General features: G+C 48.5%; 2 protein-coding genes across 2 annotated transcripts in view; one reads left to right on the plus strand and one right to left on the minus strand.

Moving 5' to 3' along the window:
* Positions 1-6,791: 6,791 nt before the first annotated feature.
* On the plus strand, positions 6,792-56,484 carry FBXO10 (F-box protein 10; the record flags this gene model as incomplete). The annotated part of the gene is made up of 11 exons (XM_080708807.1): positions 6,792-6,857; positions 33,250-33,840; positions 37,921-38,754; positions 41,859-42,008; positions 44,788-44,924; positions 47,345-47,415; positions 48,837-48,989; positions 50,135-50,404; positions 52,440-52,753; positions 54,028-54,209; positions 56,310-56,484. The coding sequence occupies exons 1-11, from the start codon at positions 6,834-6,836 to the stop codon at positions 56,482-56,484; spliced, it is 2,901 nt and encodes a 966-aa protein (XP_080564933.1). The 5' UTR covers positions 6,792-6,833.
* A 3,631-nt stretch (positions 56,485-60,115) lies between these two features.
* Positions 60,116-71,072, minus strand: part of POLR1E (RNA polymerase I subunit E) — a gene marked incomplete at both ends in the record, with an annotated part of 18,376 nt that continues 7,419 nt past the window's right edge. The window contains 6 exons of the mRNA XM_080708720.1: positions 60,116-60,275; positions 62,083-62,214; positions 63,393-63,474; positions 64,429-64,562; positions 66,768-66,864; positions 67,453-67,560. Coding sequence (XP_080564846.1) covers positions 60,116-60,275; positions 62,083-62,214; positions 63,393-63,474; positions 64,429-64,562; positions 66,768-66,864; positions 67,453-67,560 — 713 coding nt within the window. The remainder of the gene's footprint in view (positions 60,276-62,082; positions 62,215-63,392; positions 63,475-64,428; positions 64,563-66,767; positions 66,865-67,452; positions 67,561-71,072) is intronic.

Below are 71,072 nucleotides of genomic sequence, written 5' to 3' on the forward strand. Positions count from 1 at the left end.
AAAAATTGTGTGTTCTTAGAAAGTAGAGGTCTATTTCTCTGGATAGAGCACAAAAATTTGGAGTTCCAGATTCTTCAGTCACAACTTCAGCTTCTTGTATGTGATTATTATGAGTCAGATTTTCAGTTGGAAACATCAGAATCCAATTTTGGCAGCTTTAAGGGAAAAATATTTTATTAAAAGGATAATAGGGAGTTCGGCGTCCGCAGGAGACCTAGAGGATCCAGCTGCTGGAACACCACCCTTTGTCTCTTGATCACTCCCTGGGTGGTGCAGTGAGGACACAGCATTAGTGGAGCATTAGGGGCCCCCACTCTGCCAAGGCCGCAGGCACAGAGCGCTGGACCCGTCACTATCATGGCAGCCAGCCTTGCTCTAAGGAACCTGCTGCACTTGTCATGGGCACTGAAGACAAGTCCAAATCCAGGCATGGTGGTGCACTCTTGTAGTCCTAGTACTTGGGAGGCTGAGACAGGAGGATCACAATCACAAGTTCAGGGCCAGACTCAGCTACTTAGGCCATGTTTCAAAATTTAATATTCCAGAGACATTGTTGTGTCTCTGGCTCAGTTCGCTTGGGGAAATGTTTAATTGGTAGCATTGGCATGCCATGGGAAAGCAGAGAACACCTGGAATTTCCACTTGACAGTAAAAGGCATGCTCTGCTCATAAATGAGGAACTCCCAAGTAAAGGAAGTTGGGATCCCTGGAAGGCGTCCAAAAAGGATGAGAGACGTGCTCTGTTGACTCTGGATAGTCACTGCCTGAGCCTCATTTTAGAAGATTATTTGCTCGTAGTTCATTTTACAGTAACAGCAAGTACATGGCAGGGTGCAAAGAGAAGCAAGTCCGCTGTAGTCTGGTGGAGGAAAACCAACAGACAGCAGAAAGAAGGGAAGAATCAACTGTAGTTTGTAAATGATGTTCTTATATTTAAGTACGTATAAAAAAAATAAAATTTCCCACGTGGCATGTGATGCCATTGATGTAAAAGCCAGAAAGCCTGCGCTGGTAGAAGCTTCTGCGGCACTCCTTGCAAAGTCTTAGCTGGTTTATATTTTATTTACTTTTAATTGGTACATATTAATTATGTAGAATAGTGGGGGCATCATAAAAGTAGAAGGGAGACTAAGGGTTTTAGCTGTTTTATAGAGATGCCAAAACAATGTTGGCTGGCACAAATTCAGAAACTTGGGATTTTAATTGTTTATTGGCAGTCATAGTAGACCACCAGTTTTATACAGTGGGGCCCTTTAAAGGAATAAATGTGATAACTTTGCCAGTCATCAGTAATATAAATCATTGAGTTTATTGTAGCGTGAGTTCACCTCTGTTCAGACAGCTTTGTGTCTTTTTAAAGAAAAAATTGTCTTTAAGCCCAAGGTTTAATCTCCAGTACTGCCAAAAAAAAAAAAAAAGGCAGCTACGTGGTAATTTAGGTCTTAAGAATCATCCCAAATTCATCAAGATAGTAGTAATAAGTGGAATATATTTTAATAGAATATATAATGTAGAACCAGGGATTGACAGATCAGTGGGACCATAGGGGTCAGCTATTTCAAACCTTAATCTGATGTAATAATTTATGTTTTCCATATTCTTAAAATTAGGTTTTTCTTCAAAAATCCAATTCTGAGGCAAACGGCTTTTTTAAAATCACTCCATTTAGCTGGGCATGGTGGCTCACACTTGTAATCCCAGCATTTGGGAGGCATCTCGGAGGATCACGGTTTGCGAACAGCCTCAGCTACTACCTAGTGAGGCTCTTTGCAACTCAGTGAAACCCTGTTTCAAAATAAAAAAAAAAAAAAAAAAAAAATAGGGCTGTAGGCATAGCTTGGAGGTAGAATGCCCCTGGGTTCCATCCCCAGTGCCTGGGGGGAGGGGGGTATTTCCACTTGATAACACAGGCATCTAAAATTTAACAAGTCCAAATCCAGGCATGGTGGTGCACTCTTGTAGTCCTAGTACTTGGGAGGCTGAGACAGGAGGATCACAATCACAAGTTCAGGGCCAGACTCAGCTACTTAGGCCATGTTTCAAAATAAAGAATAAAAAATTAATTAACAGGGCTGGAGATGTAGCTCAGAGGTAGAGTGCCCCTAGGTTCAATCCCTGGTAGCATGTACACAAAAAAAGTCAAGATCAAGTCCTTGGTCTCCCCCACTTCAAGATATGTTCCTCTTACAATAATTCTCATCTCAATAATCAGCACCTCCATGGATCCCATTGCTAGCTTCAGCTAGAAGACTGGGGAGCCCCACTGTTTTCCACATCAAGCCAGGTCTGACCACCTCAAACATGAATCCCAAATCCATTTCTCTCCATCTCTGTTACCATTACTTGAATCCAAGTCTCAGTAACCAACCCTGCCTTCACTCTTTAACTCTTATCTTTTCTCCATAATAGTGTGCCATAGTATTTTTTTAAAGCATGACATCCTCCACCCCTTCTATGGCTTCCTTTTACATAAGATTTAAAAATCATTATCATGGACTACTAAGTTCTGTATGACCCGGCCCCTACCTGTCTCTCTGACCCCACTCAGACTATTTGCCCCTTAACTCAAAAAACTTCAAACTGGACACTTTGCATTTCCCCAGGGGCCATCTTTACTCTTCCCCACCCCACCTGGCCCAAGAGCTTTTGTACAAGCTCTCTTGCCCTCTTCCATTTGGCTAACTTCACCTTCCTCTGAAGTCTTCCCCAGCCCCACACTCCCTTGATTTCTAATTTCATTTATGTATTTAGTTTTGCAGTGCTGGGTATTGAACCCAGGACCTTGCACATGCGAGGCAAGTGCTCTACCAATGAGCTACATCCACAGCCCCAAAGGCTCTTTTTTTTTTTTTTTTTAACTAGTACTGAGGATTAAACCCAGGGCCTTGTTAGGGCTAGGGATATGCTCTATCACTGAACTACATGCCCAGTCCAATTTTTGTTTGTATGCATGTGTGTGGTACTGGGGGTTGAAACGGGCATTCTACCTCAGAGCTACACCTTCAACCCTATTCATCATTATTTTGTATTGAAACAGTCTCCCTAAATTGCTGAGGCTGGCCACAAACCTTTTTTTTAAAGCATGACATCCTCCACCCCTTCTATGGCTTCCTTTTACATAAGATTTAAAAATCATTATCATGGACTACTAAGTTCTGTATGACCCGGCCCCTACCTGTCTCTCTGACCCCACTCAGACTATTTGCCCCTTAACTCAAAAAACTCATCCTGTCTCAGGCTCCCAAGCACTGGGATTACAAGCATGTACCACTACACCTGGCTCCCAGTCCTAAATTTAAATTGGGAGTCCTTCCATGCACCTGCCATAATTTTAAATACATGTTGATTTAAATGCTAATTGGCGAATGCCTACATTCTCCACCAGTGAATTAATTTCAGAAGAACAGGAACCATAACAACTTTGTTCACATGCATGCCCATAATAACTACAAAAGCAGCAGCCACTAACATTGTCATGCAGTATTTACAAGGTGGCATGCATTATGCCAAGCCCTTTACATATAACTGATTGAACACTACTCCCTGTGTATCAGCCTGGCCCCCTAGTTAGTGATCAACTTGTTCAGTGAATGAGCCCAGCCCCCATGCACATCACGAGGAGCTCTGCCTCCGGAGCCGGTCCATCGCACTGTTAGGTAACCGGCGCTTGGAAGCATCTTTGTATTGACCCCCTAGCACGCCTCTCTGCAGTTTCCGCCCACCGATTCTATTTCTACCCCTTCCGGGGCCACGCAATACAATCCCGACCCGTCCTTCCTTCCCCCAAGCTCGCTTTGCAGCTCTCGGTCGGGTCCTTCCCGGCCCTCCTGCAGAAACTCCTCCGGGCGCGGTGGTCCAGCCCGGGCCGCCCGCAGCCCTAGGTCCCCGCACAGGTCACGTGACGGCGGCGCCCCGGGCGGGGCTCGCGCTCCGCGTCCTCGGGCTACGCTGCGGCTCGGCGGCGGCGGGGTTGCGGGGCTCCCTGCGAGGTAAGAGGCGCCGGCTGCGCTGGGCCCGGGATGCCCGGCTCCAAGAGCAGGGGAGGCCGAAGGGCTCGGGGCCGCTGCCCGGAATCCGGGGCGCTTCTCCGGCGACCAGCCAGGGAGGCGCCGCTCGGTCCTGGCAGCGGCTCCGATCCCTCGGGGAGCAGGGGCCTGGCTCCTGGTGCGGGGACCCTCGCGGCCCCTGCCGCCGGGAGGAGGTGCCTTGGTTTCCCCGCCTGTGTCTCCGCGGTTACCTCCGGCTCTGGGGCATTGCCAATGTGTAGAAGTCCAGAGGAAGAATCCGACTCCCGGGATGGGAAGAGCCTTCACCTAGGAACCCAGGAACGAGCGTGGGGCTGGGCACTTCATGGTCTTCTGTGTTTTGTGCACATCGCAAGCCTCTGCGAGACTTTCTCCATCTTTGAAGAAAGAGGGATAGTCCCTGCCCGGCATCGCTTAGGGCTCCAAAGAAGGGATGGGAAAGCCATTTGAAGAGCCAGAAGTCTGGAGTCAGGGAGCCCCGAGTTCAAGTCCTAATTACTTAGTTCTACCACGACTCGTTTGTGACCTTGAGCCAGATGGATCCCTCATCTGTTAAAAGTGATAGTACTCCCTTAGGCTGCTGTGGGACTCCGTGTAAAGGGCTCAGCACAGTAGCAATAGCTAGTGCTACCAATAGAAACATTATTAAAGTAGTAAGCTAGAGAGTGCTCGGGAGAGAGGATTTTAGTAGAACAGCCACCCTAAAGTTACTACACATGCGGTCCTAAGCGCAGTGCCATTTTGGTTTGTAGAGCCCTCTCCCCCCTTTTGCCCTTCTGGGCCCCCTTTGCCTTCTGTTTTACAACTGGCATGTGAACCTGTTGTTCCTATGGAATGACTCAGGCAGGATGGGAACACTAATTTGCTTGAGCAGATGGGTATCAGATTCCCTCTGAAGGGAAGAAAAGTGCCAGGCATGTGCTGCCACCAAAAAAAGCTCGGTCCAGAGATTGACCTCAGAGCTGGAAGATGCCTGGGGGGCCGTGTAATCGCCGTCTCCTTTCACAAATCAGAAACTGGACCAGGACGAGGACAGGACTTCGGTTTTGCCTGGGACCTAACAGAGTTTTGGGTAGCGGAGAGGAGGCACATTTTGTCAGGCACTGTGCTTTCTCTGGGTCCTAACTTAATTCATTTATTCGGCAAGTAGTGATATCTACTGTGTGTTTGTACACCTACTAGGAGCTGGAGATAGAGGGTAAACAAGACAGACATGATCTATGTCCCTAGGGGACTTTTTCCATAGCTAGCTATCTTACTTTGAGATTATATAATATCATATATCATATCTATATCCCTCTGCTGATTCTCAGTACATTTTATAATAACAGTAAGTTCCAGCTCCCAGTAAGCTTGCCTCATAGCGCTGGCCTCAAGGGACAGCAGCACACAAGAGAGGCCTGAGTGGCCTCCTGACGCCTCACAGTTGCAGAGCCCTTGTGGAAGCCTGGGGAGATCTTTTAGAGACTGGAGAGAATGCTGCTTTGTCAGAGGTTTTAGGAAGGATTTCCTTCTGGCCTGGAACACTTGGGTGTCTTTGTGTTTCTCGTTTCAGGCTTCTATTGTTTTTAGATTTCTGAAAAGAGCAGTCCTCACCATTATGCTTTCGTTTGGTTTCCATGGTTATCAGGGAACTGTATTTTTATGATAGCACAAGTAGCTATTAATCAGTGCATGGTCAAGTTGTCACAAGTTCACCAAGGGTTTCTGGTTTTTGGTGTGCTTTTTTTTTCAGTTGTGATACAGACATATTCTTTTTTTTTTTCTTCCTTCCTTTTTCCATTCTTTCCTTCAATAAACATGCATCGGTAGCAGGGCCAAGGGGAGCCGGAGTCAGTAAAACAAATAAAAAACATATACAGACCTCAGCCTTAGGGACCTCAGAATCTTGGGGTGGGGATACACCGAGAGGATTACCACATGCAGGGGGTAGATGTGAGCCAGCAAGAGCTCCGAGCAGGAACAGAGAGCGTCCTGGGCAGCCAAAAGACATCATATGCTCTTCAAAGGAGATGTAAACGAAACAAGTTCTTTTTATGGGCCCCGGTCCCAGAGGAATCATAGATGGCACAACAAGAGCTTTGTTCCTCCTGTTGCTTTAATGAATGAAGCTCCTCTTGAGTCACCTCTCCTGGGCTTTGTGTGAAGTGTCTGTTCACTTCCCTCGTTACCCCTCTTTTGTTAGCTTAGTGATTTATTAGTTTCTCACTCATCTGAAATATTGGATATTGTCTACATAAAGGTAGATGAAAGAAAGATTTTATTAAGATTTTAATTTCAGTTTAGGTGCTTAGCCTGTATGTCTCATTTCACAAGTTGAGTTCTAATGCAGTCACACATCTCTTTCATCTCCCAAGTCCACGAATGCCCTCAGTAGTGAGAATCCCAAGCCCTCTGGGGGCTTAGGCAGCAGCCCTCAGGGGTCAGTCTTACACACCAGGGTTCAGAGGAGAGAGGGCAGTGTGTGAGCAGTGCACCCTCGTTGTTATTTCTTTAACTTTTTTTCTTTTTTTTTTCTTTTGCCCTACTGAGGATTGAACCCAGAGACATTCTACCACCAACCTACACCCCTAATCTTATTTTTATTCTATTTTGAAACAGGGCCTCGCTAAGCTGAGGCTGGCCGCGCACCTGCGGTCCTCCTGTCTCAGCCTCCCGAGTATTGGAATTACAAGCGTGCGCCACCGTGCTTGGCTCCTCATTGCTATTTCTGACCCAGCTTCATGGTGTTGAAGAGCAGCGCTGTGTGGCCTGAGAACGTGTGGCCACTGCTGCTCAACATCCTTTTTGGATCAGATCCCTGGCAGCATGCGCCCAGGCCTGGATCCCCAGGTTAGATCTTTTTTTAGAGTCTGCTCACTTGCTTAGGCATTCTTCCCAAAGCACCGCGTGCTGGGCCTTGTGCTGAGCCTGTCATCAAGCTGGGAACTGTCACCAGGTCCCCAGACTTGGGTAGTCACCCCAGACTACCCAAGACACATATTCCTGTTTTCAAACCTCTTATCAAATTGAAGGGCTCAATCCCTTTTTGTTTTCCTAAGTTAACCCCAAGTCCTTTTGTGTGTGTGTGTGTGTGTGTGTGTGTGTGTGTGTGTGTGTGGTACTGGGGTTCCAGGAAACCCTTCTACTTCTGGGCTACATTCCCAGACCTATTTTTTAATATTTTTATTTGGAAACAGGGTCTCTTAAACCAACACGGCTGGCTTCCAACCTGCGCGATCCTCCTGTCTCCGCCTCCCAAGCGCCGGGATTACAAGCGTGTGCCGCCACGCCCGGCTTAACCCCAAGTCCCTTTAATAAATCATTTCCACCTCCTCTTCAGGGTTCTGCCTAACGAAGTGTTCTCAGAAATGGCAGCCTTTGCCGGGCGCGGTGACGCACGCTTGTAATCCCATCATTCGGGAGGCTGAGACCAGAAGATCCCGGTTCACGGACAGCCTCAGCTACTGAGTGAGGCCCTCTGCAACTCAGTGAGACCCGGTTTCAAAATAAAGAATAAAAAATTGGGCAGGGGCTGTAGCTTGGAGGTCAAATGCCTCTGGGTTCCATCCCCAGACCCGCAAAAAAAAAAAAAAAAAAAAAAAGAAAAGAAAAGAAAAGAAATGGCAGCCTTCAGCAAGATGTTTACCCTAGGACTTCGGGCACCTACTGAATCTTGCTTTTCCATATGTAAGCCGGGTCCTCAGGTGATTCTTGGCAAAGCACACATCGGTTCCCAGGAGACTTGTTCCCACCTATAGTCTTATGATATCAGGCAGTTGAAGATAGACATTGCTAAAAATTCACTCAGCATATACTCTGTTAGGGATGGGGGGGCAAGTTTTTAACTTTAAAATGAAAGACTTTTGCTAGGTACAGTGGTGCAGACCTGTAATCTAAGCTAGTGAGGAGGTGGAGGCAGGAGGATTGCTTGGCCCAGGAGTTCAAGACCAGCCTGGGCAACATGGCAAAGCCCTGTATCAAACAAAACAAAACTAGTTATTCATTTAAACTTAAAAAAGAAAAAAGCCTTTTCGGCTCTCTGTTTTTCTGAAACTCAAACAATCATCTGTGTATTTATTTCATTGTCTTTTTAAGCTTTTTTTTTTTTAACTATGATAGATAATATACTGCTGGGCGTGGTGGTTCACGCTTGTAGTTCCAGTGTTTGGGAGGCAGAAACAGGAGGATCGTGGTTCACCGACAACCTCAGCTACTTAGTGAGGCCCTTTGCAACTCAGTGAGACCTCATTCAAAATAAAAAATAAAAAATAGGGCTGGGGTTGTAGCTCAGAAATACAATGTCCTTTGGTTCCATTCCCAATACTGGGGGGAAAAAAAAAGAAAGATAACATGCATATAGGAATGAACCCGCAAATGTATAGTTTAACAAATAATTATAAGGGAAATACATCTATAAAACCAAGAAATGGAACATTGTCAGTACACACTCAGCCCCTCCATCCAAACCATGACCTCCTTCCCTAGAAGAAGCCACTATCTTGACTTTTGTGCTAATCATATCACTTTTCTACATAGTTTAATTCCCTGTAATCACACCCCTAACTAGTATAGTTTAGTCTAACTAGCTTTACTATCTAACTTCATACATACACAATCATACTGTCTGCGTCTCACATTTTGCTTGGTTCGCTGTTTGTGACGTATGTCCCCTGGCAATCTCACTTTCACTGCTAACAGCGCCTGATGGTATAAGTAGTTCACAATGTATTTATTCTATTGGATTGCTTACAGTTTCTGACTGCCAGGAACATCCTTAGACATTTTAGACATTTTCTCTGGTGTATATGAACTAGCTTCTTCAGGTTATATGCATCAGAGTAGCATTCTTTAGCTGAATAATGCCCAACAGGGACTGAACCTAGGGCTGTTCTACCTCTGAAGCTACACCCTCGGCCCTTTTTATTTTTTATTTTGAAACAGGATCTCACTAAGTTACTACACAAGAGCCTCAAACCTGCGACCCTCTTGTCTCAGCCTCCCTAAGTACTAGAATTACAAGCATGCACCCAGTGCCCGGCTTGGCACTTTTTGATTTTTAGCTATTCTGGTAAATATGTGAACTACCTGGTCATCCTGTCTTTTGCTTATTTTATCAGCTCCCTCTCTCTTCCTCTCTCTCTCTCTTCCTCTCTCTCTTCCTTTCTCTCTCTCTTCCTTTCTCTCTCTCTCTCTCCCTCTCTCCCTCTCTCTCCCTCTCTCTCCTTCTTTCTTTCTTTCTTTCTTTCTTTCTTTCTTTCTTTCTTTCTTTCTTTCTTTCTTTCTTTCTTTCTTTCTTTCTTTTTTGCAGTATTGGGCTCACACCCAGGGCATTACTCATGCAAATCAAATACTCTGCCACTCAGCTACACCCCAGCCCCATTGTGACTCTCTTTTTACCTCCTAAATGGTGATGCCTTAGGTTCTATTTAGCAAGACCTAAGAAAGCGTTTCTTGTTCAAGTGCTATATTGGGTGGGTGGAGCGAGGTGAGGTGGCTGTCCTCTGGAGAAGGGGACCTCTGTGAGTCATCAGCTCACATTTTCACCTGGGGGTGGATGCACGAGCCAGCAAAGCGGACCTGGGTGGAGCAATGTGTTAAGTTTATTTGCTGGGGGTATAGTTCAGTGGTAGAGCTCATACTTAGCATGCACACAGCCCTGAGTTTGATCCCTAGCACCACACACACACACACACACACACACACACACACACACACACACACATACACACACACACAAAATCACTCCATCTAGTTACAGCTTCTCTAGGATTCTGGTTAGTCACAACTAACTACTGGAAAATTTAGGAAGGCTAGTGAAACAGACTACAGTCCCTGGCCCTTGACATTCTCCATAATAAGTTTGTTTTCTATTTCATTCAGTTCTGCCCTGTGTGTGTGTGTGTGTGTGTGTGTGTGTGTGTGTGTGTTAGGTACTGGGGATTAACTCAAAGGCACTCTGCCTCTGAGCTACACCCCCAGTCCTGTTCTATTCTTTATTTGGAAACAGGGTTTCACTAGATTTCTGAGGCTGGCTGTGAACCTGTGAGCCTATTGTCTCAGCTTCCCAAGTACTGGGATTACAAGTGTGCACCACCACGCCTGGATATTTCTACTCTTTTATTTTACCTTTTTGTTTTTCTTGGATATATTTTCTTTTTTTCCCCCCTGCAGTATTAGGGATGGAATCCAGGGGCATTCTACCTCCAAGCTCACCCCCAGCCCTATTTTTTATTCTTTATTTTGAAACAAGGTCTCACTGAGTTGCAAAGGACCTAAGTAGCTGAGGCTGTCCTCAAACTGTGATCCTCCTTTCTTGGCCTCCCAAATGCTGGGATTATAAGTGTACACCACCAGGCCCTGCTTCCTTGGATATATTTTCGTCTGTTTCTAACTTGTTGTAATTTTAGTTCCTTTATTGTTGTTGTTATTTTGGTACTGGGGATTGAGCCCAGGGGCATCTTACCTCTGAGCTATACCCCCAGTCCTATTTTATTTTTTATTTTGAAACAGGGCCTCACTGAGTTGTTGAGGGTCTTGCTAAGTTCTTGAGGCTGGCCCTGAACCTGACTTCAGTTCTAGCTTCCCAAGTACTGAGATGACAGGCGTGTGCCATCCATCAGGCCTGGCTAGATTTTTCTTTTCTTTTCTTTTTTTCTATTTCATCTGGTAATATAGTTTACCATCTTTTTTTGGCTAGATTTTTCTTTTCTTCTTTTCTATTTCATCTGGTAGTATAGTTATACCATCTTTTTTTGGCTAGATTTTTCTTTTCTTTTTTTCTATTTCATCTGGTAGTATGGTTATACCATCTTTTTTGGTCAATCTATGTGAGCAGTATCCATTCCTATCCTTTTAATTTTATGCTTACTGTATATGTGTGTTTTAGATATGGCTCTTATAACAGCATATAATTGTTTGGTATTTTTAATAGCCTGGCACTCTGTCTTTTAACTGGAACTCTTGGTCTATTTTTATTTACTATCACCCTGACGTGTTCAGGTTTAAATCTGCCTCTTACTTGATGCTCTCAGTGTGTCTGCCCCGCCAGGTCTCCATTGCATTTTTGTTTTCATGCCTTCGTTTGTTTGTTTGTTTGTTTGTTTGTTTTTGGTGGTACTGGGGTTCCTGGAAGCCCTTCTACCTCCAGGTCTACACTCCCAGACCTATTTTATTTTTTGAAACAGGGTCTCTTATGCCAGCACGGCTGGCTTCAAACCCAAGTGCGGGGATTACAAGCGTGCACCACCACGCCCGGCTTCATCCCTTCTTTTGGGCTGCTTTTAATCATTCCCTTTTTCTTTTGGATATTATATATTATTATTATATACTCTATTTTTACTTGTTACCCTAGAAATTTTTATTTAAAGTTGATACATTAGAATTAAAAGTAGTTAATACCCTTACTCTTCTTTTGGAAAGTACAGGGCCTTAGACACTTGCACTCCACGGGGCATGGTGGCACAAGCCTATAATCCCAGTACTTGTGAGGCTGTGACAGGAGGATTGCAGGGTCAAGGACAGCCTCAGCAAGTAGTGAGACTTATAAACCTAGTGAGACCCTTTTTTCAAATAAAAATAAAATAGGGCTTGGGGTATTGCTCAGAGATAGAATGTCTCTGGGCTCAATCCCCAGTGTCCAAAACAAAAAAACAAAACAAAACAAAAATACATTGAACTTCATTTATTCCCCTCCTGCCTGGTAGGAGACTTAATTGTAAATGCAGTGTGCTGGCTTTGATTAGTGTCACTTAAGGATTGATTTGGGGGGGAGCAAAGAACTTACTTGAGAAAACTAGACATTGGTTACAAGTGATCAGCTTATACTATCTGAATTTTAAAAAGAGAAACCTGTGCCAGGTGTGGTGGTGCATGCCTGTAATCATAGTACTCAGGAGACTGAGGCAGAATTGCAGGTTTGAGGCCAGCCTCAGCAATTTAGAGAGCCCCTCAGCCACTTAGTGAGACCCTGTTTCAAAACAAAAAAAGGGCTAGGGATGTTCTAGTGTGTAGCTTGGAGTCAAAAAGCCCTGGGTTCAATCCCAGGGGATTGATGCGAATGGGGGTTGGGGGTAAAGGAGAAAGGGAGAGAGAGAGACAGAGAGAGACAGAGAGCTTTAAAAAGAAAGTCTCCGTTTCTGACTCAGTCTCTCAACCTTACTTAACCTGGCTACATTCCTCTATGACCTATCCTGAGTTGCCCCCATTCCTGGCAGAAGGGGTAGCTATTCCAGCTGTCTGCTTCAGGTCAAGTATCCATCCTGTGTAGTTGAGGGCTGAGACTCAATGGTGACAGCCCCACCCGCGTGATGGCTGGGAAGCGACAGGAAGAAAGAAGAGGGTTAGTGATACGGCAGCTGGAATTCACTCAGTTAATCTGTACAAGAAAAAAGGGGGAGGCCATCTCTAACAAAGAAAGAAAGAGACAGGAGGTCAGATGGTTCCTTTGCTCACCAACCAGGGCACTCAGGTATTGTCAGGCGAGGACGTCTTGGCTGTCCAGAGCAGCGGAGGTGGAGACAGCTGGGAGAGTGAGTCTACCACGTGAAGTTGTTCTCAGCGCATCCACTGGGGCATGCTATCCCGCAGTCCTTTCCGAGAGGAACTTTTAAGTCCAGAACTCCCCTTCATACAGAGGTAGCTATGTTTTCTCCCATAAAACCTGGCTCCATCCTCATCCCCTAGTCAAAATTTACTGGCCCAGAGATCGACGTAAGAACATCACCAGCCAGGCGTGGTGGCGCACACCTGTAATCCCAGTTCCTTGGTGGCTGAGTCAGGAGGATTGCCGGTTCAAAGCCAGCCTCAGCAATTTAGCAAGGCTCTCAAAACTTAATTAGACCCTGTTTCCAAATAAAAATAAAATAGGGCTAGGAGTGTAGCTCAGAGGTAGAATGCCTAGATTTGATCCCCAATACCAGGAAAAAAAAAAAAAAAAAGAACAGCACAAGTTCATAGGTTCACCAGGGACCTGTGAATTTTGAACTAAGGACCACAGAAGAACACTTAGCTATAGAGATGGAAGCCGAAGTGGTAGAGAGATGCAATAAAATAGAGACGGGCCTTGGGGGAGTCCTGGCAAGCTGATGGGGACAGAAGAGTGAGGTAGAGAAAAGCTTGTACTGAGTCCAGGCAGGAGGAACAGGGAGCAGGCCCAGCGGAGCAGCTGAGACAAGAGATGAGCGACGCCCCCCGGAGCTGCTGCTGAGGGCCGGGGCTGCTGTGGACTCAGACCTCTCTCTCACCCTGGCTCTTGGGAGACCCAGCTGCACACAGATGCTATCGCTGCATTTCCACAAGACCCTGTCATCCTTAGTATACCACATCCACCCTTCCAACAAGCCCTCTCATATTTGCATTTGCAGTCAAAAACTCCTTAAAACAGACGGTCAGAACTCATGGGCAGTGCTCACCTGGACAGATTTCTATCCTGCCATCGTTGTCCTGAGTAACAGAATTCATTCTCTTTGCCATTGGACGGTCAGGAGCTACAAACCATGTTGGCTCAGTCAAAATAAAGAATCCTTGACAACCAGCGCTTGAGCTGCCTGCGGGGCCGTGAGCGCCTGCGCTGCAGGCCGAGGAGGCCGCAGCGAGCTCTCCTCCCTGTGTCTTTATTCCCACCTCCCAACAGAAAACTCTAACTTGAGTGATTGGTACAAATCATTTCTTTCCTAGGGTGCAGAGAGGGTTGGTTCAAATGATGCTGAGGAAGAAAGAGAAAGGTTTAGGCAGAGGAAAGAGTCGGGGGAAGAGCGAGTTCGTCACCATCCATCGTGTTTCCTGTGTGTCAGGCTCAGTGCTAACTGCTTGCCAGTCAGTGCGCCCTTCATCCCACTCACAACTCCCCAGGGCAGTGTTACCCCTAGTTTTGTAGGTGAGGAAGCGGAGCTGGAGCCGATCTGACTCCACCGAATGTGTAGTGACTAGTAAAATAGCCACCACTTGGCGTTGCCTCCTGCTGAGGTGATTATTAAAGAAGCAATAGGTGGATGGGGCCAGAGACAGCTACTTTCCTCTGCAGACCTGGGAGGGACCAGAGGGAGGCAACCCTAACTAGGCAGGGCGGGTTGGGGTCCATTTTCCAGGTAGAGGTGCCCTGGATTTTCATAGATTCTGGCTTGAGTTTCCAAATCTTTGGGCCAGGCTTCCTAACAGAGCATGCTTTGTCAGTCCAACCTAGATACGGTGTGGCACTCTAGTGCATAATAATTGTGGCACTAATTTCACTCTTTTAGGATCCACGAGCATATATATCTGTGATGGTGAGGCTGGGGAGGTCCCATCATCATTTTGCAAGTCAGGGACCCCAGCACTCCAAGAAGGGGACTGGGAGGCAGGCAGTTGTGGTGCAGAGGCTTTAGACTCAGTTTGGACTCAAGTCCTCCTTAACAGCTCTGTAAAAGCTGAGCAACTGTTTCCTCCTAGACACTGGAGGTAATACTACCAACTTGCCTCGGGTTGTAAGTGCTGGTTACAATGACCTGCACAAAGCACTTGACATTTTACTAAGTCTCCAAAATGCCCTTCCCTGACCCCTCAAGGTTGCCTTGAATTTGTATGAGAATCAGGCCTGAAGCCCAGTCTGGGGATTCCCCGCCCCCTTCTCCTTCCCAGGTGAACTGCGGTGAACTCAGGGCCGGGCCCAGAGAGAGAAAGCGAGGCCCTTGTGGCTCCGCACCCCTCAGAGAGCCCCTCAGACGCCCCACACTTCATCAGAACTCAGTGTTCTGGGTTACGGCATCAGATTTCAAAGCTGACAATGAGAAACAGCTGGTTATTCTCAGGATGGAGAGAGCTGAGGTTTGAAGCAGCGATGACGAGCGCAGCTGGGACGTGTGTGGACGTTTGTCAGTTTTAAGCTTTGTCTCAGTGCCAAGCAGACGCATATGTGTGCGGGTGTAGGTGTGTGTACGGGGCTCACTGGCCTTCCTATTTTCCTGTCTAGCACCTGAGAACAGTTTCAAACTAAAGTCCACAAAAGTAGAGCATCTACTTTGATTTGAGGATTTCAAGTCCTTAACGCATTACAGTTGCTCAGTTAATACAGTTTGCATTTACTTACGCTGTTGCTTTGTATGCTTCATAATGTTGAGGGGATTTTTTTTTCTTTTTTTCTTTTTTCCCTCCTGGTACCAAATAGGGTTCTAAGCTGCCCTAGGTCTCCCCCCCCCAACACTTCTAATTTTTTTTTTTCGTTAAAAACTAACCTTCTACCACTTTAATATTAAAATGGCTACTCTAAGCTCAGCAAGATGGCAGACACCTGTAAACCCAGCACTTGGGAGGCTGAAGCAGGAGGATCGCAAGTTCAAAGCTAGCAACTGTCTCAAAATGAAAAATAGAAAAAGGGCTGGAGTGTAGCTCAGAGTTAGAGTACCCCTGGCTTTGCTCCCCAGCACCAAAAATAAAAGAAAATAGCCTATTCTGGATAGGAAATGTGTTTTTTAAACACACTAACTCTGTCCCCTTGGCTAAGGGTGTCTGTGTGTCTTTCTTATTGGCCCCTTGCATTCCTGGAGCTGCAAGCGGACTGAACTAAGAACTGGCTGGAGGGCCCCCTCAGGGCTTTTGCTGATGCTGTGTCCTCTGCCCACGGTCCCTTTCCTCCTTCTGTCCTCTGCATGCCCCAGTCCTACCCACATCTCCAAGACCAGCTCAGATGCCCACTCTCCCCTGGAGCTTGGCTTAGTTAGTAATAGTCCTCGTGGTGACACCGGGCCTCGATGGCTCTGGCTTCTCTCTTCCTTAGCAGAGTGACCTGGTAGGAAGTCTCTTATGTTGGTTCCCTCAGGGGTAGTTCCTTTATCTGTAAGAAGACACTACTACTTTAAACCAGTGCTTCTCAAAATTATTGGGTGCACACAGGCTCCCTGGTTTTCTTGTTAAAATGCCAGTGCTGATCCAGGAGGTGTGGGGTGGTGTGTGCCAAGGTCTGGCATTTCTAAAAATCCCCTAGGGCCCTGGTAGCACACTTTAAGTTGTACAGCTTTGAAGAGCTGTTGAGAGAATAAGATGAAATAATACATGAAAAGAACTCAGAACTGTGCCTTCCAGACAACCGTGCTTAGGGAGTGACAGCGGCTGCTGGCTTTGTTACCGTCTGTGATTACTGGCTGGTTTCCCTAGCTGGAAGTCACATTTCTACCACCCCTCCGTCCTGGGGACTGAACTCAAGAGTGCTGAACCACCGAGCTACACCCCGGCCCTGTTACATTTTTCATTTTGAAACAAGGCCTCAGTACGTTGCTAAGGCTGCCCTCAAACCTGCGATCCTCTTGTCTTCACCTTAAAAGTAGCTGGGACTACAGGTATGTGTCACCACACCACGTATTTTTATTCTTTAAACAAGGGTTCCCTCTATTAAGGAACTGTTTTCCCCTTTTACTGAGTTTTGTAGTATTGGTTTGTTTGGGTTTTTTTTTTTTTTTTTTTTTTTTTGGTGGTTCCTGGAAGCCCTTCTACCTCCGGGCTACACTCCCACACCTATTTTATATTTTTGAAACAGGGTCTCTTAAGCCAGCGCGGCTGGCTTCGAACCTGCGCGATCCTCCTGTCTCCGCCTCCCAAGCGCAGGGATTGCAAGCCTGCGCCACCACGCCCGGCTTTTGTTTTGTTCTGTTTGGGCATCAAACATTCTTTGTCTCCTACTAGACCTGAGAGCATCATCTCTGCTTCCACACCGACTCTCTCCACCTACCATGTGGTCTACTCCAACAGCAAGTGTTGGATACAAGCTTGGGTTTTACTTATAGTTTTACTCCACAAGATCTGTGTGGCAGGAGGGAGTGCATCGGAGTGCATAGTTAATGTCCCAAACAGTATCGTGAGGATGGTTACACACTCATTCAATATTAGCACCTGCAGGCCAGGCAGAGCTCCAGGCAGGATGCAAAGCAGTGATACAGGGTTTCTGCCCTGAAGAAGCTTACATTTTACTTGGGGGAGATGGGTAACAGAGGAAAACATATTATATACAGAGTTCTGTGCTCCCTGAGGGCAAAGGGTGTGTTTAATCCCTCTGGGTGAACTTCCTCAACCTGGTGGTCCAGCCCTGTGACAGTCTGCAGCCCTGGCTCTTCATGTACCACCCCAAGGGTGTAAATCAGTACTTTTTTTTTTTTTTGGCGGGTCTGGGGATAGTACCCAGGGGCATTCAACCTCCAAGTTACACCCCTTGCCCTATTTTTTATTCTTTATTTTGAAACAGGGTCTCACTAAGTTGCGGAGTGCTCATTAAGTAGTGAGGCTGTCCTCGGACTGCAATCCTCCGGTCTCAGCCTCCTGAATGCTGGGATTACAAGCATGCGCCACCACGCATGATTAGTGACTCAGTATTTCCTCACATCCCCGTCCCCTCCGCCAAGTCCACAACTCCACTCACACGGCATTAGTGAACTGCACGGAGGTGTTTGTTATTGTTGTTGATTGTGGTACTGGGGATTGAACCCAGAGGTGTTTTACCTCCTAGCTACAGCCTCAGCCCTTATTTTATTTTATTCTATTTTTTTGAAACAGGGTTTTGCTAAATTTCTAAGGCTGGTCTTGAACCTGTGACTATCCTCTCTTAGCCTCCCAAGCACTGGGATTATAGACATGAGCCACCATGCCTGGCTTGGCACAGATGTCTCTAGTGATTTATGGAAGAACCAAAGAAAAGGCTTCGCATTATGCCCTACAGCAAACCACCTAACAGTCTATACCTGCCGAGTCCCCTTTGAGCACTGTAAATAGCAAGGGTTTCCGCACTGGCCCTTTCCCCCACAGATTCTTCAGGAGGACTTCTGTTCCTGACCCCACCTTGCCCACCTGTCGTGATGCTGAGCGGTGCAAGGGAGACAGTCAGGAAAACCCAACAAAGCAACACTTTATTCCACTGCCTTCCACAGACAGTCCTGTGGTGGTTTCCCAAGGGTGTTCGCGCCCCCTCCCTCCTCTAGGATTCCTCTCGGTTGCGTGCCCTTAGGATGTCAGACTGGCCCGGGATGCGGTCCTCAGGCCTCTCCTCTCTCCGCCCTGTCACCAGGGATCTCATCTTGTGCCCTGGCGTGGAATGTCCTCCAGGTGTTCAAATGTCACCCTCCTCAGAGACCTTCCTTGATAACCCGCCCTAAAATAGCCTGCTTCGTCTCTCTGCATAGCATTCGTGTTAATATTTGTTTAGCGTATGTCTGCCTCTGAAGGGAGGGACTCCGTCTTGTTTGCTGCCTTTCAATACTTGGAACAGTGCCGGGCACATATGCAAACAAAGATAGCTTGTTGAATGAATGATTTTTCCTTCAGGAATTCTCAAAATCTCCATCATGCGAAGCGGGACAGCCATCTTGAGCCTCAGCTCAGCGGTGAGGAAGCACGCTCTGCGGATTAAGGGACTTGCCGCACGTCACAGCCAGGAAGCAGAAGAGTGTGCTTGTTGAGAGCTGTCTTATGGGGCTCCCCTCCCAAGGGGGGCCTCTGCCTCTCCCGCTGAGGCTGGGGACACAGAGGCATGTGGATAGTCCAGTGGGAGGCTGGGAGGGAGCCGCATAGAAACCTGAGCTCACACACAGGGAGCGCAGTCATGGAAGAGCGGCAGGCCGGCCCCAGGTCCCCACTCCCAACATTGTTTGTCCAGGTCTTCACTGGGGGACATTTGTTAGGCACATGCCCCAGTGGCAGAAAGGAAGGGTAAAACTTGAAGAATACAGTTTTTAAAAAGTGTTACCTGGTTATAGAATTCCCTGTTGCTTCATGGATCCCCACGGATTAAAGTAGAGATGGAGTAAATAAGCCAAGTGGAACAACAGGAAATGTGACATTTGAGTACAAGGAAATCCTCGTCTGGGCACAGATTGGGTCCCCAGGGACAGCTGCTGTCCTCGCTCTAGATTCAGACCCCTGGCGTTGGGGACACAGGCCGACGTGATGGAAGGCGAGTCTGAAGGATCGAAGCAGTCTGCTGGCCACACCCTCCCAAAGGCCCACTGCTGGCCCTTTTGCCTCCCACTACAGGCAGCTTCTCGGAAGCCCAAGAAAACTGCAGCCCCATAGTTCCTGTGCCAGGTGCCATCATAGGGGACCTGCTGACAACATTCCAGTTCTTAGGAATGTGCTAGTATTAGATCATGTGCTCGGTGCTTGCTGTATTCCCTCTGAGTTGTGGTATCTAGTGCACCTTACTAAAGGGCTCTTGTAGGAACCATGAGAAACTCATCTGGAACAGAAATTGGCAGTGCTGGGTGCTATGGGCCATCACATGGGCTCCATGTGCTGCCCAGGTTAGACACTGTTACATAGTAAACTGGGCTGGGCTGGCATTGAGGCAAACTGCAGTTACTAGGGCTGGTGGTGTGATTTGGGCCTCTATTATATCCCTCCTAAGAATTGGAAGTGTGTGTGTGTGTGTGTGTGTGTATGTGTGTGTATGTGTGTGTTTACTGGGGATTGAACCCAGGCACATTCTACCTCTGAGGTATACCTGCAGCCCTATTTTATTCTTTATCTTAAAATAGGGTCTCACTAAATTATGGAGGGCCTAAGTTGCTGAAGCTGGTTGCCAGCCTGGGGTCCTCCTGTCTCAGCCTCCCAAGTACTGGGATTACAAATGTGCGTCGCTATCCCTGATAAGAATTGGAATATTAACAGCATGTCCCTGGCAGTACTCTCTTGGACTCTCTTGGTCATTTAGAAGCTTGTAATCCCAGTACTTGGGAGGCTGAGACAGAAGGATCACAGATTGAAATCCAGCCTTATTAGCAACTTAGTGAGACTCCATTTCAAAATAAAAATTAAAAGGTCTGGGGTGTGTGGCTCAGAGGTAGAACATCCTTGGGTTCAATCCCTAGTACTAGAAAGAAAGGGCTGGGCGTGGTGGCGCACGCTTGTAATCTCATACTTAGGAGGCTGAGACAGGAGGATTGCATGGGTTCGAAGCCAGCCTCAGCTACTTAGTGAGGCTCTCAGCAACTTAGTGAGACTCTGTCTCCAAATAAAATATAAAATAGGTCTGGGAGTGTAGCCCAGAGGTAGGAAGCTCCTGGGTTCCATCCCCAGTACCGAGACAGAGAGAGAGAAAGAGAGAAAGTGAGAGAGAGAAAGGGAGGGAGAAAGGGAGGTCTCAGATGGAAGACTATATAGATTAGAGTTGGCTCAACCATACTTAAACACCTGTCAGAGTTGTCCCTTACCGAAGGAAAGAACCTCTCATGGAGAAAGCATCTTGGAGAGCACGCAGTGTATAGTGCTCCCTAAAAGAACAGTCCACGGTTATCCTCAGAGGAGCAAAGAAGAAGTCAGAAAGTAGAATGTGGAGCTGAGGAGAATAAGAAGTAGGTCAGACTCTTAGTGACGATCAAAAGATATTCCTTCCAGATGCTGCGCTTGGTCCTGCTTAAGATGAACTCACCCTCTGGGAGGAAGTGTTTGGATAGTGGGTGGTTTGCATACTTTTGTATGGGAAATTATCAAAATGAGGATGATGGGGTTCTTTTGGTAGCTTTAAACTGAAGCCACCAGATTATAAAGAAAAACAAATAAAACAAAGACATCTGGAAAGGTCTTGTAAGTGAGCTTTTTTATGAGATCGAAAAATTTAGAAAGATAAGTATAAACTATATGGGAACACAGTATGACAGAAACATCTATTTTATGGGAGGAGGAGACAGAATTTGAGCTAGGTTAGCACAAATGGACTATGAGGAGGGTCAGGGCTAGCTGGGAAAATTAAAATATGTGAAGGCTTGATTCAGACAACCATGTGCAAGTCGCCAAGACTTTTGTAGAGATAGCAAAATAACATTTTATTACTTTTTTTTATTACTTGCTAAGTGAGGGAAACCAAGAACATATGGTCATCTCTATCTATAGGAGATCAGTTCCAGATCACGCCCCACACACACATACCCATAAATACAAAACGTGCAGATGATCAAGCCTTTTAAATAAAACGGCATGGTATTCGCATATAACCTTTGCACATCCTATTGTATACTTTGAATCATCTCTGGATTATTTGCAGTACCTAGTACAGTTATAAGTGCTGTATCAATAGTTGCGATATCATTTAGGAAATAATTGCAAGAAAAGTCTGTAGCTGTTCGTTACAGACACTTTTTTTCCCCCCAAATATTTTCAATACCCTGTTGGTCGAATCCACAGATCAGGAACCTGTGGCTTCGGAGGCCAGTTGCAGTTGGAGGAGGGGGGCTTACCGAGAATCAGCTGCAACTAACCCGCTCAGAGTGGTCTCAGGGTCCGAGCCCCTCATGCACATGACACTGGTGAGAAAAGCAACATCCACCTTGGGAAAGAGCACTTGGAGGCAGAGACATGCAAGGCCTCCGAGAAGGGCTGGGGTGAAGTTGGGAGGGATAATGGTGGCCACAGACGTGAAACTGTGAGGGAAAGCTATGCAATGTGAGTCAGACAAGAAAGGGTTGGTGTGAGTTGCCAGAGATGCTCACTGACCTGTTGCTTCTCCCAGTGACCACCCAGCAGTAATCCAGTCAGTTGGAAGTAATAATAAATCATTGCTTATTAACATTTTTGATTGAAAGAACTCATAGCCAGGGGGAATCAGAACTGCACTGTCAGAGCCTGGGTCAAGAGGACCTGGTACTGGGCTGATCTCAATACTTGTAGCTAAGAATGCTCTGTCTTTTCTGTTGTCCTGAATAGTTGGAGCTGAGAAGGGAGTCACCGGCTCATGAGTCTCCAAAGATAAAAATACTCAGTCTTACCTGAAAGAAACTCACAGTTCTGTGGAAGAGATAGATGTCCGCCGAGTAGGCTTAAAAACAAGGACCAAGGCAGCAGAAATAAGCATCCTTAATATCAAGATCATGGTCCTAAAATATTACTTCCATTAAAAGAAACTAGGACAGACGCAGACAGCCTCAGCTACTTAGTGAGGCCCTCTGCAACTCAGTGAGACCCTGTTTCAAAATAAAGAATAAAAAATAGGGCTGGAAGTATAGCTCAGAGATAGACTGCCCCAGGGTTCCATCCCCAGTACCGTAAAAAATATGTGTGTGTGTGTACTTATATGTATATAAAGTTTTTATTTGTCTAGTAATAATTTTTATTTAAAAATCAATTTTTAGCCAGGCATGGTGGCACATGATGTAATCCCAGCATTTGGGAGGCTGAGACAAGAGGATCGCAGTTTGCCGGCAGCCTCAGCTATTTAGTGAGGCCCTTTACAACTCAGTGAGACCCTGATTAAAAATAAAAAAATTCTGGCATGGTGGCACACACTTGTAATCCCAGCATTCAAGAGGCTGAGACCAGAGTATCATGGTTCGCGGCCAGCCTCAGCTACGTAGTGAGGCCCTCCACAATTTAGCGAGACCCTGTTTCAAAATAAAGAATAAAAAATAGGGCACGGGGTGTAGCTTGGAGGTCGAATGCCCCTGGGTTCCATCCCCAGAACCCACAAAACAAAAACAAACAAACAAACAAACAAAAAAATCTCGCTAGATTGCTGAGTCTTGCTAAATTGCTGAGACTGGTCCAAACCTGCAGTTCTCTCCTGTCTCAGCCTCCCAAGTACTCAGATTACAGGCATGTGCCACCATGCCTGGCTCAACTGATTTTTAACAAGAGTGCGAAAGTAATTCAATCCCCCTTTCCAGCACATGATGCTGTGACAGTGGACATCCAGAGGCAAATACATAAATAGGTGTGTGCATGCATGCAAACTACCTAAACTAACTTCAAGCTAAATCTTTCTCACTGATTAAAAACTAACTCAAAACGGCTCACAGGCTTAAGGGCAAATGTAAAAGTATAATTTTTTTTTCTTTTTTTGTGGTACTGGGGCTGGAACCCAGAGGCTTTCTATCTCCGGGCTATACTCCCTTAGTGAAACAGGGTCTCACTAAGTTGCTGAGATCCTCACTAAGTAGCTGGGGCTGGCTTCAAATCTGCGCGATCCTCCTGTCTCAGCCTCCCAAGTGCGGGGATTACAAGTGTGCACCACCATGCCCAGCAGAAATTTAAAATCTTAAGAAAAATGCATGGGAGAAAATCTTCAGGATTTAGAGCTACATCTTAGACAACATCAGAAGCACAATTCATAATAGGAAAGCATAAAAATGTGAATGGATGAATGGATTACAAAACTGTGGGATATGTACACAATGGACTTTTACTCGGCCATTAAAAAAACTCAGTTACATCATTTTCAGGGAAATGGATGGAACTGGAGGACATTATTCTAAGTGAGATTAGTCAGTCACAAAAAATAAGAAATCAGATGCTTTCCCTAATATGTGAGAGTTAGGGAGAAATGGGTCATAGGAGGAACTCTAGATGAAAAAGGAAATTCTATAGAGGAGCAATCAAGACAACCTAAAGGAGGAGAAAGGAGGGGGGAAGAAGGAAAATCTCTAAAACACACATTGTACTTAAACATATCGAAGTCAATCACTGAGCCGAGCAAGGGAAGGAGGGACGGGGAGGGAGGGGGTGGGAATTGGGTAGAGGTTAAATCAGCGATGAGTACATGTTTGTACACACAAGTTTTTTACCTCAATATGATGTATGAATATAATGCACCAATAAAAAATTTAAAAAAAGAAAATAATAAATAAAAATAAAGAAAGAAAATGAAAACGTGAATCACAGAATATATTCACAGATTCACAGAATATAAATCTAGCAAAGGATATGTAAAGATATCTTATAACTCAGTAATAACAATATAACCCAACTGAAAATAATCCCGAGATTTTTTTTTGGCTTTTTTAAAAATTAATTTATTTTTTAAATTGGTGCATTGTAGTTATATATCAATCACATTGGAGTACAAGACTTGAGAGGATATACAAGCACACATCATCCAATTGGCCCTCCTCCAGCCCCCATCCCATTCCCTCCCCCTCCCTCCATCCCACGCTTCTTTGGTGATTTACTTTGATACATTTGTTTATGTACCTCCTGCGTTTTAAAGAGGCTCCGTCCTCCAGTATTACATACCCTCTGATTGGTCACATTAGTTGCTTCACTATAGGGCCCTTTCTATAGCTCAACCTCTTCCTGTTGCCCTTTTCCTCCTAGTTATTGCTGATTAAGAGAAGCGTCTGATTTATATTTTCTGCGATATTTCTCTGTGCATGCTGTGTTGCAAGTACCGATCCCACTCTTGATGGTCCCAGTAGTGGCCTGGCTACCCAGTGGACTGATCCAGACCTCGCTGGCTCAAGCAGCTGCCTTGCCTCATAGGAGACCCCAGTTCTGGTCTCGCTGGCCCCTGCACTGGTCTAACCCCTAAGCTGGCTTTGGTCCCAGCCTTGGAGGCCGCAGGAGTGAACTTGCCTCACGCCAGGCTCCAATGCTGGCCATTGGCCCCTACACCGGCCTAACCCCTTGGCAGGATTCCAATCCCGGCCTCGTTGGCCCCAGCACCGGCCTAACCCCTCGGCAGGTTCCGTTCCCGGGTTAGGAGGCCCCAGCACTGGCCATGTCTCACGGCAGGCTCTGATGCTGGCCTCGCCTCACGGCAGGCTCCGATGCCAGCCTTGCTGGCCCCAGCACCGGTCTAGCCCTTCGGCAGGTTGTTATCCTGGCCTCGGAGGCCCCAGTACCGGCCTTGCCTCACAGCAGGCTCCGATGCCGGCCTCACTGGCCCCAGCACTGGCCTAACCCCTTGGCCGGCTCCGATACTGGCCTCAGAGGTCCCAGCACCGGCCATGCCTCACGGCATGCTGCGATGCCGGCCTCACTGGCTCCAGCACCGGCCTAACCCCTCAGCAGGCTCTTATCCTGGCCTCGTAGGCCCCAGTATCGGCCTTGCCTCAAGGCAGGCTCCAATCCCGGCCTCGGAGGCCTCAGCATCGGCCTTGCCTCACGGCAGGCTCCAATGCCAGCCTCGCTGGCCCCAGCATCGGCCTCACCCCTCGGCAGGCTCCAATCCCGGCCTCGGAGGCCCCAGTACCGGCCTTGCCTCATGGCAGGCTCTGGTGCCAGCCTCCCTGGCCCCAGCACCGGACTAACCCCTCGGCCGTCTCCAATACTGGCCTCGGAGGTCCCAGCACCGGCCATGCCTCACGGCAGGCTGCGATGCCGGCCTCACTAGCTCCAGCACCGGCCTAACCCCTCAGCAGGCTCTTATCCTGGCCTAGGAGGCCCCAGTATCGGCCTTGCCTCACGGCAGGCTCCAATGCTGGCCTCGTTGGCCCCAGCACCGGCCTAACCCCTCGGCAGGCTCTTATCCTGGCCTAGGAGGCCCCAGTACCGGCCTTGCCTCAAGGCAGGCTGCGATGCCGGCCTCACTGGCCCCAGCACCGGCCTAACCCCTCGGCAGGCTCTTATCCTGGCCTCGAGGCCCCAGTATCGGCCTTGCCTCACGGCAGGCTCCGATGCCGGCCTCGCTGGCCCCAGCACCGGCCTAACCCCTCGGCAGGCTCTTATCCCAGCCTCGGATGCCCCAGTACTGGCCTTGCCCCAAGGCAGGCTGATGCCGGCCTTGGAGGCCCCAGCACCAGCCTTGCCTTAGGGCAGGCTCTGATGCTGGCCTCGCTGGCCCCAGCACCGGCCTAACCCCTCAGCAGGTTCTTATCCTGGCCTCGGAGGCCCCAGTATCAGCCTTGTCTCAAGGCAGGCTCCGATGCCGGCCTCGCTGGCCCCAACACCGGCCTAACCCCTCGGCAGGCTCTGATCCCGGCCTTGGAGGCCCCAGCACTGGTCATGTCTCATGGCAGGCTCCAATGCCGGCCTTGCTGGCCCCAGCACTGGCCTAACCCCTCGGCAGGCTCTTATCCTGGCCTCGAGGCCCCAGTACCGGCCTTGCCTCAAGGCAGGCTCTGATGCCGGCCTCACTGGCCCCAGCACCGGCCTAACCCCTCAGCAGGCTCCGATCCCGGCCTCGGAGGCCCCAGCACTGGTCATGCCTCACGGCAGGCTCCGATGCCGGCCTCGCTGGCCCCAGCACCGGCCTAACCCCTCGTAATCCCTAGCTTTAAACAGGCACTTCAAAAAGGAAATCCATGGACGGCCCCATGAAAGTGTACTCGACCTCATTAGTCCTGAGGGAGACGCAAATTAAAACCAGCGATGTAGCCGGGCGTGGTGGCACACGCTTGTAGTCCCCGCGCTTGGGAGGCGGAGACAGGAGGATCGCGCAGGTTCGAAGCCAGCCTTGCGCTGGCTTAGGAGACCCTGTTTCCAAAATGAAAATGTAAAAATAGGTCTGGGAGTGTAGCCCCGAGGTAGAAGGGCTTCCAGGAACCCCAGTACCACCAAAAAAAAAAAAAAAAAAAACCAGCCATGTGCCGCTACAGGGTAATGGGTGCAGATGGTAGCTCAGGGTTGGAGAGAAAGGATAACTATACTATTTTAAATTTGATATGACGTTTACATACGTGCACAGACTGATGCATGCCATCCAGTGAGGTTTCTTTCAGACCTCTGCACCCGTGTGATTAACAGATCAAAATATAAAACATCTCCTTCACTTCCAAAGTTGCCTTTTGTCCCCTTCAAGTTGGTCCACACTTCCTTGGCAAGCACTATTCTGATTTTTCTTTGTTTGATATTTGAGATTAAACCTAGGGGCATTCTACCCCTCAGCTCCATCTCAAACCCATGCCCCTACCCCTACCCCTTTTTGGAAACAGGATCTGTGTTGCTGAAGGCTTCCCTAAGTTGCTGAGGCTGACCTCAAACCTGCAATCCTCCTGTCTCAGCCTCCCAAGTACTGGGATTACAGGCTTGTGCCACCATACCCAGCAGTTAGTTCTGTCTTTGACTTCACCTAAATGGAATAATATACTGTATAATCTTTTATGACTGATTTCTTTTGTTCCAAGCTTGACTTGTTTTATGTCAGGGGAGAAGGGGGAAGGACGCGTGATAAGAATTAAATCTGGGGCATTCTACTTCCAAACTACACCCCCAGCTGTATTTTATTTTTTTATTCGAATACAGGATCTCACTAAATTACTAAGAGCCTTGCTAAGTTGCTGAGGCTGGCTTCGAACCTGCAATCTTCTGGTCTCAGCCTCCTTAGTCCTGGGATTACAGGCGTGCACCACCACAACCCAGCCCCAGTTTATTATTTTTGACAGTCATCTATGTAATTGCTTGTACAATAAAAACTTTATCCCTTATTATACAATAAAAAGTTCATCATCCCTTTTTATTGATAAATAGTAGTTATATGAATATACCATAATTTGTTTAGCCACTCTTCTATTAATGGACAGTTGGATTGTTTCTAGTTGGGTTTTTATTGTTATTATGAATAAAACTGCTGTAAGCATTTTTCATATGTCTTTTTGCAAACACATGTTTTTATTTATTTTGTGTAAATATGAGTGGAATCTCTGGGTGAGAGGGAGGATAGACATCTACTTAACTGTAGAAGAAATGTGCCAGTTTTCTAAAATGATTCTAGTAATGTATGCTCCTACCAGCAGTGTAGGAGAGGTCTAGTTGCTTCGAATCTTTACTGCTTTGATGATTTGGTATTTTTAATTTTAGCCATTTTATAGTGTGTGTGAAGTGGAATTTCATTATGGCTTTAATACAGGTTGAACACCACTAATCTAAAAATCCAAAATCCCAAATGCTCCAAAATCCAAAACTTTGAATGACAACATGATTGCCACAAGTGGAAAATTCCACACCATGAAACTTTTTCATGCATAAAATTATTAAAACATGGTATAAATTATCTTCAGACTGTATGTATAAGATGTATAAATGAATTTTGCATTTAGACTTGCGTCCCATCCCCAAGATACCTCATTCTGTGTCTGCAGATATTCCAAAATCTGAAACGCTTTTGGCCCCAAGCATTAAATAAAGGGTACTCAACCTGTGATGAATACTAAAGATTCTGGGTTTCATGAACTTATTGACCATACATTTTTCTTTTGTGAAGTTTCTGTTCAAATCTTCTGGTTATTTTTATCAGATTTTAGTTGGGGTTTTTTTTGGGGGGGCAGGTCTGGGGATGGAACCCAGGGGCATTCTACCTCTGAGCTACACCCCCTGCCCTATTTTTTATTCTTTATTTTGAAACCAGGTCTCACTGATTTGCAGAGGGCCTCACTAAGTAACTGAGGCTGTCCCCGAACCTCGATCCTCCGGTCTCAGCCTCCCAAATGTTGGGATTACAAGTGTGTGCCACCACGCCTGGCTAGTTGTCGTTATTGTCATTGTTTCAGTCCCCTTTCCCATTACTATGACCAAAATACCTGGCACAGACAACCTAAGGGAGGGCAGGTGTTTGGGCTCACAGTTTCAGAGGCACAGTCCATAGTCGGCTGGCTCCAAGGCAGACGCCATGGCCACATGGCATGTGTTAGAGAGCAGCTCATCTCAGGGCAGCCACAAGGCAGGGGGGGGGGGCAGGAGGTGACCAGGGACAGAAAAAGCTCCCAAGACCACACGCCCAGTGACCTAACTCCTCCAGCCATGCTCTACCCGCCTAAATCACCACCCAGTACATCCACTCAAATCACTCATCCTTCAATGGCTTTACCCACTGATGGGGTTAGAGCCCTAATTCAGGTATTTCACCTCTGGACACTGTTGCATTGCCAACACATGAGCTTTTCCAAGGGACATCCTGTATTCAAACCATGACATTGAATGTAGGTTTTCTTAATATTCTCCATACAAGCCCTTTGTCCTGTATATGTATTGCAAATATCTTTTCCCATTCTATCACTTACCTTTTTGTGTTCTTAATGGTATTTCTTTTTGTGTGTCTGTGGGTCTGAGGATGGACCCCAGGGGAATCTGCCCTATTTTATATTCTTTATTTTGAAACAGGGTCTCACTAAGTTGCAGAGGGCCTCACTAAGTAGCTGAGGCTGTCTGTCCGTGAACCGCGATCCTCCAGTCTCAGCCTCCTGAATGCTGGGATTACAAGCGTGCACCACCACACCCAGTTGTCATGTTCTTAATGGTATTTCTTGCTGAACAGGAAATTTTAATTTTGGCAGACTGATTTACTAACTTCTCCCCATCATTATTAGTGCTTTTTGCATTCCAAGAAATCTTGCCTACCCTTGGGTTAAAAATATATATTTCTGTCTTCTTCCAGAAGCATTACGGGTTTTATGTTTAGGTCCACAATCAGTCTTGAGTTAGTTTTTATGTATGGTATGAGGAGTCCAGATTCATTTTATTTTTTTAATATGGTTATCGAATTGTTACCTGTGAATATCAAGCCTTTATTGGAAGGCTTTTCTTTACTCATTGGATTACATTGACCCTTTGTCGACTCACTGACCCATATGTGTACAGCTCTATATGGGACATTTCCCGGGGCCCACACTCCTCTGTCTTACGGCTGGCACACTGAGGGCACCTAGATTTTGTTCTCTTTGAAGAGCATTAAGTTTCACTCTAGCAGGCAGTTAAATCCCCGCCAGAACTTTTTTTTTTTTTTTTTTTTTATCCTCTCAGGCTGCTTTTATTCTTCCTGTTTGAATTGGAACATGGCTCATTCTTTCTGAGTCTCAGCATGAAAGCTCCATATTGTCTGGGCTGGAATTCCACTGTCTCCCAGCTCTGCATGGTCTCTGCATACCACCTCTTAGCTCTCAAACCCATAGCAGGTGGTCTCTACCAGGCCTGATGAAGCCTCGGCCTGAGCACGTGCCGCCCAGCCTTCAGCCAAGAGACTGCCGGCCCACCGCCCCGCGGCGCCACGCTCAGCCCACCACCCTGTCACGCAAATGCCAGCCTCTCCGCAGCACAGACACAAACCTACCTGCACAGGGAGACGGCCACTGTGCTCAGCCTCCATCTCTGCACCACAGTAGGAAAGAGGCCGGCCGGTGCACGCCTGGAATCCTAGTACTGGGAGACTAAGACAGGAGGATTGCGTGTTCTGGGGAAGCCTTACTAGATGTTTAAGGATTAGTGAGACCCTCAGCACTTTAGTGAGACCCTGTTTCAAGACAACAACAACAAAAACAAGATAGGAGGATTGCAGTTTGTGGCTAACTTCAGCTGCTTAGTGAGGCCTTCTACAACTCAGTGACACCCTGTTTCAAAATAAAGGATATTAAACTGGGCTTGTCATCCCCGTGCTTGGGAGACTGAGACAGGAGGGTCACGCAGGTTCGAAGCCAGCCTCAGCTGGCTTAAGAGACCCTGTTTCCAAATAAAATATAAAATAGGTCTGGGAGTGTAGCCCAGAGGTAGAAGGCCCCTGGGTTCCATCCCCAGTACCACAAGAAAAAAAAAAAAAAAAAAGGATAAAAAATAGAGTTGGGAGTGTAGCTTGGAGGTAGAATGCCCCTGAGGGTCATTTCCAGTACTGCAAAAAATAAAAACAAAAAATAAAACAGGGTTAGGGGTGTAATTCAGAGATAGAATGTCCTGAGGTTCAATCCCCAGTACAAAAAAAATTTTTTTTCTTGTCCTGATCCACTTGTTACTCAGTGCCTAAGAGCATATATTCAGGTGCCTCATATATTTTGTCTAGCCTTATAATTGCTTACGGCTGGAGGGAGAATCCATTTCCAGTTATTCTGTCATGGCCTGAAGAAGTCAACGTTCAGTTTGGGACACAATGAGAAGTTTTTTTGGTTGTTGCTTCTTTTTTTTTTTTTTTTTTAGTATATCTGTGGAACATTCAAGTAGAAACGCCCATCAGGCAGCTGCGTATTTTCCTGTAAAGCTCCAACAGACACCTGGGGCTGGAGGTGCAGGCTTTGTCGTCATAGATGTACAGTGGTAGTTGAAGCCAAGGGAAAGAATGTGATCACCTGGCTGCAGGATGCCTGGAGAAAGGGTGGGATGTTTCTCTCCTAAAAACACCAAGAAAGTGTCGCTAAAGGAAGCGAGACACAGGAGACACCGGTGGCACAGAACCGCCAGGAGCGGAGCGGTGTTCAGCCAGGGGAGCCAGGCCCGGCCCTTCCTCTGAGTGTAATGTCCAGAGCCCAGCTTCTCGCCAGCGCTGCTGACGATCTGGAAACCTCACCTGGGTGATCATTACAAAAGAACTTACATGGCCAGGCTCTGGTACTAATCCATAGAGCTAAAACGCCACCAGTCCCAAGGAAGTTGAGCATTTCTTCCAGCTGTAATGACACCTCTGCTTCTAGCCTTCTTGGGGCTCAGATAACTGACAAGTATAAGCATCATTTTCATAAAACCGAGAGGGAAACCAAGGCCTTGGAGAGGTTAACCATTTGAAAATAAAGTCAGTTTGGGAGAACACCGTGTTTCTAGTTCCGGTGTCTAGTTGTCTAGAGACTGTCGGTTTTCAGACCTGGAACTTGCTCTGCGTCATCTGACTCAACCCTTCTGTGTTTTAGGTGGAAAATTGACAATCCTAGTGAAAGAGGCTGGGATGTGGCTCGTGGGTAGAGAGCTCGCCTAGCATACGCCCCCCAGCACTACAAAAATAAAATAAAAATAAATGATAGAGCCACTGGGCCAGCTCACCAGAAGAGAATCTATTCTTAGAACACAGAGCTATCTGATGGCTTTAAAAGGACAAGGATACAGCTGAGCTGTGGAAGCAAACTGGAGCCATGACCTGTGGAGAAACGGGGGTGCTCCCTTGTTTCTGCCCTCTTTTCTATCTCTGATTGACTCTTTCCTGTGTGTGCCTTCCTCTGCCTCCCCTCTCTCAGGGCAAAATGATCACTAGCTTACGGCTTAGGAAAGAAGGCGTTCATTCCCCATCATTCAGGAAGGAAAACAGCCTGAACCTAGAATAGCAACTCTCATTCTCCTAGAGGGCTCTGTCGCCCAGCTGGATCAGCTGGAGCCAGTCAGTCGCAGCTAAGGGTCGGGGACTCATTTTTCTCTGTGTACATCTTCAGGGAGCCGTGCTTCGGTAATCATGTGGTATAAATCATTGATAAGGGGGAAGGATGTCTTCCCGAGGAAGCGAGGAGGCAGATGGCTGGGTGGCCAGCCTATGAGATGTTTAGGACATTAGGATTACATCAGCAACCTGTGGCTGAGCCAGGACCAAAACCCACACAGTCCTTCTTTCCAGGGGCCCCACATGGGAAACAGTAGCAGTTACTTGATCTGGGAATGAGGCGAGACAGACACCCCATTCTCACTCCTAGTGGTATGAAGAGATGGCAGTCTCTTCCTTAAGAGTCTAGGGGATTCAGACTCTAGGACCATTCGCCAAAGGTTGTTTCCCTGTCTCTGAATCCAAACCCTTTCAATTATAGGTCACAGAAGCCTTACCACAAAGCGAATTTGTAGAAGGCCACGGGAATACCTTACAAAACTGAAGGAAGGACTGTAGATCCTAGGGCATCTTCACATCTGGACTTGGTGGCACTGGGACACATGGGATGAGCTAGCCTGTTTCTCCCTAGATTTCATTTTTCATCCGCCATGTCTACTCATGCCTGCTCCCCTCTCACACCACACAATTGTCTCCACAGGAGGAGAATCTGGCTGCCAGGAATTCTGGGCTCATATCTTTAGAATATCTGACCAGAAGCCAGGTGTGGTGGCACACGCTTGTAATCCCAGCATTTGGGAGGCTGAGACGGGAATATCGTGGTTCGCCGCCAGCCTCAGCTACTACTTAGTGAGGCCCTTTGGAATTCAGTGAGGCCCTGTTTCAAAATAAAGAATAAAAAATAGGGCTGGGGGTGTAGCTCAGAGGTAGAATGCCCCTGGGTTCCATCCCCAGTATGACCAAAAAAAAAAAAAAAAAAAAAAAATCTTACCAAAGAGAAAAGAGAGTCTTCCTTGCTGATGCCAAATGGAAAAATCCCACAGAAGGGTTCTGATTGAGGGGAAGGATCCTCCGATTGGCCAGGTCCTGTTCACCTGCTTGTCCCTGGGGTCAAGTGGTGGTATTGGGGATGGAACCCTTCTCTGGGCTACACTCCCAGACCTATTTTATATTTTCACTTGGAAACAAGGTCTCTTAAGCCAGGGTGGCTGGCTTCAAACTTGGGCCATCCCGTCTCTGCCTCCCAAGCGCGGGGATTACAAGCGTGCGCCACCACGCCCGGCAGCAGGGGTAATTTTAAGAAGGGGTCAGCCGGGCACGGTGGTGCACGCTTTTAATCCCAGCATTTGAGAGGCTGAGACTAGAGGATCATGGTTCACGGACAGCCTCAGCTACTTAGGGAGCCCCTTCACAACATAGTGAGACCCTGTTTCAAAACAATAAACAGACGAAAAATAGGGCTGGGAGTGTAGCTCGGAAATACAATGCCCCTGGGGTTCCATTCCCAGTACTTAAAAAAAAAAAAAAAAAAGAAGGGGTCAATGAGCAGGGTGGACAAACCCTGTTATTTTGTCTTCCTCCCAGGTGACTATGGAGGCTGGCGGCCTCCCCCTTGAGCTGTGGCGCATGATCTTAGCCTACCTGCACCTTCCCGACCTGGGCCGCTGCAGCCTGGTGTGCAGGGCCTGGTATGAACTGATCCTCAGTCTCGACAGCACCCGCTGGCGGCAGCTGTGTCTGGGCTGCACCGAGTGCCGCCACCCCAACTGGCCCAACCAGCCCGACGTGGAGCCTGAGTCTTGGAGGGAGGCCTTCAAGCAGCACTACCTGGCCTCCAAGACGTGGACCAAGAATGCCCTGGACTTGGAGTCCTCTGTCTGCTTTTCTCTGTTCCGCAGGAAGAGGGAACGACGGACTCTGACTGTTGGGCCCGGCCATGAGTTCGACAGCCTGGGCAGTGCCTTGGCCATGGCCAGCCTGTATGACCGAATCGTGCTGTTTCCGGGTGTGTACGAGGAGCAAGGGGAAATCATCCTGAAGGTGCCTGTGGAGATCGTAGGCCGCGGGAAGTTGGGCGAGGTGGCCCTGCTGGCCAGCATCGATCAGCACTGCTCCACCACACGCCTGTGCAACCTTATCTTCATGCCGGCCTGGTTCTCACCCATCATGTATAAGGTGGGTATCACCCCAGAGAGATGCCACCCGGTCCCGGCCCCAGGGGCATGGCCCCTCTCACTGGGTTTCACCTTTTGTTGGACCCGAGAGCGCAGTAGTTATTCCTATACACATGCTCCTGCGACCCAGACCAGATCAGAATGGGCACAGCTGTGTCTCTATCAAAGCTGTGTTGGAAAACAAGGCTTGGGCCAAGATTTCTTGACGTTTTTCCCTTTCTAACTAGACTAACTGGATCTACAGGTAGGGCAGCCTGGCGGGAAAGCCAGGATGTGGCATGGGAAGAAGAAGCAGAGAACGTGTTAGCAGCTCGTGGCAGGGTACCCGCACTGGGAGCCAAAGAGAGCGGAGGCTGGGCAGGAGACGTGGCCTCCAGCACACAGACCCCACCCTGTGCAGGTGAGGGAAGGTCGGGCTTTTACCAGGATTAGCTCCTTCTCTAGGGTGACTAGAGAAAGGATGAGGAAATATTTGTCCAATACATTCCTTCCATGAACACAGAACAGAAGTTGTGTTTGCAGCAAAGCACTTATCGAGGTGTTGGTAGTTCCTGGCAGAACAGCTTATACATTGCCTAGAAACTGACTATAATCTTTATTTTTTTTTTGTGTGTGTGTGTGGTACTGGGGTTCCTGGAGGCCCTTCTACCTCCGGGCTACACTCCCAGACCTATTTTATATTTTTATTTGGAAACAGGGTCTCCTAAGCCAGCACGTGCAGCTGGCTTCAAACCTGCGGGATCCTCCTGTCTCTGTCTCCCAAGCGCGGGGATTACAAGCGTGCGCCACCACGCCCAGCTATAATCTTTAGATTACATACCTATTTGAGAAAAATTAGATTGCCTCTATTGCTACAAATAACAACTTAATTGTCTGTCATGTTTGTAATGATCATTACGCCACCAGTCGTTTATGATGTGCTCTGCATGTGCCAGACATACACTCCACAGCTTCTATCTCACTTTCTTCTGCCTACAGCCCTGTGAGATGGGTAGTGGCATCTGGCTTTATATATGAGGACATTGAGGTTCAACAAGATTAACTGACATACCCAGGGTCTCAGAAGTAGTAAGGGACAGACCTAGGATCCAAAGCCCATCCTAATAATCTAGGTGGCTTTCTATCTGTGACCTCATTTGATCCCCATAACAAACATTTATAGACAGAGAGTAGATACAGTGTCTCCATCCTGAAGATGAGGGCACCAAAAGTAGGAGATGCTGAGTACCTCTCTCAGGTGAGTAATTAGTGAGGACAGATCACAAATCCAGGCCTTCTGATCTAAATGCCTTGAAAGTTGCCAGGCGTGGTGGCGCACGCTTGTAATCCCCCCCCCCCCCCGCTTGGGAGGTGGAGACAGGAGGATCGCGCAGGTTCGAAGCCAGCAGCGCTGGCTTAAGAGACCCTGTTTCCAAATAAAAAGCATAAAAAATAGGCTTGGGAGTGTAGCCCAGAGGTAGAAAGGCTTCCAGGAACCCCAGTACCACTAAAAAAAAAAAAACTGCCTTGAAAGTTATATCATGCTGGATTTCTTGGGAGCTTCAAATCCTGTGTTTTAGTTCTAGATGTTTCAGAAGGCCTTATGAGCTTCCCTTGTGCTGGTTTACAGACCCAGAAGGAGAGTTCCCTTCTAGAAACAATGTTTCGGAACTTTTCTGTTTCATAACACATCTATATTCTTAGAGTAATATGTGAATTTCAGCCTCTCCTTCCCTCTCAGGAGTGTAGTCATAGGTCCTTGAGGGAAGGAGCCCGGCCTTGGTCTACTTTGGAGATCATCATCTGGCTTAGAGCCTGGCATGTATTTGTGCTAAGTCTATGATTGTTCTTCTAACTAAAAAGGCCCAGTGGCTTGGAAAGACCTTGTCTGAAAAAATGCAAAGGCCAGGATGGCTTTCCAGCAGTTTCCAGTGACTTCTGAGAAGACTCTGGTGGTGGTTCTGCATCTCCAGAGTGCTGGCCTTTGTCCTGAGAGAGGACCAAGGAAGACAAAATGGAATTAAACCACAGCAAGAAAAAAGTAGGCTAGCTCTATAAGGAAGACCTTAGATTATGGGGACTTAGGGTCCGGGACAAACTCTCAGAGAAGGTCACTGCTTAGAGAATTTTAACAATTGTTCAAGGGGGTGGATGTGTCTGGATTATTAAATGGAATCTTGAGAACCTCCCTCATGTTACAGTTCTGATAGAATTTGTCCATGATCCAGAAACAGTTCTATTTCAGGAATATAGAACAACTGGGTCTTCCCAAGCCTCTCGGTCAGGCCCAGAGCTGAGCAGGCCAGATGACTATGCACAGATGGAAACTCACCCAGATTATAAAAATGGGCTTTGGATCCTAGCCCCGTCTCTTACTAAATCCTCGCCCCAGACTCCTGAGGCCTCTCTGTTCCTTGTGTCCCTAGACCTATACAATAATAGCTAACTTTTAGTGAGTGCCAGCATTGTGCCTGATACCTCCCTTTGTGCTTTATTAACTAGTAAGGCAGACAAGGAAACTGAGGCTTAAAGAGATGGAGTCACTTGTCCCGGGTAACACAATTGAAAGGGGCGGTGCTGAGAGCTGTCCCTGGGGGTCAGCCGCTAGAGCCTGTGCTCTTGACCACTGTTCAGAACTTCACTGTCTCAGCAGCACACTTCTACCCTCTCTTTGGAGATGCCCCCACAATCACAAACCAGTTGCTGCACAGACTGGATTCTTCCCCAGCACCTGTTTTCTGCCCCTCCACCCCCGCCCTCCTGCCTGTCTCAGCCCAGGCAGCACTCAGCACCTCCTGGCCTGCCCTCCTGTGCCAGTGGTCAGGGTTGTGACCATATCCTGAGCTCAGATGCCCTGCTCCGTGGGGCCAGGAGAGCACTTTGAAAGGGTGAGACCTGGAAATGTGATTTGACACATTCTTCAAAGGGTAGCTACCATCCAGGTATGGTAACACGCCTGTAATCCCAGTACTTGGGAGGCTGAGGCAGAAGGATCGCAGGTTTGAGTCCAGCTTCCGAAACTTAGGCCCTGTTTCAAAAATTTTTAAAAGATAGCCGGGCGTGGTGGCACACACTTGTGATCCCCGCACTTTGGAGGCAGAGAAAGGAGGATCGCGCAGGTTTGAAGCCAACCTTGCTGGCTTAAGAGACCCTGTTTCCAAATAAAAAATATAAAATAGGTCTGGGAGTGTAGCCCGGAGGTAGAAGGGTTTCATCCCCAGTACCACCAAAAATTACAAAAAAAATTTAAATATAATAATAATAGGCTGGTGTGGGAGGCTGAAATGGGAGAATCACAGGTTCAAAGCCAGCCTTGGCAACATAGTGAGGTTTTCAGCAACCTAGTGAGACCCTGTTTCCAAATAAAGAAATAAAATTGGGCTGGGGGTGTAGCTTGGAGGTAGAATGCCTTCTGGGTTCAATCTCTAGTACCAAAATTAAAATAATTATAAGACAATAAAAATAGGGCTGGGGTACATGTGTAGCTTGGAGATAAACACCCCTGGGTTTAATCCCCAGCACCTCTCCCCACCCCCAAAAATCCCTCCTTTTGGAGGCTTGGTAAAGTTGGGCTCCAATCCCAGCTAATTTCTATGCTCGTAAAAGTTCAAAGCTCTCCTGACCAGTTTGGATTCCCCTGAAGTGACGCTCTCCTTCTTCGCCTCCTCTATTAACGTGTGTGAGCTCCATTTCGCCCAGCACTCCTCTGGTGACGCTTCTCCTTTCCTTCTCCATTCCCACCAGGGAGGGAAGGGAGGACTCACCAAGCACTGCATGAGTATTGGGAGAATTTACTAATGTCCTGAGAATATATTAATGTCACTAATGCAACGAGCCTAGGAAGGCTCATGCTGCCGAGTGCACACTCTTGCCATCCTTCCTATGAAATTAAGAAGATGGAAGAACAGTCAGCTCTTGTTTTCCTCCTGCTCCAATGCAGAGCAGCTCCCTCTGCAGCTCCCTAGTTCTTCTGGGCCCCGGGTGGGGAAGGGAAGAAGAAATGTCCTTTTCTTGCTTGGCTCTTCTGAAAGAGCCGCTGGAGAGCCAAGCAGCAGGACAAAGCCCAGCCCTCTCACCGCTGGTTTCTCCTTTTCATTCCCAGACCACATCGGGTCACGTCCAGTTTGACAACTGCAACTTTGAGAACGGGCACCTCCAGGTTCATGGCCCAGGCACCTGCCAAGTGAAGTTTTGTACCTTCAAAAACACCCACGTCTTCCTGCACAACGTGCCCCTGTGCGTCCTAGAAAACTGTGAATTTGTGGGGAGCGAAAACAATTCTGTGACTGTCGAGGGTCACCCCTCAGCAGATAAGAACTGGGCCTACAAGTATCTGCTGGGACTTGTCAAGTCCTCTCCAAGCTTGCTCCCCACAGAGGACTCTGACTTTTTAAAGTCCCTGGACCTAGAGAGCCGGGACCAAGCCTGGAGCCCCAGGACCTGTGACATTGTCATCGAGGGCAGCCAGAGCCCTACCAGCCCGGCCTCCAGCTCCCCAAAGCCAGGCTCCAAGGCTGGCTCCCAGGAGGCAGAGGTGGGCAGCGATGGGGAAAAGGTGGCCCAGACCCCGGACAGCAGCGATGGAGGCCTGAGTCCCAGCGGGGATGACGAGGACGAGGACCAGCTCACGTACAGACTGTCCTACCAAGTGCAAGGCCCACGCCCTGTGCTGGGGGGCTCCTTTCTGGGCCCCCCGCTGCCGGGAGCATCCATTCAGCTGCCCAGCTGCCTGGTGCTGAACTCGCTGCAGCAGGAGCTGCAGAAGGACAAGGAGGCCATGGCGCTGGCCAGCTCCGTGCAGGGCTGCCTCATCCGCAAGTGCCTCTTCCGGGACGGGAAGGGAGGCGTCTTTGTCTGCTCCTACGGCCGAGCCAAGATGGAAGGAAACGTCTTCCGGAACCTGACTTACGCGGTGCGGTGTATACACAACAGCAAGGTGCTGTCCTGAGGGGCGGCTGTGTGGACATGAGGACTTACGGGAACCTGGAACATGACTGTTGGTTGTTCTAGGGCTCCTGTGGCTATGTGTGGGAAGGGCGTGATGGGCTAGCTTGGCTTTAAAAAATGATCTTTTCAATGTTTATTAACACACACTTGACTTCATGTCCATTAGCTGACTTGGACAAGGCAGAAAATTTTTTTTTTTTTTTGTGGTGCTGGGGATGAAATCCAGGGGTCTTCTATCTCCAGGCTACACTCCCAGACCTCTTTTTTTATATTTTATTTGGAAACAGGGTCTCACTATGTTGCTGAGAGCCTTTCAAACCTGTGCAATCCTCCTGTCTCACCCTCCCAAGTGCTGGGATTACAAGTGTTCGCCACCACGCCCGGCTTAGAAACTATTCTTCTAATTTCACAAAAAAGGAGACCACCCGGGCCCAGAGAGGGGCGGTGTCTCACTCAGGGCCAAACCTTCTCCTCCATTCATTACATCATCCTGTTTTTCACACATGCCCATCCAAGTTCAAGTAGAAGAAACAAGGTCTTTCTAGCATGAATAAGAGAAAATTCAGGGAGACATGATCTCTGCCTTTAAACCTGAGTAGGACCGGGCGTGGTGGCACATGCCTGTAATCCCCGTGCTTGGGAGGCTGAGACAGGAGGATCGCACAGGTTCGAAGCCAGCCTCAGCTACTTAGTGAGGCTCGCAGCAACTTAGTGAGACCCTGTTTCCAAATAAAATATAAAATAGGTCCGGGAGTATCGCCCGGAGGTAGAAAGCCCCTGGGTTCCATCCCTAGTACCACCAAATAAATAAATAAATAAATAAATAAACCTGAGTAGGTTAGTGGAGAAGGCTTCCCAGAGGAGATGGCCATGCTAAATAGGATGAGTCGAGGTTCCGGGGCTGGTGGGGTATGTGGTGAATTGGGGGTGAGGGTGCACAGAGCAGGATGCTTGAGCAGCAGGAACCTTCTGTGCTGGGACTAGTGTGAGGTCGGCTTCTCCTGTGCCACAGGGGCAAGTTAAAAGGTGACACCGAGGAGGCTAGCAGGAGCTGCCTTGCAAAGAAAGCCCCACTGAGCCGCTGGGGCCTTATGCTAGGAGAACACCACCAGCCATCGAAGCCCTCAGCACCGTGCGTGTGCAGGCACCATGGGTGTCAGGGCAGCCTGCACATCCCATACGTGGTTGGTGGCATCAAAGGCTTCTGGAGGGAAAGAGGCCTTGCAGAAGAACGCGCGGCACAGCACCAGGGTTTGAGTCTCACCTCTCTGTTTTGATTGCACACATTACCTTCTCTTCTGTATGATGGAAGCAAGCGTCCCACCTTGCTTCTCTCACCAGGCTTTGAGAACACAGTGCTGTTGTGTTGGCAGAAATACTCAGCAAGCCAAAGGGCACTGCACACATGTCAAACACGGGTATTGCAGAATGGTACAATTTATAATGTACTTTGTTAACATACATTTGCTTAAAACAAAGCTGGGCGTGGTGGCACATGCTTGTAATCCCAGCATTTGGGAGGCTGAGACAGGAGGATCACAGCTCATGGACAGCCTCGGCTACTTAGTGAGGCCCTTTGCAACTCAGTGAGACCCTGTTTGAAAATAAAGAATAAAAACTAGTCCGGGGGTGTAGCTCGAAGGTAGAATACTCCTGGGTTTCATCTCCAGTACTGAGATTATATATATATAATACTATATATAAAATATGCTATATATAAAATATGCTATATATATATATATGCACACACTTTTTATTTATTTATTTTTATTTTTTTGGTGGTACTGGGGGTGGAACCCAGAGGCTTTCTACCTCCGGGCTATCCTCCCAGACCTATTTTCTATTTTATTTGGAAACAGAGTCTCACTAAGTTGCTGAGAGCCTCACTAAGTAGCTGAGGCTGGCTCCAAACCTGTGCGATCCTCCTGTCTCAGCCTCCCAAGCGCAGGGATTACAAGTGTGCGCCACCATGCCCAGCATACACACACTTTTTAAAGCTAAGAAGAAAAGGCAATTGGAAACACATCCCCTTAATAAGTTTGGTACCTTGTTTAAAGTAGGCTTCCTTACACCGATATCTCTATTTATCACTTAAGCTTGGTCTTCCCATGCCACACAGATTGGTTCAGATTAGGCAAGAATAGGCCTTTTTCTTAAAACTATTTATTTATTTATTTATTTATTGCCGTACTGGGGATGTACCCAGGGGCATTCTACCTCTGAGCTACACTCCCGGTCCTATTTATTTTTCTTTTTTAGTTTATTTATTTATTTATGGTACTGAGGATGGAACCCAGGAGCTTTTCTACCTCTGGGCTATATTCCCACCTATTTTATACTTTATTTTTGAAACAGGGTCTCACTAAGTTGCTGAGAGCCTCACTAAGTAGCTGAGTCTGGCTTTGAACCTGTGCCATCCTCCTGACTCATGCGCCACCATGCCAGGCAGTCTTTTTATTTTTTGAAACAGGGTCTCACTGAGTTGCAAAGGGCCTCACTAAGTAGCTGAGGCTGTCCGCGAACCGCAGTCCTCCCAAATGCTGGAATTACAAGCATGTGCCACCACACCTGGCGTAATTTATTTTTTATTATGAATTAGCCTTTGTTTCATAGAGTGGAAGGGAAGGTGGGGGAGAAGAACCCTGGCGCCTTATCTGGCGCTCGCTCAGGCCGGTGAAATTTTACAGAGGTGCAAGTAGAAATAGTAGCTCTGGAACTTGATTCCACTAAATGCATTTGTGCCCTTGGACTCCTGGGAAATCCTCGCACAACCCCAGTGCGTGGAGTCTGAAGCCATTGAGCTCCGTCTTCTGTAAGCCTCCTTCCCAGCCCATCGCCAGCTGAGTGGCTTGAGCCCAGGGCCAGGCTTCGATCTGGGTTCTAGTAAAGCCACAACGTGAAGTTGTTTGGCAAAGAGCCCCTGGGGCACTGCCAGGCTGGGCATGGAGACATGGTGTCCTCGGGGGCACACACTCCTCTTACCTATGGTGAACCGCAGGGACCCAGTGGGGAGAAAACGACCAGGTATTCCCCTGCTGGTTATAACAGAATCTCAGTGAGAGAAAGATCAATGGCTTCCTCTCTCCTGCTTAGATCGTCATGCTCAGGAACGACATTCACCGCTGCCGCGCATCGGGGATCTTTCTTCGCTTGGAGGGCGGAGGTTTGATCGCAGGCAACAACATCTACCACAATGCAGAGGCTGGTGTAGACATCCGGAAAAAGTCCAACCCGCTCATTCTGGTACTTTTCTCTGTCTTCCTCCCCTGTTCAAGGTAGCTCACACGGTTTTCAGAAACCTTTTCTCGCGGTCTTTATATAGATGTGACCATCTCGAGTTTATATGTTTTCCATTTGCAAGTGGGTCCTGCTCTTCTGTTTCCTTGTAACTCTGACTTGTTTTGCTGCTGAGGGCCTGAGGCATTGTCCACTTTAGCAGGTGAAGAGAGAAAGGAATGGCACGTTGCAATATTGGCTTTGCAAAGGGGGTGGGGATGGAGATACTGTTCACAACCAGGGATGTGATTCTTTCTTTATCCATGTATTAGTAATGACTTGGGACAAATCACTTCCTGCAATCTCCTCATCAATAAAGAAGAGGATTCGATGGACAGGGAAATTTTTCAGGGATCTCCCACAGCCCTGATATGTTGTGGTTGACTTTGAGTTTGATAAAAATAAAGACATGATGTCTGCCCTAAAAGACATGTGGAGCTCATCAATAAAGGCCCACCTAGTTAGTTCCTAGTTAGTTCATTGTTTTCTACAGAGAGGACATGAAAGATATTTGGTTCTGAAGATGATTCGTTGTATGGGTATTATGAGTGCATATTAAGTCTTATTTTTACATCATGTGGAAACCACCTAAAATCTTAGAATATGTGACCAGTGATATGAGATACCAGCCCCTTTTCAGTCTGATTTTTCCTGAGACACAGAATTCTAGAAAGTATGGGCTAGTAAAAATAATAACTACCCTTAGGTATAAAGCTTATCATATGCCAGATGCTTTTCAGAGCACTCTGTAGATACCTACTTAATTATCCTATAATCCTTATACAACCCTGTGATGTAAAATTCTTATTATCCCTTTATTGTTAGTTTGAGTTTGTTTGTTTGTTTGTATGTTTGGGGGGGAGTACTGGGATGGAACCGGGGCATTCTACCTCCACGCTACACTCCCAGCCTTGCTTGTTTATTCTTTATTTTGAAACAGGGTCTAAGTTGTGGAGGGCCTCGCTAAGTAGCTGAGGCTAGCTGTGCACCTGTGATCCTCCTGTCTCAGCTTCCCAAGTACTCTGATTACAAGAGTGCACCACCATGCCCGACTATCCCCCCTTGGTAAGGGAAGACATTGGGCATACAGAGGCAAAGGATCTTGCTTCTGAGAGCCAGTGACAGCTGGGATTGGAATCCAAGCCATCGGACTCAGGGTTGATGGTCTTAGCCCATTATATGTAGGGTGTCTGTGAGGACGCAGAGAGAGGAAAATTCCTAACTATATTTAAAAAGACACACTAGCCAGTGTGCGCTGCCTGCTGCACTCCTCCCTGCACTCCCGCTGTGCAGCGGGTGGCTGAATACTGCCTCGGCTTAGGACATCACTGCCACTGTTGCTAGAGAGATGAGGGCGGTCTGCCTTCCCACAGGCAGAGGGCCTGAGGCGTTGTCCACTTTAGCAGGTGAAGGGAGAAAGGAATGGCATGTTGCAATATTGGCTTTGTGAAGGGGGTGGGGACAGAGACACTGTTCTCTACACCTCTCTCTCAGCTTTTCAGCCTTCTAAGGGACTTCTCCCAGGCAGGGGCTGCCCCACTGCATCTGCCAAACCCTTCAGAAATCAGGAAATGAAGCTGGGGTGTGGCTTGGGGTAGACCTCTTGCCTAGCATGCACAAGACCCTGGGTTTCATCCCCAGCACTATTGAGAAAAAGAGGGAAAAAAGGAGAAATAGAAGAAAAGAAAGATCAGGAAAGTATGTAAGAGTAAAGAGCTTGCAGTGTGAAATGCTTTAAAGCAAACTTGATCTTTATCTCCATGAAATAGCTTTAGAAGAGATAGAGCTAACTTCCTGGGACTAGATTTCAGTTATACATCGACAATTTGAGCGAGACAATTTTATTATAATTTATTGTAATCTGAAATTATTAAGCTGGGTGTGGTGGCTCACACTTGTAATCTCAGTACTTGGGAGGCTGAGACAGGATTACAGGTTCTGGGCCAGCCTCGGCAAATAGTGAGACTCTCATTAACCTAGTGAGACCCAGTTTCAAAATAAAATTGGACTGAGGGGGTAGTTCAGAGGTAGAATGCCCCTGGGTTCAATCCTCAGTGCTACACACACACACACACACACACACACACACACACACACACCAAAAAAATTTATTTAGTCATGGTGCAAAAGCAACTAGCTGGACTGCATGACAGCAAAACTCGATTTTTCAAATCTGGTGCCATCACAAATGAACATATTATCTCGGGCCTGTTTTTCCCATTTGTACAAGGAAGTATCCTAAATGAATATCCGCAAGTGTCCTGTAGCTCACACACCTCCCGTGCACCTTCCACGGGCCCTCCCCCAAATGAGCCCTGAGGACCAGAAGCCCTATGGCTCCTCTGTCTAGATGTGGCCCCGTGGAACTGCTCTGGGCCAACATCCTGTTGTCCTGGGGCACTGCCCTTCCCTGAGCTATGGAGACATGGGCTCCCTGGCCCTAGGAGGTGTGGCCTGGCCAGATGATTGTGGGGAGGGGCCCTGGAGAAGCTCAGAAGCTTGGTAGCCAGTCTTGCAGGTGGAGCACAAGGGTCCTCAGCAGTAAATGCCAGGTAACTACATCCCCCACCAGGGGCTGCAGGAGGACGCCTGTCTTCACACTGTCCCTGCTGTTTCCTCCGTCTTTTTGTAACATGCTAGGGCTCCAGCAGGGACCTCCCGTGCCCTGGGCCAGCTGCAGCGGCCGCGCTCCGCCCTCTGCTTCATGTCTGACCTGTCTTGCGTGGTGTCTCATTTTCACTTGCAGTGTAACCAGATCCACCATGGCCTTCGCTCTGGCATCGTTGTCCTTGGCAACGGGAAAGGCGTCATCAGGAACAACCAAATCTTTTCCAATAAGGAGGCTGGCATTTATATCCTGTACCACGGAAATCCAATCGTGAGGTACGCACCACTGTGCCCGGGTTGTCAGGCGGGTCCACGGTCCTGTTTGCCCTCCCTCATCTCTTTGCCTACTCCCTGCCTTCCTGCCATTGGAAAACATTTTTTCTTACTACAATAACTGTGCAGATCCAAGCAGAGAGGAGACTTCCCTCATACTCCCACCCCATAGCAGTGCTGCTCCTGCTCTGGTTCCCTTCCCGTTGGGGGTGCAGGTCTCAGCAGACATTACTGAGCGTGCCGACAAGGGGTAACCCAGGCTAATGGGGGCAGAGCCCTTTCCCCAGGAGCTCGCTCTAGTCTGGAGGCCACTGTCCACAGAAATACCGTAAGACAGAGACAGCATCGTCGTTCCCACGCATGTGCCAATTCCGGCCAGTCAGCAGTGGTCACATGGCAGGCTGTGTTAAGATGCCGGGGCCTAGCCAGGCGTGGTGGTGCATGCTTGTAATCCCAGTCCTTGAGAGGCTGAGACAGGAGGATCACAGGTTCAAGGCCAGCCTCAGCTACTTAATGAGGCCCTTTTACCTCCGGGCTACACTCCCAGGCCTATTTTATACTTTTTTATTTTTGGAAACAGGGTCTCTTAAGCCAGCGGGGCTGACTTCGAACCTGCGCCATCCTCCTGTCTCCGCCTCCCAAGCGCGGGGATTACAAGCGTGCGTCACCACGCCCGGCCCCTTAAAGGCTTTTGAGCAGAAGATTCACACAGTTACGACTGCACTGTACGAAAAGGGATTAGTGTGCAGCAAATATATTCAGATACCCCTGCATTATTCTAGAAGTATTATTTTTTTTTGGTGGTACTGGGGTTCCTGACCCTTCTACCTCCGGGCTACACTCCCAGACCTATTTTTATACTTTTTTATTTGGAAGCAGGGTCTCTTAAGCCAGCGCAGCTGGCTTCAAACCTGCGCGATCCTCCTGTCTCCGCCTCCCAAGCACAGGGATTACAAGCCTGCGCCACCATGCCCGGCTATAAGTATTTTTCTAGGTTGTTGCGTGGCTCTTATATTTGTCACTTTGGAAAGTTTCAGAATGTCCCATTATTTTGATAATTCATATTTTTTGTCCAGTCATATTACTATTAGGCAAATATTTTGTCACTGTTAAAGACAGCTTGCTAAAGTAACTTGCACTTTGCTGGTGCTGGGGAACCATTAAAGAGCTGTGAGTGAGGCTGGCGTGGTGCACGCTTGTAATCCCAGCATTCGGGAGGCTGAGATAGGAGGACAGCCTCAGCTACTTAGTTCCTTTGCAACTCAGTGAGACCCTGTTTCAAAATAAGAGTAAAATATAGGGCTGGGGGTGTATCTCAGGGGTAGAATGCCCCTGGATTCCATCCCCGGTACTGCAAAAAAGAAAAAAGAAAGAAAGAAAGAAAAGAAAAAAGAAAAAGGAAAGAGTTGTGAGTGAAGATTCTCATAATCAGACAGGCATCCTGGGTTTTCAAGATGAGTCACTTGAGAGAATAGATTGTGCTTTTTTCCTTTATGTTTCTTTGTGATCAGAAGTAGAGGTCTGGGGGGGGACACACAATGAAGTTTGAGACCCTGGAGTGGCCGGGGTGAGGCCAAGCACAGCATGTATTTTTGCCGTTGAGAGCCGCATAACTGTAACCGCTCCCCAGCACGCATAGCAGAGCCCCCAGGAATTCTTCACGCCACCAAGATGTTAACCTGTGACCACGGCACATCTGTTTAAAATGGTGTTTAGGGTCAGGTGTGGTGGTGCACACCTGTAATCCCAGTACTTGGGAGGCTGAGACAGGAGGATCACAGGTTTGAGGACAGCCTCAGCAAGTAATGAGACTTTCATCAACCTAGTGAGAGCCTGTTTCAAAAAAAAAAAAAATACGGCTGAGGGTATAGCTCAGAGGTAGAATGTCCCTGGCTTCCATCCTTAGCACTACAAAATAATAAAAAATAAATAAAGTGTTGCCTATTTATAGATGACAGTAAAGAGAATACACTAAGGACTGAATATCATTGTGCTCATTCCCACAGTCGTTGGGTTAGGGTTTTCTTTGTTGCTATTGTTAGTTTTTGTTTCGTGGTACTGGGGATTTAATTCAGGCGCATTCTACCCCTGAGCTACACCCCATCCCTTTCTATTTTTTATTTTGAAAAAGAGTCTCAGTAAGTTGTGGAGGTTCTCACTGGGTTTCTGAGGCCGGCTGTGAACCTGCGATCCTCCTGCCTCATCCTCCCAAGTACTGGGATTACAGGCGTGCACCACTGGACCTGGCTTGTAGGTTTAGTTTTTGGTCACGTTGTCCCAGTGATAACCAAAAGTTTCTAGGTGTCTGGCTTGAGGACTTCAGAAACTTGAGCCACGGGTAGCCCACCAAGGAAGGCAGTGGCCTTGAAGCATGATGGTCTTGCCTGGTCTCACCTCTTTGTCTTGTTCACCTTCTATTTTAGCGGGAACCACATCTTCAAGGGCCGCGCAGCTGGCATAGCTGTGAACGAGAACGGCAAAGGGCTCATCACAGGTGCGTGCGGGGGGCTCCTAGCCAGCCAAGGCACTGCAGCCAGGCCACTGTCCCCTGGGATCCCCCCCCCCCCAGCTTCAGGACCTCACAGCACTTCTTCCCCCGCCATAGGCCTCCATCTCTGCTGAAACCAGGTGCTTCTTGGGAGGAGGGGCTGGCACAGCAAGGAGAAGTCCATTCTCCGCCAGGCCCGGAGCTGACAGCATCCGCGAGGTGGCCCACGGTGCTCCCAGAAGCACTAATGCCAGACAAACTGTCCTAAGCCCTCCGCGGGCTTTGGCCTGGGCTTCTGCCTGCTCGGGGAACTGTGTCCAGCCAGTGCCTTGTCCTTTACATCTTGGCTCAAGTGTCCCTTCCTCAGGGAAGCCGTCCCAAGCTCCCCATACACAGATACACGCACGGTACCCAGGACGCCGCCTCTCTGGGACACTGTGCAGCTTCTCAGTGCTTTGTGCGGTTGTTTCCCGTGCCCATGGGGAAGGCAGCGCATCCACAGGGCAAGGGTAGAGCCTCCCTCTGCGCCATCCTCCACGCAGAGCACAGCCACGCCTAGCCCTGGCCCAGGGAATACTTAGTGAGTGCCCGCTGTGTGCAGGCCCTGCCCCAGAGCTGGGGATACAGCACTGAATGAAATAGATGCTATCCACTGAGGCTTTAGGAGGGGACGCAAGTGCGTAGGCCAAGGCAGGCATGTGCAGCAGAAACAGGCCTGACCCAGAGCACTAGGCCTACAGGTCACTGGCATGAGGTGACGGAGAGATGGCGTGGGTGTTCAGGACAGGCCTGAGGAAGAGAGATAGCAGCTGGGAACTGAGAGATGGGAAGAAGCCACGGAAGAGAACCTTCCTCACAGGGCCGCTTGTGGGAACAGACATGGCGTGCCCAGCAGAGCCCACTGTGGGACGGGAGCACGGTGAGCGAGGGGCCGTGTGAGACGGAGTAGCGTAGGCCTGACACAGGCTGTCACACAGGCCCGCAGGGGCCACTGCACCCAAGACCCAGCAGGCCGAGAGTCTGTCCTGCCACAGCGCTGGGCAGCAGTGTCCAGGAGCACCTTCCAGCGTGGGACTCTGTAGTCCACTGGGAGAAGGGAGAGGAGAGGAAGGATGCGGTGAGGCTGGGCGCGGGGCGATGGCCGACCCCGGCCGCTACGGCCCTGAGGCCGCCTGTTTTCACTCATTGGTCTGAAGCCCCTGGGAACAGGGGTGTCGGGATATAGATGGGCACAGGACAGACACACACCTTGTCCTCGGAGAGAGCAAGCAAGTCCCTGAGACATCAACAAGCAGGCAAGCTCCGGGTGCAGACTGCAGACAGGGCAGGGCCCGGGCGGTCTGGCCCCTTCTCTTAGCTGTCCGAGTCCTCACCACCAGCACTGGAGATGGCCCTTGTGTTCACCTTCGTTCTGCCTCTCTTCATAGAAAATGTCATCCGTGAGAACCAGTGGGGAGGCGTGGACATCCGCCGCGGAGGGGTCCCCATCCTCAGGAGTAACCTCATCTGCTTCGGCTACTCGGATGGTGTGGTCGTGGGCGATGAAGGCAAAGGACTGATAGAAGGGAACACCATCTACGGTGAGGAGCGCGGAGCCGGGGAGGGCCGGGGACCCACGCGGGAGGCAAGAGCCCAGGTTCCATCTCAGCGGGTGGGCCGAGGACACCAGTGAGCCTCCAAGACCTTGCCGAAAGAACAGGAACTGTCTCGGGCCTCTCAGAACACACGGCCTCTCACATCCTCTTATAAGCCCTCCGAGCCCGGGAGGTCAGCAGAGCAGAGCTTTGTACCCGAGTTAGACAGCAAAGGGCTGCCTGGCATGGTGGCACACACCTGTAATCCCAGAACTTGGGAGGCGGAGACAAGAGGACTGCAGGTTCAAGGACAGCCTCAGGAATTTAGCGAAGCCCTCTGCAACTTTGTGAGACCCTGTTTCCAAATAAATAAAATAAGGCTGAGGGTCTAGCTCAGAGATAGAATGTCCCTGAGTTCCACCCCCCAGTACCATAAATAAATAAGTAAATAAATAAATAAATAAATACCAGCAAAGGGCAGAGTTCCCTCCTATAGAGACAGCCCCTTTAAAGCTCAGGCTCAAGCTGGGCATGGTGGCGCACGCTTGTAATCCCCGCACTTCGGAGACTGAGACAGGAGGATCACACAGGTTTGAAGCCAGCCTCAGCTACTCAGACTCTCAGCAACTTAGTGAGACCCTGTTTCCAAATAAAATATAAAATAGGTCTGGGACTATAGCCTGGAGGTAGAAAAGCACCTGGGTTCCACCCCCAGTACCACCAAAAAAAACCCCCAAATCTATAAAGCTCGGGCACAGTGACATGTGATTCCTCTCATGCCTTCTTTTTCTCTAGAGAACTGCAAATATAATAGGAAAACAGGATAATCACAGAGAGAAGATGATTTTCTCTCTCTCTTCTGGCCTGTGTTTCTAACAGTAAGGATAGGATGTATTCAGGCCTGCCTCTGCTGGGCCCCCTCTGTGCATTATCACACTGAATCCCCACGACTGCCTTCTGAAGGCACAGTTAGAGACCCCACTTTAAAGATGAGGACACTGAGGCTCCTGGAGTGACCTGGTTGCGATGGCCCCTGCCAGAGCCCTGAGGTGTCCTGTCCCAAGCCAGCGCCCGTCTGCCTCGCCCGTGGGGACACTCGGGTGCCGCCTCGCCCGCCGGGTGCCAGTGACACGATCCGTTCACTGTCCCAGCGAACAAGGGCTGCGGCGTGTGGATGATGTCCTCTAGCCTGCCCCACGTCACCAGCAACCACGTGAGCTACAATGGGCTGTACGGAGTGGCGGTGTTTAGCCAGAAGGATGGCGCCGGCGAGTTCCCCGGAGGCCACGGGGCACAGGAGAACTTCAGCGAGGATGGGGATGCCATCCTCTGGGAGACAGAGCTGGAGAAGGAGGACGACCCGCTACGCCGGCCCGTCACCATAGCTCTGGTGGAGTTGAACAGTATTAACCACAATGGAGGTGAGTGGCCCCCCACCCCCGCAGAAGAACCTTCCGTGGCGCCCACCATCCTAAGGGCCCTCCACAGACTGGACACAACCTGGGCTTCCAGACTCATCAGCTACTTATTTCTGCCACTTAACCTGGTACCCAAGCCCTGGACTTGTTCCCTGATGGCAAATCCATTCTCTCCTGCCTCCTGCCCTACCAACCTCACTCCTGCTATTTCTCTTGCCTGAAATTCCCTTTCTCCCATCCACACAGCTCAAATTGACTGGAACTTCCTAACCTGCTATGAACACACCCCTCTATCCTTTGCTTCTTTGAATTCTGCCTTCCTCCCATCCCCAATGACACCTTTTCTGGGACAAGAATCACTTAAGGGGTGCAGATGGAGGAAATGATTCCTGGACCCTTGGAAGCTCTTTCCTCTGGGAGCGGCAGAGATGGGGAGATCAGTAGCCCGGGCCACCTATGGCCAGCAGCCCCAGCACACCTATCTGGGAAATGAGTTCTGTCCCCACCCAGTTCAGAGTTTCCTCCGTGTGAGGACAGGCAAAGCCACATAAATTCACAAACATTCAGTTCTCAACCAAGCCAGGAGGAGCAGCAGGCGGGTGGCACAAGAGATTCAAACTTGCAGGCCTACAGCTGACTCTTCTCATCCGTCCTGGTCAGTCCCTCCACCCCGCCCCTCCCAGGCCGCCCAGCCCTCCTGCTCCCATCGGGTGTGGTGCGCTGCTGCAGGAGGCCCCTGCCCTGGGCCCCGCTGCACGCTTGTTCTCTCAAGTCAGGGCCCTGTCCTGTTGTGTCTAAACCTACACAACCCCACATACCATTTTTTCTATCCAAAATGTCTAAAACCTTTAAGACACATATTTTAGTATATCCCTTATGAATAAAATGTCCCAAAGTAATAGGGAGGCATATTCCAACTCAGTATGGGATGGAAAATAAAAGAGCCATGGTGGTACGTGTCTGTAATCCCAGTACTTGAGAGGCTGAGACAGGAAGATTGCAGGTTTGAGGACAGCCTCAGCAACTTAATGATTCAAAATAAAAATAAAATAAAAAGGGCTGGGGCTGTGGGTGTAGCTCAGAGGTAGAATGTCCCTGGGTTCTATCTTCAGTGCAAAACAAAACAAAACACTTTCCTAAGTGATAGAACTCTCTGTCTCGAGGTGGCAGGGGCAGCCTTGAAGAGGTAGTGAGCTCCCCATCACAAGAGGTGCAGACAAAAGTAGGATGATGTTGTAGGAGGTGCTCAAGCTGGGATGAGAACTGGGGCCAGAGGACTATCAATGGTAAGGAGGAGCTGGGCGTGGTGGCGCACACGTGTAATCCCAGCGCTTGGGAGGCTGAGACAGGAGGATCGCACAGGCTACACAGCCTCAGCAACTTAGGCTCTCAGCAACCTAGTGAGAGCCTGTTTCCAAATAGAGTCTAAAATAGGTCAGAAAGTATAACCCAGAGATAGAAAAGCCCCTGGGTTCCACCTCCAATACCACAAAATAAATAAGTAAATAAATAAAGCTAAGGCAGCTTCACACAGCCTGTTTCTGGCCGACTTTGATGAGGATGTAGTTGAGCTAGAACCATTGTCTCAACATCCCTGGGTTTCCTGGGTTTCCTCCTGCTGTCTGCATCTGTGTGGAAGCTGCAGGCCCAAGGCTGCGTCTCTTCCCTCCCACACACACACACACACTCCTGAGACGCACAGTTCAGGGAAGGCTTTTCTTTTCTTTCTTTCTTTCTTTTTTTTTTTTTTTTTGCGGGTCTGGGGATGGAACTCAGGGGCATTTGACCTCTGAGCTATACCCTCTGTCCTGTTTTTTATTCTTTATTTTGAAACAGGGTCTCACTAAGTTGTGGAGGGCCTCACTAAGTAGCTGAAGCTGTTCGTGATATGTGATCCTCCGGTCTCAGCCTCCCAAATGCTGGGATTACAAGCGTGTGCCACCATGCCCTGCTCAGGGAAAGCTTTTCTGATGGGTGTTGTCAGGGCCCATCCTGGGATCACCCTGTGCTTCCCCTGCTCCTGCCCCTCTGCCTGTAGCCTCGGGACTCTATGTCCAGAGCAGCGAGGCCCTGCACGTCGTCACCAATGTGATCCACGCCAACGGGGACAGAGGCATCACTGTGGCCCAGAGCAGCCAGCTCACCCGTGTGGCCAACAACAGCATTTCCTGCAACCGCCAGAGTGGGGTCAAGGTTGAGGCCCAGTGCAAGGTGGAGCTCCGCGGCAACGGTATCTATGACAACAGAGGCCACGGCATCATCACCAAGGGCGACAGCACCGTGGTCATCGAGAATGACATCATTGGCAACCGGGGCAGCGGGCTACAGCTGCTGCCCAGGTCTGACACCAAAGTGAGTACTGTGCACACGTGTGGCATGCGGTGCAACGCAGGGCCCAGCCCTGGGTCCCGCCCTCTGCTGACAAGCAGAATGTAGGTACTCAGCACCGAAGCCCTCATCCTGCCTGCTGAAACTCAACCCAGGAGGTACAAGTGGGGCCACACGTGGGAAGGGAACCTATGGGCTGAGTGACCAAAAATCCAGCAAGAAGCCAGGAGAGGGTGTCACCTTTGTGCTGTTCAGATCAATGTCTCCCTAACAGGATCATCTTGTACAGGAACGATTATGCAGTAGGTGCTTAATGAGGAATGAAACTTGCCCCAGGGCTTTTGCATGTACTGTTCTCTGTGTACTGCAACTCCCCCAACCCCTTTGCTGCCTCAGTCAGACAGCAAATGCCCACTCCTGCCTCATAGAGCCCTTCCACAGTGCTCTGCATCTGTTCCTTTACCTGTTCATCTCCCACAGGACTGTAAGCTCTGTACCTTTTTTTTTTTTTTTTTTTTTTTGGTGGGACTGGGGTTCCTGGAAACCCTTCTATCTCTGGGCTACACTCCCAGACCTATTTTTATACTTTTTTTATTTGGAAACAGGGTCTCTTAAGCCAGCGCTGCTGGCTTCGAACCCACGCGATCCTCCTGTCTCTGCCTCCCAAGCACGGGGATTACAAGTGTGCGCCACCATGCCCGGCAGCTTGGTACCTTTCATGCAGAGCAATGTGCTGGGTGCTAGGATTTGGGTGTTGGGTGTTGAACAAAGGTGTTGAACAAATACAGTCCCTGCATTGGTAGAATTCTGATCCCAAAGGTTCTTTTCATTTCTGCAGCTTCATGGGCCAGTGACTTAGGCAAGGAGTGAAGAATTCCGTGACTCGGCATCTGAGCACTGCAGGAGCAGGAGAGGGGCACGCCGTTGCCTGGCGGGTGGACAGTGGCCCTGGCTTCTGCACCACCTCCCCTCTCAGCCAGGGCTTTGCACACTGTTCCTTCTTCCTGGAAAACCTCTCCCTCCCCTGCATCAGATCAATTCCCACAGCTTCCTCCTCACTACTTCCAGGAAGCCTTCCCTGGCTCCCCCAGGCAGGGTGAAGGGCTGTCTGATCTCCTGTGGCTCTGTGATGACCTACCTAACATATTCGTAGCCCTCAGCTCTGTTGTTATTTTGCAGTCCTGAGGATTGAGCCCAGGGCCGTGCTCATTCTAGGCAGGCGCGCCACCACTGAGCTACACCCTCAGACCTGAGACAGCTTCTCCCTGAAGTGTGACAGGCCTGGCTTCTTCCCCCAGGTCATAAAGAACCGGATCCACTCATTCCGGGCCTATGGCATCGCAGTGCGGGGCCGTGCCAGGGCCCTGGTACAGGAGAACATCATCTTCCAGGGCAAGACCAACAAGACCATCTTCCAGCAGATCTCCAACAACCGGGAGTGCGTCATGCAAAACAACAAGTTCCTGGTCTTCAAGAAAAAGTAAGTGGCCAGGGCTGTCCAGCCCGGTCTTCTGGAACCACAGGGAGGTCACTGCAGCTGCTGCCCACGCCCTGCCGGCCTGCCTGCCAGCAGGAAAGGCCTGTGCTTGGCCTTTGTGTCAGGCCTGGGCCCTAGACACACCTGGGAGACAAAGGCTTCTTTTTTTCTTTCTGCACTTGGAATTGAACCCAGAGGCATTCTACCTCCAAACTACATCCCCAGCCCGATTTTTTATTCTTTATTTTGAAACAGGGGCTCACAACTTATGTGGAGGGCCTCACTAAGTAGCTGAGGCTGGCCACGAAACTGTGATTCTCCTGTCTCAGCCTCCCAAATACTGGCATTACAAGCGTGCGCCACCACAACTGGCCAAAGGCTTCTTAAAAGTCAGAGATAATGTGGTTTTGCCAGGTGTGGTGGTACACGCTTGTAATCCCCGTACTTAGGAGGTGGAGACAGGAGGATCTCGAAGGTTCAAAGCCAGCTGCGCTGGCTTAAGAGACCCCATTTCCAAATATAAAAATAAAAGTATAAAATAGGTCTGGGAGTATAGCCCAGAGGTAGAAGGGCTTCCACCCCAGTACCACCAAAAAAAAAAAAAAAGAAAAGAAAAAAAAAAGAGATAATGTGGTTTAAAATCTCATCTTTGCTAGTTACTGGCTGTGTGACCTTGGGCAAGCTACTCACATTTCTGAGCCTTAGTAAAACCTAGTTAATATCTGTTTTGTGGCACAGAAAACCGATATTAACTAGATTTTAGTTAAATTAGCCTATTTAATTTAGGTTAAAATAAGGTCTTGTGATCTAGTAGTGAATATCTGAGGGATTACAAAAATGTTAGTTGCTGTGGCTGCTGTCCTTGCTTTAATGCCTCTGCCTTGGGGCATCACTACCGCCTCCCACTGTCTTCCCCAAACCTTTGCCTCCTCCTGCCCAACACCGAGTTCAGCCAGTTGCCAGAGCTCACGATTCTGCTTCTGAAGTTTTCTTGTATCGGGCACCGCCTCTTCCCCAGCCACCACCACCTAACTCAGGTCTCAGCACTCAACCTGACCTGTGGTCTTGTCACCAGCACAGCTGTCCCATTTGTTTATGGATGGACTCTGTTTTGAGTGCTCTACAATTCTGTTGTCAAAATAATAGTCAAAATAACATGCCTATAATCCTAGTGAGTTAGGAGGCAAAAGATCACAAGTTCAAGGCCAGCCTAGTCATCTTAGTGAGACCCTACCTCTAAATACAAAACAAACCCCAACCCAAAAGCATGCAAGATGAAGCTCAGTGGTAGAGCACTTGCCTTGCCCCCCTGGGTTCTATACCCAGTAAGACAAAAAAATAAATAAAAATAGTTTTTACTGGCGTTACTGGTATCTCTCCTGCACTGCCTCCTGCCTGGTCTCCCTTGGGCCCGTCCCTCGTCCCTCTGTACAGTGAATTCACCAGGCTAACATTTCTCTGACCATGTCACATCCATAGTCAAAAACCAATGGTTCACCGGGCGTGGTGGCATATGCTTGTAATCCCAGCGCCTGGGAGGCTGAGACAGGAGGATTGCACAGGTTCAAAGCCAGCCTCAGCTTCTTAGTGAGGCTCTCAGCAACCTAGTGAGACCCTGTTTCCAAATAAAATATAAAATAGGTCTGGGAGTGTAGCCCAGAGGTAGAAAGCCCCTGGGTTCCACCCCCAGTACCACCAAAACAACAACAACAAAAAAACCAGAAACCCATGGTTCCCTGTCGTTTTCAGTAATGATCCCCACACTTTTTGTATTGCATTGTCAGTAAAAATAGTTTTGAGGAAACCCCCTTAAATAGGTGTATTTGCTGACTCACAACTTCCATGCATATCCAGATTATTTAAACATGGGGAAACTGAGATCCAGAGGTGCCCAAGGTGCCCAAGATCCCCTGCCCCTGGAGGCAGAGCTGGACAGAGTGCAGGACTTCTGTCCCTCACTCGTCCCCCCCCCACCCCCGAGCGTTCACTCACTTGAGAGATAAAACCTGCCACTGATTCCAACCGGGGATCCGAGACCTGCAGCCAGAGCGACTCAGAGCCAGTGCTGTGGACCTCCCCCTCATGGCTCCTCTGTACCTCCAGGTCTGATACGTGGCGCCTGGTGAACCCACCAGCACGACCTCACCTGGAAAACACCTTCAGGGGCCCCTCTGCAGCCCACAGTGGGCAGAAGGTGGCAGCCATGGCGACCAGAATCACAGCCCGCGTGGAAGGTGGCTACCACAGCAACCGCAGCATCTTCTGCACCATCCTGTGAGGCCGGCGCCCAGGAGAGCTGAGGCCAAGGCCCCAGGGCGAAGTAGTGCCTGAGAACATCCCAGCCCCTTACTCACCGTCCCCTAGAAAAACAGCCCAGCCCTCCTGGGGACAAAGGACAAGGTACCTCCAAATCCCTACAGCCCCACACCCTCAGCAGGAAGGAACGGGAAGGTTTTGCAAGAAGAAAAGGGCGCAGCTGGAGGGTCTGCATTGCCAGGGTCCTGGAGAGTCGGAAACGCAGCGCGTGACACTTTTGGGTCAGGACTCTTTTTACAGGGAACCTCACCTTACACACCAAACCCAGGCTCTTCTCAGGGAAGAGATTTACTTCTGAGGACGGGAAGTGTCTCCACTGGGGAGGAAGCAACTGCCCAGAATCACCCTTCCTATGATCCCTCTGTGGCCATCCTCAGCCTCCCGCTGTCTCTGGGGCCGCAGCTGAGCTTGGTTTACTTGAAGACAGTTCTTTTAGACCTGGATGTGGTCCTGGGAGGGAGGAAGGGCTTGGGGTGGAGAGCCCCTTTTGAAAGGCTGCCCCAGGGATGACACAGCGTCCCTTGGGGGTACAGGCAGGTACCTGCTGGGCTGGGCCGTACAGGGGTGCAGAAGCCCCAGGGTCACAGCTTCCCAAGCTCAGGACATCCGCTGGCGCCCGCTGTGGGACCTACCCCACTGCCTCTGGCTCCAGCCTACGCAGATGGGGGGCCCTGGGCCCTCCAGTGTCCCTGCTTTCACGAGGGGTCACCTGCCTTCACCTGCCCTGCTGCGGTCCCTTCAGTGCCTTGGTTCGGGCTCTTCCCGGCATGCCCTTCTCCATTTGACGAGTGCAGGCCCCACTCACTCCCCGAGGTTTAGCTCAGACACTGCCATCTCCTCGCAGCTCCCCCTGCTCCAGATGACACTGGCCCCCAAGCCTCAGTCGCCCCTCCTTTGCTCCCTCAGGGCACCAAGCACTTTCTGCCTTGTCTTGGGACTTTCTGGGTCCACACCCTGTCCACCCACCTGCTTGTGAGCTCTCTGAGCAGGGTCACATCTCACTGTGGCCCCAGGTCCCAGCCCCAGAGCTGGGGTGGGGCGGGACGCAAGGAAGGCCAGTTCCCATTAGTCCTGTGAATGTGCGGGGCTCCAGGGCCAGCTGGGCCCAGCCCCCACAGCAAGGCCAGGGCTGTCCAGGCCCTGCACAGCCTCACTGGCCCCTCCCACCCGCCCCTCATGGGCTGTCACCAGCCTGTCGGTCCTGCGCTCGGCCAGGTGGCTTCCCAGGCTGCTCTGACAGGCCCTAGGTGCTGCTCTTTAGGGTGGGGTGGGAGGGGTGGAGGGAGCCAGGGCACCGGCTTCACCTGACTTTAGAGACGAGTTCTGGGCCCTCCCATCCTCAGTAATGTCCTCTTCTGTTTGGTGGTCTCAGTGTGAGTCGCTGTACAAAATGCTGCCTTTATTATTTTGTAAGAAATGATTTTTCTGTGAATCAAGAACTTAGGAACAACTTAACCAAAATAAAGTTCTATATTTTAAAGGAGGCACTTGTGGGGGAGGGCATCTCTCCTTGATCTAAACATTTGCTGGAGTTCCAGGTGGCCAGGAGAATCCCAGAGCCCTCTTGTTGGCCGGCTGTTCCCACCGTGGCTGTGGATTAAAAGCTGGAAAGGCTCCGTCTCACAAGATCTGTGTCCTCCTGGCACCTACAGGCTGTCACTCCAGTCCTGCCTGCCCGTGGGGCTTTGCAAAGACCAACAGTAACAGTCCCTCCATGCTGGTCACTCAATATATCAGCAAATGATACTCAGCCCGCAGCGCGTCTTCCCAGCTGGTCAGCCGCTTAGAATTGCCGCAGCCACATGTCACCTCAGGAGCTAGAACCTAGTGTTGTTTTGTATTTTCTTGGTAAGTTTACTATCTTGGTCTAAATGATATCAGATAATTGTTTGGTTTAGCTCTCAGCAGCCCATTCCTGAGCTCCGAGGAACTTTGTCTGCTTTTGGGTTACTTGATACGCCTCCTGGGCAAGGGACACTTTGGGACATTTCCACATCTTTTTAGCTTCTCGGGGACCAGATTCTCTCATATAGCAAGAGATTTTGCATATATCGCTCCCATCATGTCTGGAGTTTATGTAGTGTCAACTGTTTCTAGTCGACATCTGTTTCTTCTCCTTTTTTTTTTTTTTTTGGTACTTGGGGTGGAACCCAGGGGCTTTTCTACCTCCGGGCTATATTCCCAGACCTAGTTTTTATACTTTATATGGAAACAGGGTCTAAGTTGCTTATAGCCTCACTCAGTAGCTGAGGCTGGCTTTGAACCTGTGCTATCCTCCTGTCTCAGCCTCCCAAGCGCTGGGCTTACAAGCATGTGCCACCACGCCCAGCTGGCATCTTACCTTCTTAGGTGCCAGATCTTACCTGTAGCCTCCTAACCCATGATGTGCTTCTTTATTTTTTGGTACTGGGGATGGAACCCAGGGGCACTCGACCTCTGAGCTACATCCCCCATCCCTATTTTTTTATTCTTTATTTTGAAACAGGGTCTCACTGAGTTGCAAAGTGCCTCAGCTAAGTAGCTGAGGCTGTCCTTGAACCACGATCCTCCTGTCTCAGCCTCCCAAAAGCTGGGATTGCAAGCGTGCGCCACCACGCCTGGCTTCATGATGGGCTTCTAATGTACTCCTGCATTAAAACCTTGCCTTCAGCTGGGCATAGTGGCACATGCTTGTAATCTCAGCACTTGGGATGCCGAGACAGGATCACACAGCCTCAGCTACTTAGCGAGGCTCTCAGCAACTTAGTGAGACCCTGTTTCCAAATAAAGTATAAACTAGGTCTGGGAGTATGGCCCAGAGGTAGAAAAGCCCCTGGGTTCTACCCTCAGTACCACTAAAGGAAAAAAAGAAAAAACCTTGCCTTCAGTCATGACTCAGGAATCATCTGTGAGAGACAGCTGAATCTCCATCCACAGCTGCCTCCAGAGCCCCAGAGACTCACTGCCAGCAGCAGATTCTGGAAGGCCTGCATCCAAGGAGCAAGTGAAGGCGCCAGGTTGCCCACTGATGCTGTCTACATTGTTTTCATCTCTGGTCCCCTCTATTTGGTGGGCCCTGCCCTCTATGTGGCCCTAGCTAGGCAGAGAAACTGGGACTGTCACTTGCTGATTTGTCTCCACCTTATTACCGCAGGCTATAAGTCAGCCTGCTCTGGCCACCCCACCTTATTGTTGGCTCCTGATAAAGCGGGAAGCCTCCTCTTCCAGCCCTGCTGTGATAGATCCTCCCCACAGCTCCCTCCACTGTCCCTTACAGAGCCTCTCTATATACCTTCATCCATTAGATGTGCTCAGGGATCAGCCTGGTGAAAACTTTATTGACTTCCCAGACCCCACTCGCCCAAATCCCCACACATGTGAACCTACAGGAAGAACACCTGCCATTCAGCATCACAATGACACCAGAGGGAGATCCGTCCATTGTAGCCATTGCTTTAGGTTTCTGACAAGACAGGCACAACTGGGATGCTGGCTGCTGGCTTCACAGCTGCGCCAAGGCAAGCCTTCTTGTTTCCTCTTTTTAAAAATAATGCAAGTAAACAGAAACAGTGGCTATGATGTGGGCCAAAATCACCCCGTCTGGAACACAACATCTACGTAATCTTCCTTCGCTTTGACTGGCGGTCCATGGTCTGGGCAGGAGGCAGCGGGATGGACAGGGTGCCTATCCTATGGTCCTCTTCCCTGTCAGCGGCCAGAGACACCTTTCTTTTAGAGATCTTCAGCCTCATGGCTCTGGCTATCTCAATCATCCTGAGGAAGAAACAAACAGAACAAATGGACAGAGAGCCTTCAACAATGTGGCTGTTCGGGGAGGCTTGGCAGGAGGAGGCAGCACACTCATGCCCCAAGGCCTGAGACAGAATCCCAAAGTGGCCAGCAGGAGAGAGCCCCGATGGGAGGGCACACAGGATGCCCCACCCCCAGTTTTCAGATGATTTCATTTAATGGGTTGCCATTAAGAACAGTCCTGCGGCCGGGTGTGGTGGTGCACGCTTGTAATCCCCGCGCTTGGGAGGCTGAGACAGGAGGATCGCACAGGTTCCAAGCCAGCCTCAGCTACTTAGTGAGGCTCTCAGCAACTTAGTGAGACCCTGTTTCCAAATAAAATATAAAATGGGTCTAGGAGTATAGCCCGGAAGTAGAAAGCCTCTGGGTTCCACCTCCAGTACCACCAAAAAAAAGAAAAGAAAAAAAAAAAAGAATAGCCCTGCGAGCTGGACGTGGTGATGCAGGCTTGTAATCCCAATGCTTGGGAGGCTGAGACAGGAGGATCGCAAGTTTGCAGCCAGCCTCAGCTACTTAATGAGGCCCTCTGTAACTTAGTGAGATCCTTCAAAACAGAGAATAAAAAATTGGGCTGGGGATACAGCTCAGAGGTAGAATGCCCCTAGGTTCAATCTTAAGTACTGGGGGGAAAAAAAGAAAAGAAAAGCCCTGCGGGTGATGGAAAACCAGGTTTTCTAGACCCATTAATATCTGTCACCTATCATCCTCTGTAAAAGCAACCAGGATGGGGCGATAGAGCGCTTGCTAGATTGACAGATTCCTAGTCCCTATTTGCTTTTATTTTCAACCTCACTGATGTATGGGCACTGTGGGCAGCCCTCAGAATAAACCTTCCCTGGACTGCTGGAGTGCAGACAGGTGTTGTCACAGGCTCTCTTGGAACACATCTGGGGATACCAAATGCCCCTCAATCACCAACAAAGAATTCCTAGGAAGCTCTGGCCTCTACTGTTTGAAATCTCTAACAAGGCTGGAAGGAGCCTTGAAATGTCGTTTTTTACTGGCTGTCCCCATCCATTCAGAGATGCTCAAATGTGATGTCCCTGCCAACAAGCGGCTCCGTCCTGCAGTCAACATCTCCCCTGGGGACCGTCCATCAATTCTGAGAAAGTTCTGCTTGCTAAGCTGAAGGTGGGTTCTCTTAAATGTCTACCCTGGGCTTACTCCTCAGAACTACACAGAATTCTTCTCCCCAGGGAAAGTAATTCAGAGAACAGAGACTGGTTACTTGGAAACAGAAGGCTCAGGTTTAAAGCCCAATAATTCCCTTCTTGGCTGTGAGACCTTAGGAAAGTCATTACTTCTCTGGACCTCAGATTCTTCAATTGTGTTTTAGAGAAACCAATGAGATAGCATGAAATAATTTTTTTTTTCTTCCCGGTACTGGGGATTGAACCCAGGGCATTCTGCCTCTGAGCTACACCCCCAGCCCTGTGTTTTATACTTGATTTTGAAACAGGGTCTAAGTTGCAGAGGGCCTCACTAAGAAGCTGAGGCTGGCCATGAACCTGTGATCCTCCTGTCTCAGCCTCCCAAGTACTGGGATTACAAGTATGCATCACCATGCCCAGCTCAGCATGAAAGAATTTAACAGTGCCCAGCAAAGAGAAGGTACTCAAAATGTCTAGTCATTGGGTCACTGAAAATTGTCCTCTGGTCTCAAGTTTTCCCTGCGTGAAACACCCCAGCTCCCCGGACAGCGCCTCAGGTTTCCCATGGTACCAGCGCTGACCGAGGTGTCCCGTGGGGCTCTGCATTCTGCTGCGCTCACCTCTTCTCGCTGAGCTTCAGGTCTCTCTGCAACACGGTCAGGTCAATCTGGAAGTCGTTCATGTGCAAGGCAAGGATGATCACATACGCAGTGATCTTTGCCTTCATCGAGTTTGAAATTAAGTTCCGCAAACTAAAAAATGAGAGGCAGGAAAGGAGAAACAAAATTAAAATCCCAAGGGCAAAATAAAAGCATTCAAGCCATTCCTTTACCTTCAGTGGCAGCCTAGCTAGGGAAAAGGCACGGGACTTTGAGCAACATTACTGCTTTCTTCTAAGGTGCCAGAGGCTCACGTGAGCCAATGCCGCGTTTCCCTGAGCAGGGAGGGAAAGCTGGCTTCCACATTCCTCGGGCGGTGCTGCAGCCGCACACTGCTGAGGGTGCGCCATGTCCGTCCCTGCCTGCTTAGCAGAGCTGCTGGGGTAAGCTGCCCCAGCCTCAGCTGCTGCAGCTGCTGCTCCCAAGCAGACCCAGGGAGCAGGAAACACACGCCAAACTAAAGGCTGGAAGGAAGCCCAGGGGTGCTGCCTGGCTTCTTTTCCCAGTCCTCACACTAGTCTGCCCCTTTCTGTGACAGTGACTTTCATAGGACACTAGTTCTTGCTCCATCTGGAAGGGTTTCTTGAAAGAAGTGTGGAAAGTGAAGTCTTTATCAAAGGGCTTTCCACAGCCTTTTATATTCCTAAAAGAGACAAGCCTGGCACAGTGGTGCACACATGTGATCCCAGCGACTCAGAAGCTGAGGCAGGAGGATTACAAGTTTAAGACCAGACTGGGCAACTTAGCGTGAGCCTGTCTCAAAATGAAAAATTAAATGAGGGCCGGGTATAGCTCAATAGCAGAATACTTGTCTGGCATAAGCAAGCCCTGGGCTAATCCCCAGTACCACAAGAAAAGGAAAGAAAAGCCAGGCAGAGTGACACATGCCTATAATCCCAGGACTTGGGAGACTAAACCTGAGAACTGCAGGTTCAAAGACAGCTTCAGCAATGTAGCGAGACTCTAAGCAAACTAGTGAGATCCTATTTCAAAATATTAAAAAAATATATAGCTTGGAGCACAATGCCCTGGGTTCAATCCCTAGTACTATTAAAAAAAAAAAAAAAAGAAAATCAATATTCATAAAAGTCAAAGAGAACATTTCCAAAGGGGGCATATATATAACACACATAATGTCTTCCACTTAATTGGCCCCAGAACTGAGCCAAAACGATGGTAATCTCTTCAGTAAGGCATCTCTGTGCAAGCAGAACTGAATCCAAGCTCCCACTCCCCCTGCTTTTTCCATCACGAAAACCAACCCTCCTGACCTGCCATTGTTGTAAGTCAAGCAGGTAAAGTGCTTCAGCAGTTTGTTGTTGATGATGTGGGGGATTCCAGGTCCTAGGGCACCTATAACACAAAATTGCATTTGATTATTTTCTCAAAAAAAACCCTCAGACCTATGCTTTATCCATAAGCTGGGCTGTTTTAAGAGACAGAACCACACAGTAAGAGAGGAAGGGGCCCAAGATCCAGAAGAGCCACTTGACATGAAAATCTGCTCAGGTGTGAGTCAGCCTGCACACTGGATACACACAAGAGATGTTTGTGGTGGGACCAGGACAAGACAGAAAACAGACTCCAATGAGGCCAAAGGATACAGAATTAATAAGACATTGGAAAACAAAATAGAGAGAGCCCAAAGAGAGAGGGAGGAGAGGAGACTAGAATGTGAAAATAAGAAATAACCAGACACTGAAAACATGACCACAAACCCCTGTGTGCTCAATCACAGCAAGAATGACTAAACACCCCTTGTGCCAAAAATCACAGCTGTCTCCAGCTGCTCTGGGTGGTAAATGTGTGACCACCACATACGGTCCTAGCTACAGGGAACACCGCAGTCACCATTAGAGACTGATGCTGGGCTCTCCTCCTGGAAATAAACTGATAAAACACACACCTCACAAACCTTCACAAGCAAAGCCATGTTGTTTTTTTTTTCTCCCTACATAACTAATGTTTGTTCTAATAGTCTCTTAAAATTGTCCTTTGATTTGACATAAATATTGTGCTTTGCCTAATTTAGAAGAGAAGTAATGAAATGTTAGCTCTGGAAGCTGCCTGAGCAATCGTGCAACCCGACCTGTCCCCGTTTCCAGGTGAGGACACAGCAATCGGGGCAGGGAGAGCCTCATGGGTACCCAGTGTCAGCAGCACCAGGAGGAACTGCACTGCTGCAGTTAAAAAGCAAGACTCACACCCACAGATCTACTTTCCTCCTCGCTAGAGCTGATCTGAGAACCATAGACAGATAATGGACTGGAAATAACCAGGCATATATAAAGTCTACCATGGGCTTACTTTTCCGCTTTATCACTTTCTGAGCACGAAGTTTGATGAGGGTGTCCAAAAACCATATGCATCGGGCCTGGCGGTCTCGGCTCTCCTCACTCGATGGCAAAGACTTCAGTGCTTCTATAACAAAGGAGCAATGGCTAAAACAAGGAAGGAGTACAGGAAATGTGTCAGGGGACAGGCTCTGCCAGGGAAGATCCCCTCCAACAAGGACACGCACCTCTCCCTTCCACACACACTTTGCAGCTGATGAGGGGCTGCCACGACGAACAGTCTTAGGAACAAGAAGGCTGTAAAGGGGCCTGTAAGGGCCAGAGAGTGAACATTTTAAGCTTTGTGGAGCCCAGTGTGGTGGTGCACACCTGTAATCCCAGTACTTGGGAGGCTCAGGAGGATGGCAGGTTTGAGACCAGCCTCAGCAACGTAGCAAGACTCTCAGCAACCTAGTGTGACCCTGTTTTAAAATAAAAAATAAAACTGGAAAGCTGGGCGTGGTGGCACACGCTTGTAATCCCAGCATTCAGAAGGCTGAGACCGGAAGATCATGGTTCACGGACAGCCTCAGCTACTTAGTGAGGCCCTTCATAACTTAGTGAGACCCTGTTTCAAACAAATAATACAGTAAAAAAAATAGGGCAGGGTGTATAGCTCAGAGATCAAATGCCCCTGGGTTCCATCACCAGACCCCCCCCCCAAAAAAAAGCTGGAGTCGGGCGTGGTGGTGCAGCCTTGTAATCCTAGCACTTGGGAGGCGGAGACCAGAGGATTGCAGTTAGTGTAAGGCTTCAGCTACTTAGCAAGGCCCCTTGCAACTCAGTGAGACACTGTTTCAAAAACTATAAAGACTAAAAATATAGGACAGGGGGTATAGTTTGGAGGTAGAATGCCCCTGGGTTCCATCCCCAGTACCGCTAAATAAATAAATAAATAAATAAATAAATAAATAAATAAATAAGCTGGGCCTGGTGGCACACACTTATAATCCCAGTACTTGGGAGGCTGAGACAGGAGGATCACAGTTTCACAGCCAGCTTTAGCAAATTGTGAGGCCCTCTACAACTTAGTGAAACCTGTTTCAAAAAAAAAAAAAAAAAGGACTAAAAAATAAAGCTGAGGGTATAGCTTGGAGGTAGAAAATCACTGGGTTCAATCCCCAGTACTGAAAAAATAAACAAGTAATATATATATGTGTATATATATATATATATATATATATATATATATATATATATATATAATTTTGCTTTTTTTTTTGCGGTACTAGAAAATGAAACCCAGGGCATTCTAGCTCTGAGTCCCACTTTGGTCCTATTTTTTATTCTGTGTGTGTGTGTGTGTGTGTGTGTGTGTTTTAAGTACTGGGGATGGAACCCAGGACATTCTATTTCTGAGCTATACCCCTAGCCCTATTTTTTATTTTGAAACATGGTCTCACTGAATTATAAAAGGCCTCACTAAGTAGCTGAGGCTGGCTTCAAACCTGCGTGATCCTCCTGTCTCAGCCTCCCAAATGTTGAGATTACAAGTGTGTGCCACCACACCCAGCTCTTCTTTATTTTGAAACAGGGTCTGAGTTGTGAAGAGCCTCACTAAGTATCTGAGGCTGTTCGTGAATCATGATCCTCATATCTCAGCCTCCCAAATGCTGGGATTACAAGTGTGCGCCATCATGCCCAGCTGCTGGGCAACCTTTTCTAAAGTTAAATTTATGTATTTAATTTTTTTTTTTTTTTGGCTGTTTGTTTGTTTCCAGTACTGGGGATTAAACCCAGGTGTATTCTACCTCCCAGCTACACCATCAGCCCTATTTTTTATTCTTTATTTAGAAACAGGGTCTTGGTAAATTGCAGAAGGCCTCACTAAGTAGCTAAGGCTGGCCACGAACCTGCGATCCTCCTGTCTCAGCCTCCCAAGAACTGGCATTACAAGTGTGTACCACTATACCTGGCTGAGTGTTTTTTTTTTTTTTTTAATAATTTCATCTGGAGAAAATAAAAGGTTGTCAACCCTAGATTGATTGTCTCAATTTTTGTCTTGAAAATTTATTAGTCAATAAAATCCAAGACATGGGAACCATGGGAACCGCCCACCCCCCCATAAAGATTAATTCCTGAAAAAAGAGCTCACTACTAGGTTTTTTAGTTGTCTTAACGTGACAGTGATTCACGACAGGTGCAGGCACGGGCCCGGGTTGGGAGTCTGAGAACGGAGGCCCTGAGCTCAAGACAACAGTGGCTCGCTCATGTTCTGGGGTGGAGCAGACACCTCCTCACTGACTCACAGCTCAAGGTCCTGCTTCCCATCTGACTCCCAACATCACTCCCCCTCTGCCTGGGTGGGAGTACCTGTTCTCTTCAATCATCTTCAGTATCTCTTCTGATGTGACCTTCCTGAAAACTTCAGATGGGTTCGCAAGAGCTTCATACTCCTCAGGGGACAGAACTAGGTACAGGTCAAGAACACAATCTGCCCAGAATGGAAACAACCAACCAGCTGGATGGTCTTGTAGCAGCTTCCTTTCATAGACAGGAAAGCTGAGGCTTGCAGAAGGAAAGAGGTTCAAACAGGACAGCAGGGCCCAGCTCGAGGACCCAGTTCTCAGACTCCAGCACTTGTTTCCTGCCTGGGCTTCTCTACCAATATTACAGAGCCAATGCCAGCACTTCCATCTAACCAGAGTGAAAATATACACTCGAACCCTTCCTTTGGCAAAATCAATCTGCTCTAGATTTGGGGCACTGGCCAACTTAAAAGTCCTATTATGACTATTCATAGAGAGTGACTCTTCCCCCCAGGGCTAGGCCACAGGCATGTTGCTAAGGAATGAGTTTGAATCCCAAGGATGGGTCCTTGACTAGTGAGGAAGCTTCCCTGCTCTGGACATCAGCACTGGGGCACAGAAACGGTTTGGGTGTTGCTTTTATGAATGTAAAAGAACTCCCATCCCCACCCCGAGAGCCTGGCTGTGTCAAGGTGTGCAAACATTACGACTGAGAAAACCGGGCAGCTTTCCTACCACAAAAAGGATACTATCTTCAAATTTATACACATCTTCAGGCTTGGCTGCATCAGCGTAGCAGGGAGGAAGGTAGAGGGAGTCATCTTGCAGGTCATCCTGGATGGCATCGCTGACCAGAGCTTTTCAGTAAAGGGAAAATTCGCGTCAGTCACAGCCTGTTTGGTTTCAGGTCCCCAGCACTCTTTGCCATCTGTGTGGGTGAGAACACAAATGGTGCAGAAACCCCCATCTGAATGCTTCCAGCAAGGTGGCTGAAGTGCCCAGCAGGCTGACTGCTCCAGGACGCCGACACATGGCAAGGTGAATGCAGAATGGTGCCTCTAGCAACTTGCAATAGCGTTGGGAGAGACAGACGTGCTATTGAACATGAATACCATGTGCGAGATGCTAAAGTGAGGACCATAGTGGAGGGATATAACCCACTCGGAGCGGACTTGCCTAACGTGTGCAAAACCTTGGGTTAGACCTCCAGGTCTGGGGTGAGGGGAGCAAGAAACATTCGAAATACTCTTTAATAGCTTACCTCCCAAAACATTTCACTATACGTTATAGTGAAACTAAACAAACAAACAAACAAAAAAAACCAAAAAAAAAAAACAAAGAAAAAACACCACACTGTACATAGAGACTACATATGGAGAAAAAAGAGAAAAGTTCTAATATTAGTCTAGTAGATCAAAGTTGGGAATATGGTTGAATTGTTTTTCTTTTTAAACTGGGTGTGGTAGCACAGGCTTGTAATCCCAGCATTTGGGAGGCTGAGACAGGAGGATCCGGGTTCGAGGACAGCCTCAGCTACTACTTAGTGAGGCCCTTTGCAACTCGGTGAGACCCTGTTTCAAAAAGAATAAAAAATAGGGCTGAGTGTGTAGCTCTGAGGTAGAATGCCCCTGGGTTCCATCTCCAGTAACACACACACACACACACACACACACACACACACACACACACACACACACAATTTAATCCTGAGAGTAAACTTAAAAATTAAAAATTTACCCAGACATTAAAGTATGTCTTTAAATAAATGTTGAGCCAGGCGTGATGCACACACCTGTAATCCCAGTACTTGGGAGTCTCAGAAAGGAAGGTCACAGGTTCGAAGATAGCCTCAGCAACATAGTGAGACTCTCAGCAACCCAGCAAGACTGTTTTGTAATAAAAAATAAAAAGGGCTAGGGAGGTACAACTTCCCTGGGTTCAACCCTTATGCAGGAGCAAAAAATGTTGAGTCCTACTTCTATGCTCCTAGAAAGAAAAACATAATATTGTAAAGATGTTGATTCTCTCCATATTACTACCAATTGAATTTTTGAGGAAACCTGATAAACAGTTGCTATCACTTGGGAAAAAAAGCATGTTATGAAAGCCAATACATTTCTTTCCTTTTTCTTTCTTTGTGGTACTAGGGATCAAACCCAGGGCCATTCTACATGTGAGGTATACTGCCAGCCCCATTTTATTTTTATTTTGAGACAGGGTCTTACTTATTGCATGCTTGCCTTGAACTTGTGATCCTCCTGTCTTAGTCTCCCAAGTACTGAGATTACAGGTGCATGCCACCATGCCCAGATACATTAAAAGGGGGGGGGGGTGAACTGGCCCTATAACACAAGAGACTGATAAAAAGGCAACTTAGATCAAAAGAGCCTGGTGCTGTTACAGGAACAGCCAGTCAAAACAAAGGACAGGGCACAACTGTGTAATGGTAAAGAAGCTTTTTTAAATCATCCAAGGATGAAGGTAAGGGACAACTGGCTAATCACTTGGAAAATATAAAATTAGATCTGCACTATATGCTAAAAAAAAAAGTTGTGTAAGTACTAAAAGAAAATATTTATATAGTCACCACATATGGGAAGATTTTCTTAAAATTTCTAAATTGAGCCAGGCATGGTGGGGCATGCCTATAATCCTAGTACTTGGAAAGAGAGGAAAAGAGGATTGCAAGTTCGAGGACAGTCTCTGCAACATATCGAGACTCTTAGCAACCTAATGAGTCCTTGTTTCAAAACCAAAATTAAGGAGCCGGGTGTGGCGGCGCACGCTTGTAATCCCAGGATTTGGGAGAGAGACAGGAAGATCACGGTTCACAGACTGCCTCAACTAGTGAGGCCTTCTGCAACTTAGTGAGACCCTGTTTCAAAATAAAGAATAAAAAATAGGGCTGGAGGTGTAGTTCCGAGGTAGAATGCCCCTGGGTTCATCCATAGTACCACAAAAATAAATAAAAAATTAATTAATTAAATTTAAAAGATGGCTGAAGGTGGAGGTCAAAGATAGAATGCCCTTGGGTTCAATTCCCAGCCCCCCCCCCCACCTCTAGAATTACTTTTTGGAGGGGGGTTGGGGCTGAGCCCAGGGGCATGCTACCTCTAAGCTATACTACCCAACCATTTTTACTTTTTATTTTTTTGGTAATGGGGATTGAACTCAGGGGCATTCAATCTCTGAGCTCAACCTTACTTCTTTCTTTCTTCTCTTTCTTTCTTTTATCTATATTTGTGTGTGTGATGCTGGGGATGGAATCTAGGGGCTTTCTACCTCCGGGCTATACTCCAGACCTATTTTATATTTTATTTGGAAACAGGGTCTCACTAAGTTGCTGAGAGCCTTACTAAGTAGCTGAGGCTGACTTTGAACCTGCACAATCCTCCTGTCTCAGCCTCCCAAGTACTGGGATTACAGGCATGTGTGCCACTACGCATGGCTTATTCTTTATTTTGAAACAGGGTCTCACTAAGTTGCGAGGGCATCACTAAATAGCTGAGGCTGGCCACGAACCTATATGGTCCTCCTGTCTCAGCCTCCCGAGTAGTAAGATTACAAGCATGCACCACCACACCTGAATTATATTTTATTTTGAAACAGGGTCTTACTAAGTTGCTAAGACTGGTCTTGAACCTTCAATCCTGCTATCTTAGCCTCCCAAATACTGGGATCCCAGGTGTGTGCCACTATGCCTGCCTTAAAATTCCACTGTGTGTGTGTGTATGTGTGGTGCTGGAGAGTGAATCCAAGGGCTTTCTACCTCTGAGCTACACCCCCAGCCCTTTTTATTTTTTATTTGAAACAAAATCTAGCTAAGTTGAAGCAAGCCTCACTGAGTTGCTGAGGCTGGTTTCAAACATGCAATCCTCCTGTCTCAGCTTCCCAAGTAACTGGGATTATAAGTATGCACCTATATGTGCCTGGCTATAATTCGTTTTTGTTTGTTTTGTTTTTTGTGGTACTGGGGACTGAACCCAGGGGCATTCTACTTCTGAGCTAAAACCCCCATTCCTATTTTGTTTTTTACTTTGAAACAGAATCTCACTAAGTTGCAGACAGTCTCAATTTAGCCTTTCTCAACCTTCCAAGTGCTGGGATTACAAGTGTGTGCCACCACACCCAGCTAATTCCATTTCTAATACATAAACTTTCTCTAATGTTCTTGTCAACCCTTTTAACCAAAGTCTCCCTGGACTCACAAGGAGATGTGAGGCCTTCTCTCTCCTGTGCCCTGCAGGCTTTAATCCTGCACCAAGAACAGGGAAGGCACATGCCTATTTCCACACCCGTCTCCTCCACTCGACTGAACCACCAAGGGAAGCACCAGGTTGGATGTTTCTTGTTGCCCCTAGGGTCTGCC

The sequence above is a fragment of the Muscardinus avellanarius genome (genome assembly GCF_963383645.1).
Source record: "Muscardinus avellanarius genome assembly, chromosome: 13".
In the NCBI taxonomy this organism is placed as follows: Eukaryota; Metazoa; Chordata; class Mammalia; order Rodentia; family Gliridae; genus Muscardinus; species Muscardinus avellanarius.